This window comes from Cajanus cajan, chromosome 1 (genome assembly GCF_000230855.2).
Source record: "Cajanus cajan strain Asha chromosome 1, NIPB_CcT2T_4, whole genome shotgun sequence".
In the NCBI taxonomy this organism is placed as follows: Eukaryota; Viridiplantae; Streptophyta; class Magnoliopsida; order Fabales; family Fabaceae; genus Cajanus; species Cajanus cajan.
Window position 1 is genome coordinate 60,269,193 of NC_138517.1, and position 72,089 is coordinate 60,341,281.

At 39.4% G+C, this 72,089-nt stretch overlaps 2 protein-coding genes across 4 annotated transcripts; one reads left to right on the forward strand and one right to left on the reverse strand.

The window, feature by feature from the left end:
• Window positions 1-1,421: 1,421 nt before the first annotated feature.
• Window positions 1,422-10,762, forward strand: LOC145950224 (uncharacterized). 3 transcript variants are annotated; one of them, XM_083061282.1, is made up of 3 exons: window positions 1,422-1,901; window positions 1,986-2,147; window positions 9,424-10,762. In XM_083061282.1, the coding sequence occupies exon 3, from the start codon at window positions 9,429-9,431 to the stop codon at window positions 10,371-10,373; it is 945 nt and encodes a 314-aa protein (XP_082917408.1). In that variant the 5' UTR covers window positions 1,422-1,901; window positions 1,986-2,147; window positions 9,424-9,428; the 3' UTR covers window positions 10,374-10,762. The 3 variants fall into 3 exon arrangements, 1 of the variants encoding a protein (XP_082917408.1); XR_014428339.1 differs by lacking the exon at window positions 9,424-10,762 and adding an exon at window positions 2,492-2,686 and having other exon boundaries at window positions 1,498-1,901; XR_014428338.1 differs by lacking the exon at window positions 9,424-10,762 and adding an exon at window positions 2,511-2,686 and having other exon boundaries at window positions 1,498-1,901.
• On the reverse strand, window positions 3,826-33,035 carry LOC109792572 (uncharacterized). The gene is made up of 10 exons (XM_083061289.1): window positions 32,988-33,035; window positions 32,468-32,708; window positions 7,030-7,234; window positions 6,399-6,489; window positions 6,176-6,321; window positions 5,766-6,009; window positions 5,583-5,687; window positions 5,300-5,482; window positions 4,928-5,132; window positions 3,826-4,679 (listed from the first exon to the last, which is right to left on the reverse strand). The coding sequence occupies exons 2-10, from the start codon at window positions 32,685-32,687 to the stop codon at window positions 4,192-4,194; spliced, it is 1,887 nt and encodes a 628-aa protein (XP_082917415.1). The 5' UTR covers window positions 32,688-32,708; window positions 32,988-33,035; the 3' UTR covers window positions 3,826-4,191.
• Between the last annotated feature and the right edge of the window lie 39,054 nt (window positions 33,036-72,089).

Consider the following 72,089-nt stretch of genomic DNA (forward strand, 5'->3'; position numbering starts at 1 on the left):
TACTATGAAAATAACAACAAATAATAAATAATATATTTAAGTTATATAATATTGAAGGGATGTGAAAGTATATACCTGAATATCCTGCCACATGAGGTTCTTGTCAACCTCCTGAACGTCATCCCATGATGGAATGATAAAAGAAACATGCCGTTGAGCTATGACTTCCAAATAGCTCTTAAACTTGGTAGTATTTGGGCCTGACGCCTTGCCAGAACGAGGATCCACCTCAACTGGTGTCCTCTCCTTGGCAATGCGTCCAGTTGTCAACCCAGACAATCGGGTGACAGATCTACCATCCCTCCTTCCACTGCCAGACCCCGAATCCTGAAAAAATTAAACTCTCATTATTAAAACAACGAATTAACTGAATAGACAAATAAAGTAAAAAAGATAATAACAATATAGCAACAAAATAACTAATAAAAAAACAAATAATACACAATTAATGCATCTGGAACGGCCTGTACTGAAACCAGAACGGGCCGTTCAGATACACAATTAACACAGATTTATGTGTCTGGAACGACCTGTTCCAGCTACAAAACTTCTGTGTTAATTGTTTATCTGGAACGACCCGTTCTGGTTCTGAAACGACCCGTTCCAGATTAACATTTAAGAAACAAAAAAATCAAGCAGAACGCCCGTTCTGCTTGTAGAACGGCCCGTTCTGCTTGCAGAACAGCCCGTGCTGCTTGCAGAACGGGCCGTTCCAGATGAACATATAACAGAAAATAAACAAAATAATGCGTAGACGAAAGTTACCTCAAATGTGGAATGTGCAGAGTCTTAGAGGACTTAGACAAACGAGAAATGTGTGCAAACAAACGAACTTCGACACTTAGAGTAGAAGAACTTAGAGATGCTTTCGTAAACAAGGGGCGCGCGAGAATGAGAATGAAAGGTATGACCATTATAGAGGCTCATTTACGTCGGACAGGTGGGGTCCGACGTAAATTAGTCTCTCTATATTTATGATACTGCTACCGCGTTTTTATAACGTCGAGTTTTCCTGTTTCCGACATAAATTAGGTGACGTAAAAGCCTATTTTTCCACTAGTGCTTCGTGATTAATCTGACCCACGTTAATAGCAAATTAAATAATAAACACCCACGTCATCAGGAATTAAGATTTAATTTACTAATTATCGAGGTCACAATCAAGAAAGTTCATCAGGTACAAATATGTCACTATAAATAAGATACTGATAGGACATGAAAGACAGGTATGATTATTTAAAACTATAATATTTATTGCTCTATATCGAGTACTGATTTGAATATGGAGTGCCTTTGCAAGTACTGTCCTCCGCCAATCAAAGACAAAATTTGGCCAATATGCAGGACTTAGAAGATTAGCTAGCAAGAACGACAAGAGTGTTTCTGATAGGGACATTTCCAAACGTGTTCTTATTCTAGACGATCAAGGATTTTTGCATATTAATTAATCTATAATTCCAAGAGATAGACTTAAACCATTCACTATTAATAAGGTTAAGAAAGTCTTTGTGAGTTAGCCATGCAGCCTCAAATATAAAAGGAAGGCTCGTTCTAGGACACCAAATGTAGGGAAAAACGAAGTAATAGAGGAGAATGGTTGGACTTGAAAGGGTGGAGCTAAATGACTTCTACATCAGGAAAAAGGAGACGCCCCGTCATATTTGATAGTGCTCTATCCGACCTCACCATCATGTTTCCTCTCTGCCATGTGAATGGATTACCCTGAAAACCCATATCAAGAAGGCGAGTATCTCTCACACAGTCCCTAAAGGCTTGATCACTACGAACAGTAGCTTTGGCTGAGCCTGAGCCCCCTCTCCAAAACCCTAGCTGCTTCAGCCATGACTCATTTCCGCTGAATTCACCACTATGCAGCTGTCATTTCAATTCGCAACAGTGAGGTAAGCGAAGCTACCGTCGGTTCCGCTTCGGCATTTCCATGCATCATTGCGATCATCACCGTTTCTTTTTATGCTTGTAATCAGGTGCAAGCGCGTTGTTTGTGAGGAGGAGGACGAAGAGGCATGGACCGTGTGCTTCTCCTCGCGTGCGTCATTTGCAGGATCCTCTTCACGGTCTTAGGCTTGGCTTCGTTCTTCAATCTTCATCCTCTGGACTGTGAACTGGAGGCCATGGCGAATTTATAGGTATCTCATCCAGATTCTCTCTTTTTCTTGAGTCTGTTTACTTATTTGGACTTGGAACTTTAAGCTTGTGGTTTCGAGATTGAATTGTCATGCTGCACTGTAAATGTTGTTGAATTTTTATGCAATATTGCTTTTGTTACTTTAATTGGTACTTGTTTTGAAGTGATTGATATTTACTACATGAATGGTGCAGTGTTGGATTACCAAACACATAGTAAACCATAATAAGTAATAAATTAATATATGTGGAATTATTCAAAGAGAGAGAAGGGTTTGATATCCTACTTTTGAATTTGTTCTGTTGCCACTAACCAACCAACCAACCACTACCAACAAAAACACAGTATTTCAATACCATTATAGGTGTTTAATCTAAGGAAGGTAAGCTAACAAGAACAACAAATGGCAGAAGGGTCTCATCTCATGTAAGTGATGTCTATAAAAGGCAAGCCACTAGTCTTTTGGAACATGCACACTTCCTCTTCAGGATATCTACAGCTGCCTAATTGAAATCAAAGTTATAACATAACCAGGTATGGCCTCTCACCAAAGCTGCATGATCTTGGCCTTTTTCATTGCTATTTCCTTCTCAAGCATGGACATGGCATTAGCAGTACGCCAACTGTTGCAAACAACATTGCCACCTTTGCCTACAGTTCCAACATTGCCTCAGGGAAATGTTCCACCTTTGCCTACTATCCCATTACCATCCATTCCTAACATTCCAAGTGTCCCACAGGTCACTCTGCCACCACTTCCAGCCACTTCACTGCCAAACTTTCCATCAATCCCAACCATTCCAGCCACTTTTCCTTCCATCCCCTTCTTCTCTCCACCACCTTCAACCACCACCCCCTGAAACTGAACCTCCCCTGCTTCACTTGGAGTTTGACACTCTCATCTCTACTATGGATTTTGATTCTTGCTTCCTCTGATTGGCTCCTTATTTTCTGTCATGTTTTAGTCATATACTATACGCATACATTCTTTTCTATATGTTGTTTATCTTCTGTTCGGGATGCTTTTAGCTTTTCATTGTTCCATTTGTTCTTCGCTTTTCAATATCTTGTTGCACTTTTGCTTTACTTCATGTACTTGGAGACCCATTGTAATAGACTCTATTATTCCATGATTATAAATCTTCCTTTCTTGATCACTTTCACAAAATATAGATTGCTAATGTTTAATGTTCTAACACCGTAAATTTCAATGAGCTATTAGACACGTGGGCAAACAAAATTTTATTTTATTTGGAAAAGTAGCAACGTAAATGGATAAATATCAAGGTATCATTGCTAATGAGCTATTAACTTTGTCCCATCGGTGAGTAAAAATATAGGAAGGTACTTGTATATATAATTAATCGATATATATAATTCATAATGTTACAAAGTTAATAAAATATCTAATAATCAACTTTAGTAATTTTATATTATATATAATTCATAATTTTTATAAGTTATGATGGATATATTAGAAATATTTTGTAGTCTTTAGTAATTTTATATTAAAACCTTTGTAATATTACTATTATATAATAGAACTTTATTTAGAATAATTATTCGTGTATTTTAGTATCTTTTCTATTCATAATTATAGAAAAGCTTATTAACCTTATTAATTAAATGGGATTAATATTTATAATCTAGAAGGGGGTTACAGTTGCACTCTATGACACTTCACAGGGTCACACTTAACATAACTTTTCATTTGTCAAAATCATTCACTAGTCAATTTGCTTTTAAGATCATCGATTATTCCCACAAACAATCATAAGACTTTACAGTGTATTTTTTCTTCACTTACACATTTTATAGGAAACTAGAAGTCTTCCCATCCCTAAATCACTTTAAGTCAAACACGTTTAAGTATGAAACTATTAAGCAATGAGTCATTGAAAAGTAAATGCATCATGTTATAGATAATATAAATTAACACATGTACAAATTTCTAGATCCCTATCATTCTCGTTGTGTCCAAACTGTTATACTACTTGGGAGCTCGAGAGCAAGATTAAGGAAAATAAAGCCACTATTTTCAGTTCCTAATTGGCTTTGTGGGGTTTGGTTTCAAGGCCAAATCCAAATGGGTAAAGGGGATCATAGTGAGAATCTCCAACATTCATTGGCAACTGATCAACGGTTTTGAACCATGTCCTTGGAAGCTTGCCACTGAAACCATAATCACCAAACAACACATCAGTGACACCATGTCCCTCAGAACCTGGAAGCCATGCAGCAACAAGTGCTTCAATCACATCAACATATGGCTGTATAACCACAGGACGACCAGAGATGATCACAGTCACACATTTGACTCCTCCACACACATTGTTTATGGTGTCTGCCCCTTTTCCAGAGATTGTCAAATTCATGCTATCACCATTTGTTTCAGCATATGGTGTCTCTCCAACTGCCACAATGGCATAGGAAAAGTTGTTGGACTTTACATACTCTAAACTTGGGTTCTCCTTGTAGACCACCTCGGTGTCTTTGTCAACTGTGTTCTTGATAGCAATAAGAATTGTTGTACCTGCAGATCATATAGGCCTTGTCAATATTTCATTTTAGCCTAGAGTCTGTTTTAATACAAATTTAGCATATGTTTGATTTTACATTCATGATCCACGTTTAGACAAAAATCATATCAAAATTTATGTTAAAGCAACTATTTGTTGCTTCTACTGATAGACAAACTTTGTAAGCTCAAATAAGTTTGTAACTAAACAGACTCCAAGGTATACAAAATGGTAAGAAGTTGAAAAGGAAGCTATAATGTACCTTTAGTAATGTTGTTGCCACTAAGTCCTTGCCATTCAATGGTCCAGCCACCACATTGATATCCTAGATTATCAGCATGGCTTCCAGCAACTAGAATTTTTTTAGCCTTTTTAGGTAGAGGGAGCAGTGGCTCATCTGCATTTTCACCATTCTTCAATAGAACCAATGATTTCCTCACAGCTTCCCTAGCCAAATTTCTATGCTTCTGTAGAGTTACATTGACAACACAGTTATATCAGAACATGGTGGATATATAGATAGAAATTGTTTCTTAAAAAAGGCAGAAAACTGATTATTTTATTAAAAAAGTGTCTTTGGGAGAAAATCATTAAACAAACGAGCCAATTTTTACACATTTTGTGATTGACTAACCTGATTCCCAATCTGGTTGGCTAGACTATTATCAGCCAAAGGATTCTCAAAAAGTCCCATAACGAATTTTACCCTCAAAATCCTCTTAACTGCATCATCAATTCGGCTCATGGGTATGATATTCTTTTTCACTTGTGTGGTTAGGCCATCTATGAATTCTGTAAAGTTATAGGGAAGCATTACCTGTAGCATTACCACCGCAAGTATTAGAAGATAACACATGTTATGTGGAATATCAATTAAGGTGATATCATACATAATCAACAGAATTGAAATATTTTACCATGTCAATTCCAGCTGTGACTCCAGCATAAATGGAATATGAGTAGTTAGCATGAGGAGGGTAAGTAATCCTATCAATTCCCTCCCAATCCGATATGACAAAACCCTGCAAGAAACCAAAGGATTTCAGGACTCGTTCATTATTTTGAATTCAATGGTGCCCTGATGAGTTCAGTGTTGTTACCCTGAAGCGTAGTGTGTTCTTGAGAAAGTCAGTGACCAGATTATGATTAGCATGCATCTTTTCTCCATTCCAGCTTGAATAAGAGACCATGACCGATGCAACACCCTTGATGATTGAGTTATAGTAGGCTGGCATGTGAATGCTTAACAATCCATGTCTGCTTATCACTGTGTTGTTCTCATCGATTCCCTTTGTGGTTCCACCATCACCAACAAAGTGCTTTGCACAGGCTACAACTTTCTTCCTGTGCAATTTCAGTAACATAAATTGATCATTGTCATTCCTCAAGAATACTAAAATCACATCAAGAATAAAATCAAAGGAGCTTTGAAAAAGTCAATGTTTTATATGATCAATTCTCAAATTATAAAATAAGGATACAAGACTAAGGCAATAGTGCGAGTTCTTACTTTCCAGCTACATATGGAACACCCTTTCTGGAGTTTGCAGGGATTTCACCTTGCAGTCCTGGAATGATCTCAGTCATGGCTTGAACTACCTTATGATCTTCACTATAACTTTCATAACATCTGCCCCATCTTGGATCTCTACAAACCTATTCAACATATTATAAGGTATGACTGAGGTAAAAAAATATATGGTACAATTATCAATTAGGATGTTCTCACTTACAGCTATGCAAGGTGCAAAGGCATATTGAATTCCAGTTGCTCTAACTTCAAGAGCTGTTGCTTCTCCAATCTTCCTCACTAGTTTAGGGTCCCTGTTTGATCAGAGTTAAACTTCATTAAGATACAGAAGCATATTATAATTTATCTGCTTTAACTATAATTCACTTTGTCACCAACTTTTATTCAATCACCTTTTGTGAGCCCGAGTTTAAAGTATGTCACAGAATCTAATAAATTATGTGTTTGGATTCTCAACTTTTCATATTAAAACGCACAAAATCACAACTAATAATTGCTTATCTGATTCACTTGAAATGCTTGGATGAGAATCTAACCACGCAATAAATATTTGATCACGAAAATAATAACATTTTGGGCACGAGTCATTCTACTTTTATTGTTGTTTTCAACCACGTATAACTGTTAATTCAGGTAAGCATTGTTTATTTGGTTTGGACAATTTAAAAATCATTATCGATATAGTTAACAACATTGACAAAATAAAAATCATGTCAATTTCTGGTTCTATCTCAAACCAACGATTTTGTCAATCGGTCATTTCGTAAGTGATGATTGTTGAAACTAAAATTGTCATATCAATTATGAATTATATAATGACACAGGTAATTTACCTGGTAGCTCCTAGTCCAACGTTGTGAGGAAAAATTGTTGCATTATAGACATTATTATGGCCATGAACAGCATCAATCCCATATATCATTGGAATTCCCAATCTAGTTGATAAAGCACCCTTCTGGAAATCATTCACCATGTGAACCCAATCCTCTGCTGAAGCCTTTGCCTTTGGAACACTGCCACCCCCACTTAGCACACTCCCTATGAAAAAATGAAAAAGTAAATTACTTGAAATAAATAAATAAAAACTTGCATAAATTCCAATCACCCACTATCTGTTAAGAAAAACACACAATGAATCACTAGAGTAAGTGTAGTCTAGTGGGGTTGAATATAATATAGAATCTGGTTGGATATAGGTTACTGTTCCGGTCACGGGATGCGCTAGGGTTTTTCCTAGATCAAGCCGCAAAGCCAGAGCATTCGAAAAGTGTAATCTGCCCTCTCAACTCTAGGGTTTAGGGTTTTATGGTACGTCGTTCATGGGCCGCCTGGGTCCCGAGGATCAAGGGATTTTCTTAACCGTCCTATTGGGGGAATATTTTCTCGTATAAGATGGGATTTTTTCCCTGATATCGAAACAACCTTATGGAAGAGGAAAGTCGGATTTTGGCCGAGTATCCCCTGCCGAGCCAACAGGTCGAATTCTAACCGAGTGAGTTCAGCTAAGTCGGCCCACGACCGATTAGCTCTTTAGCGAGAAGTTAGATCGGTAATATGCCGATCCCCCTCTGGACGGAGGGAATGGTGCCGGGCATGCCAGTAATCAGGTTTGGACCGAGTATCCCTGCCCTTAGGCGAAGGATTTGAATTAAAGGGAGGTAATGGGTAGCGATCGCCATACCGCTAACACAAGGTCTAGTCGGTTATTCACCGAGACGTCACACTTGCCTTCCAGCCTCAAGCATGTAAGGCGAAGAGGCTCAATGTCTGGCCATTTAGTCGGTTATTTACCGAGACGTCACACTTGCCTTCCAGCCTCAAGCATGTAAGGCGAAGAGGCTCAATGTCTGGCCATTTAGTCGGTTATTTACCGAGATGGCTCCTTAGCCGGCAAGGTAAAGATGTTATCGGTATTATTCCGATAGAATCGCAAGCATTGCGACTTTCTAGAAGTTGATGGGACGCGTCTGTTCTACTGCTAACGAAGAGACATGCATTTATTACAAAGGCTGCGCCCCAGATCATTAATGCTTTTGAATTTATGATGGTGCCACGTGGCATCCCTCGTGGCTTATGATTGTAAAAGTGGGTCCCCTTCGTAAAGAGGAGTCACAACGTCTCACGCGCGTTGTGACCTTTGGGTACTTCCTCTCACACGCGGCCTTTCACCTCTATAAATAGAGGGGGGGCAAACCCTTTTTTGAGGTTGCTTGCCCTTCTTTTCTTCGCGCGTTTTTCTCTCCGGTGGTGGTTCTTCTTCTCCGTTCTGGATTTACGGCGGTTGACGGTGGTTTTATCCCTGTTTTAGTGGGTGAAGTGGTGTGAGCCTTAGGTACGCGTATTTATCCATTATTCTTAGTGATTTTTCTTGCAAACCTTTTGCCTTAGGTTAATCTAAGTTCATATTTGTTATGGCTGTTGTGGGATATGGGGAGTTGTACAAATGGGTTAAAGATGATGCCTTAAAAAGTGAGTCTTTGATAAATTCGTGGGAAGCTATGGATAGTTTTTTGCCGGGACCATGTAGTTTGTAGTGACGGGGAGGAGGTAGTTGTGTGTGAACCTTGCGTTGATAGGGAGCCGGTGTGTCTTAGGTCGTCCTCAACAGAGAAATTCACCTTTTGCTATTCTACCCTCATTTCTAAGATTAGGGTGAGATGGCCCCTTACCGAGTGTGAAAAGGGAGTACTTCAGTCCTTAGGTGTCGCTCCGACCCAATTGCACCCCAATAGCTGGGCCTTTGTGCGAGGTTTCGAAATCTTGTGTTCTGGTCTCGGAATAATCCCGACCTCAGACAAGTTTTTCTATTTCTTTGAAAGTAGGGTTAGTAAACGTACTAGCTGGGTATCCGTTAGTGGGGTTTCGGGTCGTGGTTTGTTGTCCTTATTTCAGTCGTCTTATAAGGATTTCAAAAAATCATATTTCCGAGTACGTAGCTTACCGGGTCACGAAGATGTGTTAGAGGGATTTCCTTTGTATTGGAACCAAAAAACGATAGCATTCGGTGGTCTAGATCCCGAGAAGCTATCCGAGAGCGATCGGGTCGACGTTAAGAAAATTGAAGATTTGAAAACATTTTTCAATACGGGGAAACTCCTAGACCTAGAGAGTAGGCCTCAGGAATTGAAAATTCACATAGGTATACTTGTTATTTTAAGGTTGAATATTCCTTTCTTTGCTTGACATTTTATTCGTATTATGATTTGTTTGTTGATTGGTTATTGCAGCAAAAATGGCTAGTATGAGCAATCGGGAGATGATGAAACTGTGGAAACAGCAACAAGCTTCCAAGGCTGCAGGGAAGGGTGAGTCGGTAACCGAGAAGGTGATGGAAACCGACAGCCCAGTAGGGAAATCGAGAACTGCTGGCGAGAACCCGCAAAAACGTCGCCGCGAAACCGATAAGCCCGTATCGGTAGTTAACTTAGAAACAATTGTGGCCACGGAGACGGATAAGGGCGACACGGAAGTTCAGTCTACTGAGAGGACCGTGAGTGCCTGTCTTGGCGAGAATTGGGAGCCGGTCGACCATGGTGCCGGTCGTAGCCCCTTGCCTTCGTTCTGGGATGAGAAATTCAACCACAGCGCGCACCTGCGCAACACCGACTGGTTGGAGGGTGACCGAGGCGATTTGGAGAAGATGAGCGCCTTTACCATCGCCAAGGGAGTCGAGTCACTCACAAATCGTCTCTCTGCTCTTTCGTTGATCAACGAGGACAAAATTCGCGGCTTAGCGAGGGAGACTAAGTTGCAGGGTAAAAAGATCACCTCCTTGGAGGATGATTTGAACAAGAGCAAAGCCGAGTGCAAGTGGGTGTCTACTGAACGAGACAGGTTATTGGAAGGTCGCCGTGCTTTTGAAGATGAGAAGCAGGCTTGGATCGCCGAGAAGGTAGCACTGGAGAACGAGTTATCCGAGATGCGCCTTGCCCGAGACAAATCAGTCGAAGCCGCGACTGTCTTTGAGAACGACTTATCATTGGCGAAGCTGGAGGTCGAAAGGCTCGAAAATGACCTTGAAGCCTCTAAGGTGGATTCTACGAAGAAATTTGTTCAAGGCTTCGACGCAGCGACTTCCCAAATAAAGTTTTTGTATGCCGATCTCGACATTGGGGGCATGGGCTACTTCAAAGAGGTCATTGATGGGCAACTCGTGGATCCTCCCGAAGACGATTAAGTCTATGTCGCAACTTCCTTGCTTACTTTTCTTTTTTGCACTTATCTTTTTGAACTTGTTTAAATTTGTGTTTGCGTGACTATTCTGACTTTGGAATTCTAAGAATTTGCTTCGTTTCCTATATAATGTTTACGTTTTCCAGGTTAAAAATAGAATTCTCAGTCTAATCGCCAAAAAACCAATTTAGGAAAATGCTGAGATTTGTTCTAAGCTAAAGTGGGTATCAATGAACTTAATCGTCCAAAAACCGAGTAAAAATTTCCTAATTTTCCGTCTATCTGTCAACAAACCGACAAGGGAAAATAGAATCTCCCATCTAATCGCCAAAAGACCGACTCGGAAAAATAGAAGTATTTTTCTAAGTTAAAAAATGAATCTCCCATCTAATCGCCAAAAGACCGACTAGGAAAAATAGAAGTATTTTTCTAAGTTAAAAAATGAATCTCCCATCTAATCGCCAAAAGACCGACTAGGAAAAATAGAAGTATTTTTCTAAGTTAAAAAATGAATCTCCCATATAATCGCCAAAAGACCGACTAGGAAAAATAGAAGTATTTTTCTAAGTTAAAAAATGAATCTCCCATCTAATCGCCAAAAGACCGACTAGGAAAAATAGAAGTATTTTTCTAAGTTAAAAAATGAATCTCCCATATAATCGCCAAAAGACCGACTAGGAAAAATAGAAGTATTTTTCTAGGTTAAAAAATGAATCTCCCATCTAATCGCCAAAAGACCGACTAGGAAAAATAGAAGTATTTTTCTAAGTTAAAAAAAATGAATCTCCCATCTAATCGCCAAAAGACCGACTAGGAAAAATAGAAGTATTTTTCTAAGTTAAAAAATGAATCTCCCATCTAATCGCCAAAAGACCGACTAGGAAAATACAAATATTTTTCTAAGTTAAAAAATGAATCTCCCATCTAATCGCCAAAAAACCGACTAGGAAAAATAGAAGTATTTTTCTAAGTTAAAAAATGAATCTCCCATCTAATCGCCAAAAGACCGATTCGGAAAAATAGAAATATTTTTCTAAGTTAAAAAATGAATCTCCCATCTAATCGCCAAAAGACCGACTAGGAAAAATAGAAGTATTTTTCTAAGTTAAAAAATGAATCTCCCATATAATCGCCAAAAGACCGACTAGGAAAAATAGAAATATTTTTCTAAGTTAAAAAATGAATCTCCCATCTAATCGCCAAAAGACCGACTAGGAAAAATAGAAGTATTTTTCTAAGTTAAAAAATGAATCTCCCATCTAATCGCCAAAAGACCGACTAGGAAAAATAGAAGTATTTTTCTAAGTTAAAAAATGAATCTCCCATCTAATCGCCAAAAGACCGACTAGGAAAAATAGAAGTATTTTTCTAAGTTAAAAAATGAATCTCCCATATAATCGCCAAAAGACCGACTAGGAAAAATAGAAGTATTTTTCTAAGTTAAAAAATGAATCTCCCATCTAATCGCCAAAAGACCGACTAGGAAAAATAGAAGTATTTTTCTAAGTTAAAAAATGAATCTCCCATATAATCGCCAAAAGACCGACTAGGAAAAATAGAAGTATTTTTCTAGGTTAAAAAATGAATCTCCCATCTAATCGCCAAAAGACCGACTAGGAAAAATAGAAGTATTTTTCTAAGTTAAAAAAAATGAATCTCCCATCTAATCGCCAAAAGACCGACTAGGAAAAATAGAAGTATTTTTCTAAGTTAAAAAATGAATCTCCTATCTAATCGCCAAAAGACCGACTAGGAAAATACAAATATTTTTCTAAGTTAAAAAATGAATCTCCCATCTAATCGCCAAAAAAACCGACTAGGAAAAATAGAAGTATTTTTCTAAGTTAAAAAATGAATCTCCCATCTAATCGCCAAAAGACCGATTCGGAAAAATAGAAATATTTTTCTAAGTTAAAAAATGAATCTCCCATCTAATCGCCAAAAGACCGACTAGGAAAAATAGAAGTATTTTTCTAAGTTAAAAAATGAATCTCCCATATAATCGCCAAAAGACCGACTAGGAAAAATAGAAATATTTTTCTAAGTTAAAAAATGAATCTCCCATCTAATCGCCAAAAGACCGACTAGGAAAAATAGAAGTATTTTTCTAAGTTAAAAAATGAATCTCCCATCTAATCGCCAAAAGACCGACTAGGAAAAATAGAAGTATTTTTCTAAGTTAAAAAATGAATCTCCCATCTAATCGCCAAAAAACCGACTAGGAAAAATAGAAATATTTTTCTAAGTTAAAAAATGAATCTCCCATCTAATCGCCAAAAGACCGACTAGGAAAAATAGAAGTATTTTTCTAAGTTAAAAAATGAATCTCCCATTTAATCGCCAAAAGACCGACTAGGAAAAATAGAAGTATTTTTCTAAGTTAAAAAATGAATCTCCCATCTAATCGCCAAAAGACCGACTAGGAAAAATAGAAATATTTTTCTAAGTTAAAAAATGAATCTCCCATCTAATCGCCAAAAGACCGACTAGGAAAAATAGAAGTATTTTTCTAAGTTAAAAAATGAATCTCCCATATAATCGCCAAAAGACCGACTAGGAAAAATAGAAGTATTTTTCTAAGTTAAAAAATGAATCTCCCATCTAATCGCCAAAAGACCGACTAGGAAAAATAGAAGTATTTTTCTAAGTTAAAAAATGAATCTCCCATCTAATCGCCAAAAGACCGACTAGGAAAAATAGAAATATTTTTCTAAGTTAAAAAATGAATCTCCCATCTAATCGCCAAAAGACCGACTAGGAAAAATAGAAGTATTTTTCTAAGTTAAAAAATGAATCTCCCATATAATCGCCAAAAGACCGACTAGGAAAAATAGAAGTATTTTTCTAAGTTAAAAAATGAATCTCCCATCTAATCGCCAAAAGACCGACTAGGAAAAATAGAAGTATTTTTCTAAGTTAAAAAATGAATCTCCCATCTAATCGCCAAAAAACCGACTAGGAAAAAGGCCAGTATTTGTTTTAATTTATCAACAAACTCAATCGTCTGAATACCGAGTAGGAAATCCTCAAAAACCATTTTGAGTTTGAATCATTTAAAAACCGAGTAAGAATTGAGTTATCCGCAAGCCGCGAGTTCTTCGAAAATGTCGCCTCCTAGAATCAGTGGCATGGCGTTCAAAAGGTAAAAAGTAAGAATTGGTGTTCAAAATGTCGACTTTTTGCTGATTGAAATAATATGAGTACTTTCTGTTAAAACAAAATGGGTGGAAGAGTCGTCTAATTGCCGACCGAAGGAGACAACTTGAAAGCTAGTCGCACCAGCGCTCGCGCCAGTCGGATTTTTACCGATCAGTGACGAGTCTTTGTTTTTTTATACTCGCGCCAGTCGGATTTTTACCGATCAGTGACGAGTCTTTGCTTTTTTATACTCGCGCCAGTCGGATTTTTACCGATCAGTGACGAGTCTTTGCTTTTTTATACTCGCGCCAGTCGGATTTGTACCGATCAGTGACGAGTCTTTGCTTTTTTATACTCGCGCCAGTCGGATTTTTACCGATTAGTGACGAGTCTTTGCTTTTTTATACTCGCGCCAGTCGGATTTGTACCGATCAGTGACGAGTCTTTGCTTTTTTATACTCGCGCCAGTCGGATTTGTACCGATCGGTGACGAGTCTTTGCTTTTTTATACTCGCGCCAGTCGGATTTGTACCGATCAGTGACGAGTCTTTGCTTTTTTATACTCGCGCCAGTCGGATTTTTACCGATTAGTGACGAGTCTTTGCTTCATCAAAATAACAAAGGTTAAGGAGCCATTAATAGCGAAAAAATGACATGACATGTATTATTGAAATTGAAAGAGTGATGCCTCGTTAAAAACCTTCTCAGCAAAAAACCCCTCAAATTTTTACGGGGACAAAATACTGAGTTAGGAAAAGAGTGCACCTAATACAAAAAGATCAGCTATAATAAAAACGCAAACTCGCCGCGTTCCATGTTCTCGGTATTATTCCTCCGTCCAAGGTCCTCAGCCTATACGCGCCTTTGCCGACCACATCGTCCACTTTGTAAGGACCCACCCACTTTGCTGACAGCTTGTTCTTCATTTGCATTGGTTGGGCACGCCTCAACACTAGGTCGCCTACGATGAAGTCTCTCGGATTCACCTTTGTGTTGTACTTGAAGGCTGCTCTTCTTTGGGCCGCTATTTGGTTTATTCTTGCTTTTTCTCTAACCTCTTGGATTAAATCCAAATCAACTCGCCTGCCCTGGTCAGACTCCTCCGCCGAAAAGGCCGTAGTGCGGACTGATGGTTCTACGATCTCAATTGGGATCATGGCGTCGGTTCCGTATACCAGATTGAAAGGAGTATCTTGAGTCGTCGAGTGGACGGTGGTGTGGTATGACCATAGTACTCGGGGAAGTTCCTCAACCCATGACGCGCCTGACTCTTGTACACGTTTCTTCAGACCCGAGAGGATTACCTTATTGGCCGACTCTGCCTGGCCATTGGATTGTGGATGTTCGACCGACGTGAACGCCATTCGGATACCGACCTCTTTGCAGAAATCACGAACCCTTGTGCTTGCAAACTGGGTTCCATTATCGGAAACAAGCATTTGAGGGACTCCGTACCTACACACCACATTCTTCCAGAGGAAAGCTCTTACTTTTTCTGCCGAGATGGTCGCCACTGGTTCCGCCTCGATCCATTTACTGAAGTAGTCGACCGCCACTATCAAGAATTTCAGTTGTCTTATTGCAATCGGAAATGGCCCGAGGATATCAATCCCCCACTTGTGGAAGGGCCATGGGGACAGAATTGAATGCAGTCGTTCAGCTGGGGAATGGAGCAAAGGGGCGTGTCTTTGGCATCCGTCGCACTTCTGGACCCAGTTGACGCAGTCGTTTTTTAGGGATGGCCAGAAGTATCCTGCTCGGGCGACTTTATACACTAGAGCTCGGCCTCCGATATGGCTTCCGCACATTCCACTGTGAATCTCATCCATCACTCTCTTTGCTTGTGGCATGGTGAGACACCTTAGGAGGGGAGAGCTGTAACCTCTTCGGTAAAGTCTCTCACTAATAACCACAAACCTGGCCGACTCTCTTTGTATCAGCGATGCTTGCCTTTTATCTTCTGGCAATTCCCCCCCGAGTCAGGTACGCAATGTAAGGTGCCATCCACGAGTTGAGTTCCTCCTGGATGAAAAGAACACTCCCCTGTGGCTCATTTATACTCGGCTGAGCTAAAGTTTCTTGGATGACCGATCGAGTGGCTCCCAGCTTCTTCGTGCTAGCTAACTTGGATAGGAGGTCTGCTCTCAAATTTTGCTCTCGCGGCACGTGGCTAAGTGTGAATGCTCGGAAACTTTCTGATAAGAGTTTTACCCTCTCCAAGTACTTGGCCAGTTGAGGATCCTTGGCTTGGAAGGTTCCCGCCACTTGTCCGGTGATCAATTGGGAATCACTTCTGGCTGACAAACTCGTCGCACCCATCTCCTTGGCTAAACTCATTCCTGCCAATAACGCCTCGTACTCGGCTTGGTTGTTGCTTGCCCTGAACTCAAACCGTAGTGACTGTTCTAGTAGGATTCCACCCGGGCCCTCCAAGACGATTCCAGCTCCGCTTCCTCCTATATTTGACGCACCGTCAACTGATAAAATCCATTGGGTTTCACCGACCGTGTCTTCCTTGGCTGGAGAGGTCAACTCCATCAGGAAGTCGGCCAACACCTGGGCTTTGATTGCTCCTCTTGGCTCATACTTGATGGAGAATTCAGAGAGCTCGACTGACCATTTCATCATTCTACCGGCCAGGTCGGGTTTTTGCAAGACTTGTCGAATCGGATGATCAGTACGAATTATCACCTCGTAACTCTGGAAGTAATGCCTCAATTTCCTCGCAGTGACCAGTATAGCGAGGGCTAGTTTTTCGATTCTTTGATATCTTGTCTCTGCTCCCTGCAAAACCCTGCTTACAAAGTAAATAGGAACTTGGGAAGCTTCACGCTCTTGAACCAGAACTGAACTGACCGCACGGTCGGACGCCGAGATGTATACCAACAAAGGCATGTCTAGTCGTGGTTTTGTTAAAATCGGCGGGGATGCTAACGACTTCTTGAGCTCGGAGAAGGCTTCTTCACACTCGGTTGTCCAAACGAACCGGTCATTCTTCCTCAGACATTGAAAAAGAGGCAGGGCTTTGTCAGCCGCTCTTGATATAAATCGGGAAAGAGAGGCCATCCTCCCCGTTAATTGTTGTACCTCCTTTACTGTAGAAGGGCTTCTCATGTCGATGATCGCCGAGCACTTATCCGGGTTCGCTTCAATGCCGCGGTGAGTTAACAGGAACCCGAGGAACTTTCCCGCCTGGACGCCGAAAGAGCACTTCTCCGGGTTCAGTTTCAGCTGGAACTGGCCGATGGTATCGAACAATTCCTGCAAGTCGCCAAAGTGCCGACTGACGCTTTCCGACTTCACCACCATGTCGTCTACATAAGCTTCCACATTCCGACCAAGCTGATTCACAAGGATTTTGTCCATCAGTCGCTGATAAGTCGCCCCTGCGTTCTTCAGACCGAACGGCATGACTCTGTAGCAGAAATTGGCCTGATCCGCTATGAAGGCGGTCTTGTCCTCATCTGCGGGATGCATTCGGATCTGATTGTACCCCGAGTATGCATCCATGAAGCTTAGTAACTCGTATCCCGACGCACCATCCACCAAGCAGTCTATATTCGGCAGCGGGTACGAATCTTTTGGGCAAGCCTTATTAAGGTCGGTGAAGTCCGTACACATTCGCCATTTCCCACTGCTCTTGCGCACCATGACTACGTTTGCCAACCAGGTCGGGTATTGGATTTCCCGAATGTGTCCTGCCATCAGTAGTTTCTGCGTCTCTTCCGCGATAGCCCTTCGCTTCTCCTCGCCGACTTTCCTTCTCTTCTGAATTACTGCCTTTGCACTAGGGTCTATGGCCAACTTGTGACACAAAAAGTTTGGATCAATTCCAGGCATGTCGCTGGAATGCCATGCGAATGCCAAGACATTATCCTTCAAGACCCTCACTAATTTCTCCTCATCTTCTGGAGTCAAAGAGGTGCCTATCTTTACGTTTCTCCCTTCCATTACCTCCACTTCCTTGACGTCTTCTGCTGGGGCTGGTCGGTGGTCAAACTGACCCATTCTGGGATCTAGCTCGACGGAATGGACCCCCCTCTGTACCTGCTTAGTGTACAGTCGTCTTCGTGTCTTCAAACTATCCCCATAGCATTTTCGAGCGACCTCCTGGTCCACCCTGAGGACCCCCACAGTACCATTTGGCAACGGGTACTTTAGCTTCAGATGGGGGGTAGACACGACCGCTCCCAGCTTGTTCAAAGTCGGCCTGCCGATCAGTATACCATACGACGACTGAGCATCAACAACCAAGTACCGAACAACCACCGTCTTCATCTGAGCTCCTTGGCCGAAGGTCGTCTCCAAATCGGCGTATCCCCTTGCGATGACTTGGTCCCCTGCAAAACCCACTAGAGTCCCTGCATAAGGAATTAGTCGGTCGTTAGGAATTTTCATTCCCTCAAAAGTTTCCCAGAATAAAATATCCGCGGAACTTCCCTGGTCAATCAACACGCGCTTCACATTGTACCCCATGACGATCGCCGACACGACGATGGGGTCATCTTCATGAGGCGCTACTCCTTCGTAATCCGAATCCGAGAATGAAATCTCAGGCTGAGACGGTCGCCTGAATTCCGAAATTGTCAGTACCGACCGAGTGTACCTCTTTCGGGCAGCAGAAGTAGACCCCCCCCCCGGCGAAACCTCCTGCTATGGTGTTGAAATCCCCATGAATGGGCTGCTGATGAGCTTCCGAGACCTTTGCAGTGGAGTCTCTGGGAGGAGATCTCTCTCTACGTCTATCCCTCCTTGCGTCGTCCTGTGTGCGTTTAGACCGTCTGTCGGACGACCCTTCTTCTTGTTTTCTCGCTACAAACTCCCTCAATCGTCCCTCCTTGATCAGGCGTTCGATTTGTCTCCCTAAGACGAAGCAGTTTTCTGTGGAATGCCCGTGAGCCCTATGGAACTCACACCAATCGGTTTTCGAGGGCCCCAGCTGACGCTCCGTCGCCTCTGGAAACTCAAAAAACGATGCATTGTTGACATCGTGAAGTATTTGTCGCCTAGGAACAGTAAGTGGAGTGAACTTTTCTTCCTCATTGTTGCGCCTCCATTCGCCCCTTGCCCGACTACCCTGTTCGGTCTGCCTGTAATTACTTTCCTTCCTGCTGTATTGGTCATGTCGTTTACTCCAGTCTGAGCGCGGTCGAAGATGCTTGTTTCCCTCCTTATTGCTGCTCCCTGCTTCTCGGTTCTCGGCCGCCCTTTTAATGATCTGATTCTCCTCCGTTTTGATGTGGCTCAGAGCGAAAGCCCTCACCTCCGACATCGTTTGACAGTTCGCTCTTTCGAGCGCGATGTCGAAAGCTCCCGATCTCAAACCTTTCTGAAATGCAATGACCGCCATCTTCTCGTCCAACGATGCCACCCTCATCGCGGTCTCGTTGAACCTTCGCAGGAAATCCTTCAGTGACTCCTCGCGTTGCTGCCTTAGGTCGAACAAGTCCGACGTGATCGGTGGCTTCTTCTTGTTAGCGGCGAATTGCGCCATGAAGAGCCGACTAAACACGTCAAAGTCGGTGATTGACCTGTCCGGGAGTCCGCTGAACCAGTCCAGCGCTGCCTTCTTGAGCGTGCCCATGAATAACTTGCACCGCGCTTCCATGCTTCCTCCACAGATCAGCATTTGAGCTCGGAAGTCCATCAAATGCTGATCGGGGTCCTGGGTCCCGTCAAAGGGCTCCACTTGGGGTGTGCGAAGATCCCTGGGAATGATCTCGGCCTCTATGGCTTCCGAAAAAGGTCGAAAATCCCTAGGGACTTCCATCATGACATCCTCCTCTACCGTCCTGACACCAGCTTCCAACCTGGCCTCCATCCCATCCGCTCGTCTCCTGAGCTCCTCATTCTCACGTTGAATAGCCTCCTCTCTCTCCCTGGAGCGCGCGTTCTCTTCTCTTAAGCCGTTGATCATGGCCATCATCTCCTCCATTGTAGGAGGTTGTGCATTGTTGTGGTTGCCGCCTCTTACCATGGTAGTCCGTTGGTTCTTCTCTGTGATTCGGGGCGTAGGAGCAGTTTTACCGTAGCCCCACGGTGGGCGCCAAAATGTTCCGGTCACGGGATGCGCTAGGGTTTTTCCTAGATCAAGCCGCAAAGCCAGAGCATTCGAAAAGTGTAATCTGCCCTCTCAACTCTAGGGTTTAGGGTTTTATGGTACGTCGTTCATGGGCCGCCTGGGTCCCGAGGATCAAGGGATTTTCTTAACCGTCCTATTGGGGGAATATTTTCTCGTATAAGATGGGATTTTTTCCCTGATATCGAAACAACCTTATGGAAGAGGAAAGTCGGATTTTGGCCGAGTATCCCCTGCCGAGCCAACAGGTCGAATTCTAACCGAGTGAGTTCAGCTAAGTCGGCCCACGACCGATTAGCTCTTTAGCGAGAAGTTAGATCGGTAATATGCCGATCCCCCTCTGGACGGAGGGAATGGTGCCGGGCATGCCAGTAAGAACGGAGAAGAAGAACCACCACCGGAGAGAAAGACGCGCGAAGAAAAGAAGGGCAAGCAACCTCAAAAAAGGGTTTGCCCCCCCTCTATTTATAGAGGTGAAAGGCCGCGTGTGAGAGGAAGTACCCAAAGGTCACAACGCGCGTGAGACGTTGTGACTCCTCTTTACGAAGGGGACCCACTTTTACAATCATAAGCCACGAGGGATGCCACGTGGCACCATCATAAATTCAAAAGCATTAATGATCTGGGGCGCAGCCTTTGTAATAAATGCATGTCTCTTCGTTAGCAGTAGAACAGACGCGTCCCATCAACTTCTAGAAAGTCGCAATGCTTGCGATTCTATCGGAATAATACCGATAACATCTTTACCTTGCCGGCTAAGGAGCCATCTCGGTAAATAACCGACTAAATGGCCAGACATTGAGCCTCTTCGCCTTACATGCTTGAGGCTGGAAGGCAAGTGTGACGTCTCGGTAAATAACCGACTAAATGGCCAGACATTGAGCCTCTTCGCCTTACATGCTTGAGGCTGGAAGGCAAGTGTGACGTCTCGGTGAATAACCGACTAGACCTTGTGTTAGCGGTATGGCGATCGCTACCCATTACCTCCCTTTAATTCAAATCCTTCGCCTAAGGGCAGGGATACTCGGTCCAAACCTGATTACTGGCATGCCCGGCACCATTCCCTCCGTCCAGAGGGGGATCGGCATATTACCGATCTAACTTCTCGCTAAAGAGCTAATCGGTCGTGGGCCGACTTAGCTGAACTCACTCGGTTAGAATTCGACCTGTTGGCTCGGCAGGGGATACTCGGCCAAAATCCGACTTTCCTCTTCCATAAGGTTGTTTCGATATCAGGGAAAAAATCCCATCTTATACGAGAAAATATTCCCCCAATAGGACGGTTAAGAAAATCCCTTGATCCTCGGGACCCAGGCGGCCCATGAACGACGTACCATAAAACCCTAAACCCTAGAGTTGAGAGGGCAGATTACACTTTTCGAATGCTCTGGCTTTGCGGCTTGATCTAGGAAAAACCCTAGCGCATCCCGTGACCGGAACATTTTGGCGCCCACCGTGGGGCTACGGTAAAACTGCTCCTACGCCCCGAATCACAGAGAAGAACCAACGGACTACCATGGTAAGAGGCGGCAACCACAACAATGCACAACCTCCTACAATGGAGGAGATGATGGCCATGATCAACGGCTTAAGAGAAGAGAACGCGCGCTCCAGGGAGAGAGAGGAGGCTATTCAACGTGAGAATGAGGAGCTCAGGAGACGAGCGGATGGGATGGAGGCCAGGTTGGAAGCTGGTGTCAGGACGGTAGAGGAGGATGTCATGATGGAAGTCCCTAGGGATTTTCGACCTTTTTCGGAAGCCATAGAGGCCGAGATCATTCCCAGGGATCTTCGCACACCCCAAGTGGAGCCCTTTGACGGGACCCAGGACCCCGATCAGCATTTGATGGACTTCCGAGCTCAAATGCTGATCTGTGGAGGAAGCATGGAAGCGCGGTGCAAGTTATTCATGGGCACGCTCAAGAAGGCAGCGCTGGACTGGTTCAGCGGACTCCCGGACAGGTCAATCACCGACTTTGACGTGTTTAGTCGGCTCTTCATGGCGCAATTCGCCGCTAACAAGAAGAAGCCACCGATCACGTCGGACTTGTTCGACCTAAGGCAGCAACGCGAGGAGTCACTGAAGGATTTCCTGCGAAGGTTCAACGAGACCGCGATGAGGGTGGCATCGTTGGACGAGAAGATGGCGGTCATTGCATTTCAGAAAGGTTTGAGATCGGGAGCTTTCGACATCGCGCTCGAAAGAGCGAACTGTCAAACGATGTCGGAGGTGAGGGCTTTCGCTCTGAGCCACATCAAAACGGAGGAGAATCAGATCATTAAAAGGGCGGCCGAGAACCGAGAAGCAGGGAGCAGCAATAAGGAGGGAAACAAGCATCTTCGACCGCGCTCAGACTGGAGTAAACGACATGACCAATACAGCAGGAAGGAAAGTAATTACAGGCAGACCGAACAGGGTAGTCGGGCAAGGGGCGAATGGAGGCGCAACAATGAGGAAGAAAAGTTCACTCCACTTACTGTTCCTAGGCGACAAATACTTCACGATGTCAACAATGCATCGTTTTTTGAGTTTCCAGAGGCGACGGAGCGTCAGCTGGGGCCCTCGAAAACCGATTGGTGTGAGTTCCATAGGGCTCACGGGCATTCCACAGAAAACTGCTTCGTCTTAGGGAGACAAATCGAACGCCTGATCAAGGAGGGACGATTGAGGGAGTTTGTAGCGAGAAAACAAGAAGAAGGGTCGTCCGACAGACGGTCTAAACGCACACAGGACGACGCAAGGAGGGATAGACGTAGAGAGAGATCTCCTCCCAGAGACTCCACTGCAAAGGTCTCGGAAGCTCATCAGCAGCCCATTCATGGGGATTTCAACACCATAGCAGGAGGTTTCGCCGGGGGGGGGGTCTACTTCTGCTGCCCGAAAGAGGTACACTCGGTCGGTACTGACAATTTCGGAATTCAGGCGACCGTCTCAGCCTGAGATTTCATTCTCGGATTCGGATTACGAAGGAGTAGCGCCTCATGAAGATGACCCCATCGTCGTGTCGGCGATCGTCATGGGGTACAATGTGAAGCGCGTGTTGATTGACCAGGGAAGTTCCGCGGATATTTTATTCTGGGAAACTTTTGAGGGAATGAAAATTCCTAACGACCGACTAATTCCTTATGCAGGGACTCTAGTGGGTTTTGCAGGGGACCAAGTCATCGCAAGGGGATACGCCGATTTGGAGACGACCTTCGGCCAAGGAGCTCAGATGAAGACGGTGGTTGTTCGGTACTTGGTTGTTGATGCTCAGTCGTCGTATGGTATACTGATCGGCAGGCCGACTTTGAACAAGCTGGGAGCGGTCGTGTCTACCCCCCATCTGAAGCTAAAGTACCCGTTGCCAAATGGTACTGTGGGGGTCCTCAGGGTGGACCAGGAGGTCGCTCGAAAATGCTATGGGGATAGTTTGAAGACACGAAGACGACTGTACACTAAGCAGGTACAGAGGGGGGTCCATTCCGTCGAGCTAGATCCCAGAATGGGTCAGTTTGACCACCGACCAGCCCCAGCAGAAGACGTCAAGGAAGTGGAGGTAATGGAAGGGAGAAACGTAAAGATAGGCACCTCTTTGACTCCAGAAGATGAGGAGAAATTAGTGAGGGTCTTGAAGGATAATGTCTTGGCATTCGCATGGCATTCCAGCGACATGCCTGGAATTGATCCAAACTTTTTGTGTCACAAGTTGGCCATAGACCCTAGTGCAAAGGCAGTAATTCAGAAGAGAAGGAAAGTCGGCGAGGAGAAGCGAAGGGCTATCGCGGAAGAGACGCAGAAACTACTGATGGCAGGACACATTCGGGAAATCCAATACCCGACCTGGTTGGCAAACGTAGTCATGGTGCGCAAGAGCAGTGGGAAATGGCGAATGTGTACGGACTTCACCGACCTTAATAAGGCTTGCCCAAAAGATTCGTACCCGCTGCCGAATATAGACTGCTTGGTGGATGGTGCGTCGGGATACGAGTTACTAAGCTTCATGGATGCATACTCGGGGTACAATCAGATCCGAATGCATCCCGCAGATGAGGACAAGACCGCCTTCATAGCGGATCAGGCCAATTTCTGCTACAGAGTCATGCCGTTCGGTCTGAAGAACGCAGGGGCGACTTATCAGCGACTGATGGACAAAATCCTTGTGAATCAGCTTGGTCGGAATGTGGAAGCTTATGTAGACGACATGGTGGTGAAGTCGGAAAGCGTCAGTCGGCACTTTGGCGACTTGCAGGAATTGTTCGATACCATCGGCCAGTTCCAGCTGAAACTGAACCCGGAGAAGTGCTCTTTCGGCGTCCAGGCGGGAAAGTTCCTCGGGTTCCTGTTAACTCACCGCGGCATTGAAGCGAACCCGGATAAGTGCTCGGCGATCATCGACATGAGAAGCCCTTCTACAGTAAAGGAGGTACAACAATTAACGGGGAGGATGGCCTCTCTTTCCCGATTTATATCAAGAGCGGCTGACAAAGCCCTGCCTCTTTTTCAATGTCTGAGGAAGAATGACCGGTTCGTTTGGACAACCGAGTGTGAAGAAGCCTTCTCCGAGCTCAAGAAGTCGTTAGCATCCCCGCCGATTTTAACAAAACCACGACTAGACATGCCTTTGTTGGTATACATCTCGGCGTCCGACCGTGCGGTCAGTTCAGTTCTGGTTCAAGAGCGTGAAGCTTCCCAAGTTCCTATTTACTTTGTAAGCAGGGTTTTGCAGGGAGCAGAGACAAGATATCAAAGAATCGAAAAACTAGCCCTCGCTATACTGGTCACTGCGAGGAAATTGAGGCATTACTTCCAGAGTTACGAGGTGATAATTCGTACTGATCATCCGATTCGACAAGTCTTGCAAAAACCCGACCTGGCCGGTAGAATGATGAAATGGTCAGTCGAGCTCTCTGAATTCTCCATCAAGTATGAGCCAAGAGGAGCAATCAAAGCCCAGGTGTTGGCCGACTTCCTGATGGAGTTGACCTCTCCAGCCAAGGAAGACACGGTCGGTGAAACCCAATGGATTTTATCAGTTGACGGTGCGTCAAATATAGGAGGAAGCGGAGCTGGAATCGTCTTGGAGGGCCCGGGTGGAATCCTACTAGAACAGTCACTACGGTTTGAGTTCAGGGCAAGCAACAACCAAGCCGAGTACGAGGCGTTATTGGCAGGAATGAGTTTAGCCAAGGAGATGGGTGCGACGAGTTTGTCAGCCAGAAGTGATTCCCAATTGATCACCGGACAAGTGGCGGGAACCTTCCAAGCCAAGGATCCTCAACTGGCCAAGTACTTGGAGAGGGTAAAACTCTTATCAGAAAGTTTCCGAGCATTCACACTTAGCCACGTGCCGCGAGAGCAAAATTTGAGAGCAGACCTCCTATCCAAGTTAGCTAGCACGAAGAAGCTGGGAGCCACTCGATCGGTCATCCAAGAAACTTTAGCTCAGCCGAGTATAAATGAGCCACAGGGGAGTGTTCTTTTCATCCAGGAGGAACTCAACTCGTGGATGGCACCTTACATTGCGTACCTGACTCGGGGGGAATTGCCAGAAGATAAAAGGCAAGCATCGCTGATACAAAGAGAGTCGGCCAGGTTTGTGGTTATTAGTGAGAGACTTTACCGAAGAGGTTACAGCTCTCCCCTCCTAAGGTGTCTCACCATGCCACAAGCAAAGAGAGTGATGGATGAGATTCACAGTGGAATGTGCGGAAGCCATATCGGAGGCCGAGCTCTAGTGTATAAAGTCGCCCGAGCAGGATACTTCTGGCCATCCCTAAAAAACGACTGCGTCAACTGGGTCCAGAAGTGCGACGGATGCCAAAGACACGCCCCTTTGCTCCATTCCCCAGCTGAACGACTGCATTCAATTCTGTCCCCATGGCCCTTCCACAAGTGGGGGATTGATATCCTCGGGCCATTTCCGATTGCAATAAGACAACTGAAATTCTTGATAGTGGCGGTCGACTACTTCAGTAAATGGATCGAGGCGGAACCAGTGGCGACCATCTCGGCAGAAAAAGTAAGAGCTTTCCTCTGGAAGAATGTGGTGTGTAGGTACGGAGTCCCTCAAATGCTTGTTTCCGATAATGGAACCCAGTTTGCAAGCACAAGGGTTCGTGATTTCTGCAAAGAGGTCGGTATCCGAATGGCGTTCACGTCGGTCGAACATCCACAATCCAATGGCCAGGCAGAGTCGGCCAATAAGGTAATCCTCTCGGGTCTGAAGAAACGTGTACAAGAGTCAGGCGCGTCATGGGTTGAGGAACTTCCCCGAGTACTATGGTCATACCACACCACCGTCCACTCGACGACTCAAGATACTCCTTTCAATCTGGTATACGGAACCGACGCCATGATCCCAATTGAGATCGTAGAACCATCAGTCCGCACTACGGCCTTTTCGGCGGAGGAGTCTGACCAGGGCAGGCGAGTTGATTTGGATTTAATCCAAGAGGTTAGAGAAAAAGCAAGAATAAACCAAATAGCGGCCCAAAGAAGAGCAGCCTTCAAGTACAACACAAAGGTGAATCCGAGAGACTTCATCGTAGGCGACCTAGTGTTGAGGCGTGCCCAACCAATGCAAATGAAGAACAAGCTGTCAGCAAAGTGGGTGGGTCCTTACAAAGTGGACGATGTGGTCGGCAAAGGCGCGTATAGGCTGAGGACCTTGGACGGAGGAATAATACCGAGAACATGGAACGCGGCGAGTTTGCGTTTTTATTATAGCTGATCTTTTTGTATTAGGTGCACTCTTTTCCTAACTCAGTATTTTGTCCCCGTAAAAATTTGAGGGGTTTTTTGCTGAGAAGGTTTTTAACGAGGCATCACTCTTTCAATTTCAATAATACATGTCATGTCATTTTTTCGCTATTAATGGCTCCTTAACCTTTGTTATTTTGATGAAGCAAAGACTCGTCACTAATCGGTAAAAATCCGACTGGCGCGAGTATAAAAAAGCAAAGACTCGTCACTGATCGGTACAAATCCGACTGGCGCGAGTATAAAAAAGCAAAGACTCGTCACCGATCGGTACAAATCCGACTGGCGCGAGTATAAAAAAGCAAAGACTCGTCACTGATCGGTACAAATCCGACTGGCGCGAGTATAAAAAAGCAAAGACTCGTCACTAATCGGTAAAAATCCGACTGGCGCGAGTATAAAAAAGCAAAGACTCGTCACTGATCGGTACAAATCCGACTGGCGCGAGTATAAAAAAGCAAAGACTCGTCACTGATCGGTAAAAATCCGACTGGCGCGAGTATAAAAAAGCAAAGACTCGTCACTGATCGGTAAAAATCCGACTGGCGCGAGTATAAAAAAACAAAGACTCGTCACTGATCGGTAAAAATCCGACTGGCGCGAGCGCTGGTGCGACTAGCTTTCAAGTTGTCTCCTTCGGTCGGCAATTAGACGACTCTTCCACCCATTTTGTTTTAACAGAAAGTACTCATATTATTTCAATCAGCAAAAAGTCGACATTTTGAACACCAATTCTTACTTTTTACCTTTTGAACGCCATGCCACTGATTCTAGGAGGCGACATTTTCGAAGAACTCGCGGCTTGCGGATAACTCAATTCTTACTCGGTTTTTAAATGATTCAAACTCAAAATGGTTTTTGAGGATTTCCTACTCGGTATTCAGACGATTGAGTTTGTTGATAAATTAAAACAAATACTGGCCTTTTTCCTAGTCGGTTTTTTGGCGATTAGATGGGAGATTCATTTTTTAACTTAGAAAAATACTTCTATTTTTCCTAGTCGGTCTTTTGGCGATTAGATGGGAGATTCATTTTTTAACTTAGAAAAATACTTCTATTTTTCCTAGTCGGTCTTTTGGCGATTATATGGGAGATTCATTTTTTAACTTAGAAAAATACTTCTATTTTTCCTAGTCGGTCTTTTGGCGATTAGATGGGAGATTCATTTTTTAACTTAGAAAAATATTTCTATTTTTCCTAGTCGGTCTTTTGGCGATTAGATGGGAGATTCATTTTTTAACTTAGAAAAATACTTCTATTTTTCCTAGTCGGTCTTTTGGCGATTAGATGGGAGATTCATTTTTTAACTTAGAAAAATACTTCTATTTTTCCTAGTCGGTCTTTTGGCGATTATATGGGAGATTCATTTTTTAACTTAGAAAAATACTTCTATTTTTCCTAGTCGGTCTTTTGGCGATTAGATGGGAGATTCATTTTTTAACTTAGAAAAATATTTCTATTTTTCCTAGTCGGTCTTTTGGCGATTAGATGGGAGATTCATTTTTTAACTTAAAAAAATACTTCTATTTTTCCTAGTCGGTCTTTTGGCGATTAGATGGGAGATTCATTTTTTAACTTAGAAAAATACTTCTATTTTTCCTAGTCGGTCTTTTGGCGATTAGATGGGAGATTCATTTTTTAACTTAGAAAAATATTTCTATTTTTCCTAGTCGGTTTTTTGGCGATTAGATGGGAGATTCATTTTTTAACTTAGAAAAATACTTCTATTTTTCCTAGTCGGTCTTTTGGCGATTAGATGGGAGATTCATTTTTTAACTTAGAAAAATACTTCTATTTTTCCTAGTCGGTCTTTTGGCGATTAGATGGGAGATTCATTTTTTAACTTAGAAAAATATTTCTATTTTTCCTAGTCGGTCTTTTGGCGATTATATGGGAGATTCATTTTTTAACTTAGAAAAATACTTCTATTTTTCCTAGTCGGTCTTTTGGCGATTAGATGGGAGATTCATTTTTTAACTTAGAAAAATATTTCTATTTTTCCGAATCGGTCTTTTGGCGATTAGATGGGAGATTCATTTTTTAACTTAGAAAAATACTTCTATTTTTCCTAGTCGGTTTTTTGGCGATTAGATGGGAGATTCATTTTTTAACTTAGAAAAATATTTGTATTTTCCTAGTCGGTCTTTTGGCGATTAGATGGGAGATTCATTTTTTAACTTAGAAAAATACTTCTATTTTTCCTAGTCGGTCTTTTGGCGATTAGATGGGAGATTCATTTTTTTTAACTTAGAAAAATACTTCTATTTTTCCTAGTCGGTCTTTTGGCGATTAGATGGGAGATTCATTTTTTAACCTAGAAAAATACTTCTATTTTTCCTAGTCGGTCTTTTGGCGATTATATGGGAGATTCATTTTTTAACTTAGAAAAATACTTCTATTTTTCCTAGTCGGTCTTTTGGCGATTAGATGGGAGATTCATTTTTTAACTTAGAAAAATACTTCTATTTTTCCTAGTCGGTCTTTTGGCGATTATATGGGAGATTCATTTTTTAACTTAGAAAAATACTTCTATTTTTCCTAGTCGGTCTTTTGGCGATTAGATGGGAGATTCATTTTTTAACTTAGAAAAATACTTCTATTTTTCCTAGTCGGTCTTTTGGCGATTAGATGGGAGATTCATTTTTTAACTTAGAAAAATACTTCTATTTTTCCGAGTCGGTCTTTTGGCGATTAGATGGGAGATTCTATTTTCCCTAGTCGGTTTGTTGACAGATAGACGGAAAATTAGGAAATTTTTACTCGGTTTTTGGACGATTAAGTTCATTGATACCCACTTTAGCTTAGAACAAATCTCAGCATTTTCCTAAATTGGTTTTTTGGCGATTAGACTGAGAATTCTATTTTTAACCTGGAAAACGTAAACATTATATAGGAAACGAAGCAAATTCTTAGAATTCCAAAGTCAGAATAGTCACGCAAACACAAATTTAAACAAGTTCAAAAAGATAAGTGCAAAAAAGAAAAGTAAGCAAGGAAGTTGCGACATAGACTTAATCGTCTTCGGGAGGATCCACGAGTTGCCCATCAATGACCTCTTTGAAGTAGCCCATGCCCCCAATGTCGAGATCGGCATACAAAAACTTTATTTGGGAAGTCGCTGCGTCGAAGCCTTGAACAAATTTCTTCGTAGAATCCACCTTAGAGGCTTCAAGGTCATTTTCGAGCCTTTCGACCTCCAGCTTCGCCAATGATAAGTCGTTCTCAAAGACAGTCGCGGCTTCGACTGATTTGTCTCGGGCAAGGCGCATCTCGGATAACTCGTTCTCCAGTGCTACCTTCTCGGCGATCCAAGCCTGCTTCTCATCTTCAAAAGCACGGCGACCTTCCAATAACCTGTCTCGTTCAGTAGACACCCACTTGCACTCGGCTTTGCTCTTGTTCAAATCATCCTCCAAGGAGGTGATCTTTTTACCCTGCAACTTAGTCTCCCTCGCTAAGCCGCGAATTTTGTCCTCGTTGATCAACGAAAGAGCAGAGAGACGATTTGTGAGTGACTCGACTCCCTTGGCGATGGTAAAGGCGCTCATCTTCTCCAAATCGCCTCGGTCACCCTCCAACCAGTCGGTGTTGCGCAGGTGCGCGCTGTGGTTGAATTTCTCATCCCAGAACGAAGGCAAGGGGCTACGACCGGCACCATGGTCGACCGGCTCCCAATTCTCGCCAAGACAGGCACTCACGGTCCTCTCAGTAGACTGAACTTCCGTGTCGCCCTTATCCGTCTCCGTGGCCACAATTGTTTCTAAGTTAACTACCGATACGGGCTTATCGGTTTCGCGGCGACGTTTTTGCGGGTTCTCGCCAGCAGTTCTCGATTTCCCTACTGGGCTGTCGGTTTCCATCACCTTCTCGGTTACCGACTCACCCTTCCCTGCAGCCTTGGAAGCTTGTTGCTGTTTCCACAGTTTCATCATCTCCCGATTGCTCATACTAGCCATTTTTGCTGCAATAACCAATCAACAAACAAATCATAATACGAATAAAATGTCAAGCAAAGAAAGGAATATTCAACCTTAAAATAACAAGTATACCTATGTGAATTTTCAATTCCTGAGGCCTACTCTCTAGGTCTAGGAGTTTCCCCGTATTGAAAAATGTTTTCAAATCTTCAATTTTCTTAACGTCGACCCGATCGCTCTCGGATAGCTTCTCGGGATCTAGACCACCGAATGCTATCGTTTTTTGGTTCCAATACAAAGGAAATCCCTCTAACACATCTTCGTGACCCGGTAAGCTACGTACTCGGAAATATGATTTTTTGAAATCCTTATAAGACGACTGAAATAAGGACAACAAACCACGACCCGAAACCCCACTAACGGATACCCAGCTAGTACGTTTACTAACCCTACTTTCAAAGAAATAGAAAAACTTGTCTGAGGTCGGGATTATTCCGAGACCAGAACACAAGATTTCGAAACCTCGCACAAAGGCCCAGCTATTGGGGTGCAATTGGGTCGGAGCGACACCTAAGGACTGAAGTACTCCCTTTTCACACTCGGTAAGGGGCCATCTCACCCTAATCTTAGAAATGAGGGTAGAATAGCAAAAGGTGAATTTCTCTGTTGAGGACGACCTAAGACACACCGGCTCCCTATCAACGCAAGGTTCACACACAACTACCTCCTCCCCGTCACTACAAACTACATGGTCCCGGCAAAAACTATCCATAGCTTCCCACGAATTTATCAAAGACTCACTTTTTAAGGCATCATCTTTAACCCATTTGTACAACTCCCCATATCCCACAACAGCCATAACAAATATGAACTTAGATTAACCTAAGGCAAAAGGTTTGCAAGAAAAATCACTAAGAATAATGGATAAATACGCGTACCTAAGGCTCACACCACTTCACCCACTAAAACAGGGATAAAACCACCGTCAACCGCCGTAAATCCAGAACGGAGAAGAAGAACCACCACCGGAGAGAAAAACGCGCGAAGAAAAGAAGGGCAAGCAACCTCAAAAAAGGGTTTGCCCCCCCTCTATTTATAGAGGTGAAAGGCCGCGTGTGAAAGGAAGTACCCAAAGGTCACAACGCGCGTGAGACGTTGTGACTCCTCTTTACGAAGGGGACCCACTTTTACAATCATAAGCCACGAGGGATGCCACGTGGCACCATCATAAATTCAAAAGCATTAATGATCTGGGGCGCAGCCTTTGTAATAAATGCATGTCTCTTCGTTAGCAGTAGAACAGACGCGTCCCATCAACTTCTAGAAAGTCGCAATGCTTGCGATTCTATCGGAATAATACCGATAACATCTTTACCTTGCCGGCTAAGGAGCCATCTCGGTAAATAACCGACTAAATGGCCAGACATTGAGCCTCTTCGCCTTACATGCTTGAGGCTGGAAGGCAAGTGTGACGTCTCGGTAAATAACCGACTAAATGGCCAGACATTGAGCCTCTTCGCCTTACATGCTTGAGGCTGGAAGGCAAGTGTGACGTCTCGGTGAATAACCGACTAGACCTTGTGTTAGCGGTATGGCGATCGCTACCCATTACCTCCCTTTAATTCAAATCCTTCGCCTAAGGGCAGGGATACTCGGTCCAAACCTGATTACTGGCATGCCCGGCACCATTCCCTCCGTCCAGAGGGGGATCGGCATATTACCGATCTAACTTCTCGCTAAAGAGCTAATCGGTCGTGGGCCGACTTAGCTGAACTCACTCGGTTAGAATTCGACCTGTTGGCTCGGCAGGGGATACTCGGCCAAAATCCGACTTTCCTCTTCCATAAGGTTGTTTCGATATCAGGGAAAAAATCCCATCTTATACGAGAAAATATTCCCCCAATAGGACGGTTAAGAAAATCCCTTGATCCTCGGGACCCAGGCGGCCCATGAACGACGTACCATAAAACCCTAAACCCTAGAGTTGAGAGGGCAGATTACACTTTTCGAATGCTCTGGCTTTGCGGCTTGATCTAGGAAAAACCCTAGCGCATCCCGTGACCGGAACAGTTACAAACATTTTTTTTTACAAAAAATAAAAGTATTTTTCTGGAGAAACACTTCTAAGTTTATATCTAAACTAGTTTATACATAATCTGAGACTTAAATTATATTATGTTCATTATAATTATTCAAAAAACAAAACAAAAAAGAAACCTTACCAATATAATACTTTTTCATGACTTCAGCAGAAGCAACCGAACGCTCAATCTGCACCATTTGTCCAATTTTCTCCTCTAGTGTCATCCTGTCCATAAGATCCTTGATTCGAACATTGAGTGTCTGTTTTGGATCTTTATATTTGAAGTGCTCTGATTCTGCCATGGCTACCCAACATTGCAGGAGCATAAGCCCCACCAAAAGGATGCATATTTTGACCATTTTTTCTTCTCCTCAATGCAGCTTCACAATGAGAGATCAGAAACAGAGTCAGTACAATATTGTCAACAAATACAAGTACAATCAATCATTAGCATTTAGCAACATCAGAAAAGACAAAAATAACAGTAAACAAACAACAAAAAACAACATTGTCAAATTCATTCATGCTGTTTAACAGAAGAAGAAAAAAATAATAATAATAATAAAAGAAGATGGATCCACATGCAAGTGACAGTGAAAACTGAAAAGAGATACATACTACACCAAGGTTCTAGAACATAAGAGGAATGAGACTCTCACCTATGTTACTGAGATATGAGAGAGAGAATGCGTATGTGCTCCTTCATGTGCTACGGGTGTATGAATATATAGAGGGGGAAAACTCAACAGTATCGTTTGAAATCATGGATAAAGAGATAAAAGTATATTTTATCTTATCTTTTAACTTTTTTTTAATTCCAGTTTAATTATTGTGGGTGTTTTGTTGAAATGATTGATCACTCCAAAATCTGAAATAAAATTTATTTAAAGATATAATTCAGTTTCATTATTGTAACTAATAACTGATTTTTTTTTTTTATTTTTTTATTTTTTTTTTTTATCTCTCGAGTGTCAAAGACTAATATGTTAAAATACATAGACTTTATTTAAGTTAAGGGAGCATTTTACCTCTGTTGATATATGTGTTTTCAAGGTAATCACCAACTTGAGTGGCCAAGTTTGGACAAATTACATATTGCAATATGATTTATGTATATTCACGCCAATATAAAACAAAAATAACATTGTTTTCTTAATTAAATTAAATTTAATTTTTTTATCCCTTAAGAAATTATTAAATTCAATTTAATTTTTAAAAAATCTTATCTAATAATTTAATTTTTAAAGAAAACAATCTTATCTGATTATTTATATTTTTTAAGAAAATAATCTTATTCTAATGAATTTCTTCACTTTTCTTAAAGAACTTATCATAAAAGTTTTTGATCATGACTACTTATCCGTCATCAGAAAATATTATTTCAACTAATATTTTAGCTAGTATATTTCACATCCGATAATTTATTTTAGTCGGCATATTTTATAAGTAAAATATTTATAATAATTAAAATATATAATATAAGTTATACAAATAAATATATAAATTATATTCAAAATTTTAATAAATAAATATATAAAATATATTTTAGATTTATAAAAGATAACTTATATTGCGAAACAAAATTATATTTTATTATTGATAAATTATTTTTAAAATATTAATATTTGATTTATAAATAAATATGTTAAATAAAAAGTTGAATTAGATAAAATGTTAACTTGGGTGGAAAGGGGTTGGGGTACTTAAAAAAAGATTATATATATAGTTAGAGAGAGAGAGAAGTAGAATTTCAAACTTTTATTCAAGGATTAAGATTTGTTTCAACATGGATTAAAGTCAAATATACATAAATATAATTTTATCTTTTTATAAAAATATGTTGAATACTTATACATATATATATATATATATTCTATAAACAATACAAAATATTAGAAAAGGTTATATTATCATAGATAATAATTTTAGCTTATTTTGATCAATCATTTTTAGATATTTTTTTTCTATCTTTTTATGTTTTTAATTTAAGTTTTATATTTTTATTTTAAATTAATTTTAATATTTTAAAATTAATAATAGTTAAAATAACATTGTTATTTTTTATTCTTAAAAGTTATGAATAATTAAAATAATATTGCCTTATAATATAAGTTATTTATTAAAAATTTAAAATATATTTTATATGTTTAAAATATTTATTTATTTCAAATTTTAATTATAATATAATTTACCTTGTAAAAATATTTATTTATTATAAATTATAACTATATAAAATAAACATTTGTCATTTGCATTACATATGCTAAAATCGACTCTTATATATTAAGCACAAACTTTTATCTTGTACAAGAGTATTTTTAGCAATTTTTTTTTTACAACAGGATTTTGAAGAATTTTTTTAACTTTTTATCTAATTTATTTTTTATCTTTTCTAATTTATTTATGAATTAAATTTTAATATTTTTAAAATAAATTATCAATAAATAAAAATTATACTACAATATAAATTATTTATCATAAACCTAAAATATAATTTATATAATTTAAAAGTATTTATTTATACAAATTTTAAAATATAATTTATATATTAAAATCATATACTAGAGTAAGTACAATTTCATCAGGTCAAACCAGGCTTTAAAAAGGTCAAGTCATAGATCTCTTGTTTAGGGTTTGACCTATTCTCATCTTTATTTGTCATCCCTTCTAGGATTACGGTTTGAATGACTAGGTGTTTGATGCAATTGATTAATTTAATATAAATTGATGTTAGATAAATGTCCTTTGAGAATATTAAAAGTAATTGATTGATTGGATTGAAGTTTTAATTATTAAGACAAATTCAAGAGGGTTATGGAACCATAATTTGCAAGGTTTGCAATTCTATGAGGTGAAAAAATTGCAATGGCATTGGACGCAAATTTAAGGCGTCAAGCATGGTGAATGTGGTCCTCCATGCTAGGCATGGAGAGGGTCATGCCAAGCACAGAAGCCACAAGGAGGTCTCTAACCTCTCGACATTAGGCGAGAAGTGTCTAATGAGATGCCACTTGACATTAATTTTTTGAGTGTGTGATGCTAGGCATGAGGAGTTCTCTAACCTCTCTCAGCATTGGGAAAGGAGTGTCTCATCATGCACCATTTGACGTTGATTTTTTTAGTGTATGATGTTAGATAAGGCTAAAGTCACGCCAAGCGCAAGTGTACCAAAAGAGTCCCTGTTCCCTCAGCTCTAGATGCGGGGGTTTCCAAGCGGGGCACAAACACAACAAAGAGGTCTTTGACCTCTCCGAAGTAGATGAGAGGTTTTTCTCGCCAAATGTAGTGTCATTGAGCAAGAAAGAGATGGTTAAAGTGACAAAGTAGTTAGTGAGGAGTTTATGAGGGAGAGTCATGTTGAGATTCATAGTGGTGAATCAACTCACATTTGGAGAATGAAGGTTTTTATGATAACAAAAGTATGGATTAAAGCTGACCAAGGACATCAACAAGTCAAAAACAAAGTCAAGAAGAAAATGTGGCTATTATGTTGTGTAATAGGAGTAGCTCATAAATTGTATTGTTTTGTTGAGCTTATTTTTCATGTGTGTGCTTTGTGCATGAGCTAATCTTTATCTAATCTGATTAAGAGTGAGTATGATGATGAGTTAGAAACTTGAGAAGTTATTTTGAGACATAAAACAGAGTTTTTGAAAACTGACTCAAAATAATTGATTATCATTAAATATAATCCGATTATTCCAGCGACAGGTAAAAAGGATGCCTTGTTGTAATAATCGATTATTTATGAAATAATCGATTATCCCAGGAATCACTCTCTGGAATAATCGATTATCCAGCAAAATAATCGATTAATTTGTTCTTGGTTGATTTCAAGAAATCATGAAGAACAAAATAATCGATTATCCTTTAAAATAATCGATTATCTGGTTCTGAAAAATGTTATAAATAGTTTTCACTTTTTGAAACTTCAGAACAAGAGAAGAAAAAGATAGAACAGAGAATCAAAAAGAGAAAAACATTATTGTGAAGTCTTTGTGACCTTCTTGGAGTTTTTTCTTTGTGAAACCAAGAAGTAAAACGTTTTTGAAATGTTTTGAGAAAAGATCATCATCATCATCACATTCTTGAAAAGAAAAAGATTAAGATTTGCTTTTGAATTCCAAGTGAATTCGTTCCTTTAATTCTTTGTGAATAATTGTAAATCTTGAGTAGGTTTCTCAAGTGGTAAGGAATTCTTGTAGTGAGTTTCTACAAGGGGTGCTTTATTGGGGTCAAGATAGTGATTATCTTGAATGTAGGAGTGTGTGCATGTGTGGTATTCTTGTAAAACTTCTTCATTAAGATAGTGGAACAAATCTTGATCAGGTTATGATTGAGAACTGGATGTAGGTCACATGTGGAGTGGATGAACCAGGATAAAAGACTTGTGCAATCTTCTCTTACCCTTATCCTTTACTTTGAGTATTCTTGATTAATATGTTTGTATGCACAACATTATTTTAAACTGAATCAAAGTATTGCATATTGATTGCTCTTAACTTTGAATCTTATTAAAGATTAATCAAGAAAGCATATAGGATTCATTTTTCATTAACAAGTCTTTAAGGAACTTCTTTGAAAATTCATATTAGAAAAGTTTGAATTGAAATAAAGATCCTAAGAACTCTGAAAATTTTTAAAGTGTCATAGAATCCATTTCACCACCCTCTTGGATTGAGCCATTCTTTTCTAACAAGTTACAATTAGGATTAATGATGATGTGATCATGCCAGGGAGGACAAGAGGTGACACATTGTTGGATCCAAGAGGAATGGGTTAGTCATGAAGATCCTAGGAGGATTGGGCCCATTTTTAGGTTAGTGGGCCTTGGCTTGTCTTGGCTATGGGTCGCTGACTAAAAGCCCAATACCTCCCATACATATACTTGTATATAGTCTCTTATCATATATTAGGTGTCATATTTTTGGCCTTATATTTTGGGCCTAGTTGAATAGAGTTTTGGGGCCATAGGTCTTATTAGACCTATTTTGGGCTTAATGGGCCTTAGGTCTTTTGGTACCCAATATTGGGGTTGTTATGCTTCTTTTATTATTTTTTGATATTTAGGATATGTAGGCCATTGTATTTAGGCCATTAGGTTAGGTTTTGAGGAGAAAATATTAAATATGCAAGTTAGTTTAAATTAGGTCACATTTAGGTTCAATTTGTGATGCATTTAGTGCACATGTGCTAGCCTAAGGTGGGCTGCACTTGATCTGCACCAAATGACATCCAAATTCAACCTAAATGCAACCTAATTTTGTGGCTACACATGGTGATGCCATTGGCAAGCCAAAATTTGAATTCAAATTTTGGCACCAATACACCTAGTCACTTTGTGGCGCCACATTCATCGTTTCCTTGGCTTATAAATCAAACTCTCCTAACTCATTTGTATTCATTTTGAGTTGTATATACAGAGCATTCTACATTTTTGCAAATTACCTCTCAAATTAAGGTCACTTAGAGCTTAGAACTTTAGGAATTCTTAAAATTCCTACTCTAGGTTTATTTACCTTTATGAGGAATCACTTGAGTCCTTAGCTTGAGTGCTTCCAAATCCAAAGGTATAGCACATTCTCAAGGTGTTCTTCAACCATCTTAGACAAAGGAGGAGCTTAAAGAAAGATCAAGAGACTCGGCGCAACTTCTATTGGTGATTTAGATCAAATCCACTAGGAGTCGCCATCAAATGGTGAGAGAAAAAAAATATAAGAGAATGACCATGAGTAAATAATTTAAGAGAGGAAAATGGTGAGCATGATAATAGGTGTAACATCCAATTTTTCAAAAATAATAATATTAGTATATTATTATATTTTTTGGGGTTAGAAATACTTTTATTATTATTATTATTATTATTATTGAATGAGAGAGTATTTTATTTTATATTTTTCATTTATTTACTTAATTGGTTTTGGGAGAAAAGAGAAGTGGGTCAGGAAGTGAAGCGAGTTGGGTTGACCCGGTCCGAGGGAATGTTAAGAAGGGGTTAGCAGATTAACCCTCATTTTTTTGTTTTCATTTGGTATTCTGAAGGCTTGAGAGAAGAGAATAGGAAAAACAAGAGCTCTAAGGAGGAGTGCTCAGGAAGTGCTTAGAAAATGATTCACATTACATCAAAACTAGTCAGATTTATGCAATCAAGTATGGGGAAAAAAAAAGGAATTTTTGTATGCAAAGTCACATGAGGGAATGGGTAGAGGGAGAAAGTTCCCTAGGATTCTTAGTAATTTTATAATGTTTTTTATTTGTATATCTGGTAATTCGGATAAATTCTACTTGTATTAGTAATTGTATTTCTGGTATTAGATGTTAAAAATCGATGTTCTGGGAGAGGGATTGAATTAATTGAAATGTGTCTGTAAGTTAGGGTTCATGAGGGATTGGAGTTTTGCCAATTGGTATTTTGTTTTGTGAAATTGACAATTCAATTAGGTTTTATATTTGTGGGATTACAAGAAAGAATGGGTAGTGGGAGAAACCCCTAAAATTCCTAAGATTGTCCATTTTCTGTTTTGATCCTGAAATTGATGATTTAATTGGATTTTATATTGATTTAAGAATGTGTTTATCGTATTGTTTGGTGAAATTGATGATCTAGATGATAATTGAATTCATTGGGATGTGCTTTGTAAGTTAGGGTTTTTGTAGATTGATAAGCACCCTTAACTTTATCAATTAATGAGTAATTGAGAGATTTTACTTATGGATATACCTTAGTAATCTTGTAATATCTTTCTATGTGATTAACCAAATCGATTTATTTTTGTTCCATTAGAAATTAGACACTTGGGGCTATAATTTAGACTCTAGAATTGTGTAAAAATGTTAAGAATTGATTGAGTTATGTGAGTTATAAGTTCCATCTCTATTATAGTGCGTGAAATATTAAGTTTTGTGTTGTCAACCATGTGAGATAACCTTAAAAAGGATGTGTACAACTCAAGTTATGGTCAAAATAGTGAGTAGAGATCAAGTTTTCAAGATTTACGGTGCCCGGTGCGGGTATTCTATTTCAATTTGCGTTTTTTTTTTACGTTTTGGGACCTTTTTTTTTGGCATTTTTGTGATACTTTATGATTTCTTATTGATGCTTTATAATACTTATGATATGATTGAATGAGTTTGATGTGAGATTGTGAAATATGGTATTATATTGATGGATTTTGATGATGGTTGTGAATTGTATGATGTCCAGTAATGACTATTATATAAATAGATATAAATGGTGTGTATTTGGCTGAGTATATTTGAGTATGAATGGTTTTTATTTGGATGAGTGATATATAAATGTGATTGAATGTGAATGATTGGTAATTAAATGTGTCATGCATTGGCACGAGCATGTGCGTGATACGGTACTAGATGTGTGATGCATCGGCACGTGCGTGTGCGTGACATGGTGCATAATTAAATTGTGATGTGGTAATGGAAATTGAATAAACTTAAAATTGATAATATAAAGTATGATTGACCGAGGTTTAATTGTGTATATTTATTTAATTAATGGTGTATTGGTTGGATTTTCCTATTGTGATTTGTATATGAATATCTTCTTTTCTCACCGAACATTTTGTGGTTGTTTTTAGGTGAGAAAGATTTGGATGTGAGTGACACTGAAGGTGCCGACAAATGAGTTGAGGGATTGCTCTGATAGCGTGACATTCGGGTGAGAGATTTTATTTGTTTTTAATTCCTCAAATTTATAATTGGTCTTTTTAATCCTAGTAATTTCCAAATAAAAAATTAGTACTTATACTCAAATTTTGTCAGGAAATATGTCAAATACTGTCACTTAAAATCTACTTAATAGTGCTCCTATCAATGAAAACATCACATTAAATCTACTTGATGTTGCACAACTATCATAATTATCACTTTTAAATATGCTATTAGTGATTTCAGGGATTAAAACAATATTTTTGAAAATTATAGGAATAAAAAAATAGTTTTAAATTTAAGACCAAAAATAAATTTATCTTAAATTTAAGTGATTAAAAATATATTTAAGTCTAAAAATATCTATTTATACAAATTTTAAATATAAGTTATATATTCAAATAAAATATTTATTTATATATAATTTATTTTAATTTAATTATATATAATAATTTAAAACCTAAAATATTAATTAAAATGAAAATTTAAACTAATGTTGTGATATTTTATTGTTGATAAAATAAAAATGAATAAGAAATGTAAATCATCTTGTGTAATTTAAGCAATTAGTATTAATGATAGTAATAAATATTTTTAGTCAATAATTAAATAGGTCATTTAAAGAATGTGAAAATGAATAAATTATTTTATTTTCTTTTTTAAAATGGTGTTTCTTTTGGTTTTTATTTTTAAAAAATTAAATAAACTTAGTTCTTTGTGTTTGGTTTATTATTTACAAAATAACTCTTAGAAAACATTATACTTTGAAAATAAATTTTGCATAGGTTTCTCTCAAAATGATTTTCATGAAGAGATAAGAAATTAATTTTTCTGAGTTAGAAGTAAAATTTTAATATGACAAAAATATTATATTATCTCTATTTATTTATTTAATACAATAAAAAATCACAATTCAAAGCAACATTTAAAAATATTGTCAAAATATTTATAATTAATTAAATAAATTTATATAATTATGAAAATTAGGATTTGTAAAATTTATGATTTTTAGGAATTATAATTCTTACAAGAAAAAAAAAGCGCAAAATATTGATCGCTTATGAGATAAGGATGAGTGTAACTATATTCACCCAAAAAAATTACATATTGAAGTCAGCAAAACGAATTTGGCTGGTTCATTGATCATTATAGTGGTATTTACAAAGCAAGATTTTTGTGTTCAATGTATCTAAAAATTATAAGGAAAAAAAATATTAATTGAATAAGATCGTAATTTAATTCCAGTTAACAGAAAAAGAAAATGGTTGTTGAATACTTTGATAACTATTAATATTTCCTCATTGCCTAGACGCGAATTTTTTACTGATATATAATTTTTTTTAAAAAAATACCTAAATAACACCTGTACTAATTTATTTATCCAAGTATCACCTTTTACTGTTCACAGTTAGAATTCAGTTCTCGGAGAACCGAATTCTGAGCTTTTATTTTTTTCGTACTCAGAATTCGATTCCCAAATTCTCCGGAAACCGAATTCTGAGTGTGAACAGTGAAAGTTACGTTTTAATATTTTTTTTTTGGTTTGTGGTTCAGGTCGTGTGTTAATTTTGCAACCGAAACGACTCGTTCTGCTTGTAGAACGGCCTGTTCTGGTTGCACTCACAGTCTGTTAATTTTGAAATTGAAACGGCCCGTTCTTAAACTAGAACGAGCCTTTCTAGAGTTAAGTTTTAATGCATAACTTGAATTTTGGAATGACCTGTTCTAAACTAGGGTTTTAGGCCTTTTTAGTAGTTTGGAACGGGTCGTTCTGGTTTTGGAACGGTCTGTTCTGGGCTACCCACAGAATCCAATGCTTCCCTTATAAATACACCATGTACCCTTCATTCTCTTCACTCAGCTTTAGCTTACCTTCACTCCTTCATTTGTTCCCTCTACCCCTACTAAGCCTTTTCTCTAAATAACGTTCATTTTCTTTCAACCCTTCATAAAATGGCTTCTTCAATCTACGTTATTGTTCACTCAGATGGTTCCATTAACCAATGTCCGAATGAAAGAGTCGCCTTCTCCTCCCCATCTGCAAAATTAGTTCGTATCAAGAGAGGAATTACTCTACAAAGGCTACAGAGAGTCATCCACACAAAGCTATATCGACAAGATTCTGAGAGGATGGCTAGCATACATTTTCACTACCCTATTAGACTTGGCCCATGGGTTAGTAACTACACCTGTGTTGAGTTGACTAATGATGAAGACATTGAGGCACTTTTCAATGTTCACGATTCTAATGAACTTCAATCAGGTATTGAATTATATGCTACTTTTACTACAATTGAATCACATCCACCATAAGTTTCACCTTCACCTTCACCTTACGAAATTTATCAAAGTTACCAAAACACTAACCCATCTGGCCCTTCTTGTGATATTCCCTCCAACTACGACGTTGAGTCATACACATAACTTGTAACTGGTCCAATCATGGACCTTAATCAAATACCTTCTCAGCCATTTGACCAAGGTACACCTTCTGTCTCTCAACCCAATGTTCAAACCAACATTGAAGATCATCTTCCTGTTGATCTCCCAACAGAAAATGTCTTTGATCCTTTTAGCGAGGACGAAGACAAAATCCTCTCTAAACATCAAGATGATGATGAAGAAGAAACCCTCCCAGTTCCAAATAATCCAACACTAGAACCAGTAGCCATATACAACCCACCTCCACACTTTTTAGACTTTCCCAATGAAATCTAGCAACAAGACAATGAGTATATCCAATTTTTGGAACGTGAAATGGTTGTGTATCCACCTGGAATATTGTTTGTTGGCCAACGGTTCCAAAAAAAAGAACAAATGCAGGACGCCATAAACAAATTTCACATTGTCAACCATTGCACTTACAAGGTTAAGCACTCAAGCACTACTAGGCTTCTCATGGAATGTGTTCACCACGACTGTGCTTGGAGATGTAGTGGTATATTGCGCATTAAAATTGCATTAACATTAAAATTGCATTAAAAGTTAAAAAAAACATTAACATAGAGTGAATTATATAAGTTTTTTAATCTCCGTAATGGTGTCCAGTTCCACAACGAGGGCGACATCTATTACGGCCTGGATTACGCTATGGAGGTTGTTGCTCAGAAGGATTTGGTTCATCATCAACCATTGGTTGTTGAAATGCTGCTGAAGAACGCCCAGGTTCATTAGCGAATTCTGGTTGGTAAAGAGATCCCATGTATGATTGATGGAATCATGCTTTGGAGTGCAAGAGGTGACATACTCAAAGATCCAAGAGGAGTTGGCTAGACATGAAGGTTTGGGGCAGTCAGGGCCCATCGTGCCCATTGGGCCTGGGAAGGCCCAAGTTGAACTTTTCATGGGCCATATTTTGTATAGCTAATTTCATATGTTTTGTATACATCATGTTAGTATAGGTATCATATATTTTGGTCTTGTATTTTGGACCACATAGAGTAGCATTTTAGGTTTTAGGCTTGTTGGGCCTAGTTTTGGGCTTCATGGGCCTTTGGGCTTTTGGTACCCAATATTGGGCTCATTTTCATTCTTGTAATTTTTCCTTTCCATTGTATTTGTTGGACCATTGTATTTGGGTCATTAGAGTAGGATTTAAGGAGGAATATTAGTTTAAGAGGATTAGGCAAAATTAGGTTTAATTTAGCATGCATTTAAGTTGCATTTTGAGTCACATGGATTATGCCACCTTGGCTGAACATGTGTGACTTAAATTCAACCCTAAATGCACACTAAATCAAAGCCAAATGCACCAAGCACCCATGGGACCGGTCATACACATGTGTGACAAGTTTTGAATTCAAATTCAAATTTGAATTCAAAACTTGGCGCCAACATGGTGGCCACTCATGTGGCGCCAAGTGTCCACCTAATTTTCGGAAGCTATATGTTCCCTTCTTCACCTTATTGTACTCACTTTGACATTTATGAAATTTGAGAGCCATAATTGCCGAATTTCTTCATCAAAGTCACCTTGAGAATTCTCCTTCAAACCTTAGGAACTTACCTTCTTCCTTCTCTTTGAAGTGAGCATTCCATTGTTCCTTAAGCTTGGATGCTTCCATCCAAGGCTTAGGCCTATCTTCATCCGTGAATCCTTCATCCATCAAGTGTTCATTTCGTTGGTTTCCATTTCCTTGAAGGAGATCCGTGCATAAGGAGAGCTAAGGAGAAGAACACCTACCACTTCTCCTAACCTTCTCCATCATTTTTGGTATCAAGAGCAAGGTTCTTCAAGGAGATAAGTGCTTCATCTTTTTGTGTCCGAATTTGTGTTGTTCATTGTGTTCTTCTTGTCTTCTTTGAGTTTCTATTCGGATCTAAGTGTTTTAAATCAAATTTGTTCCATAGATCCATTGTTGATTGTTCTTGATTTTCTTCCACAATTAATGTTTTAGGAACTATTTGCTTGTGCTTATTTTGAGTTTATTTTGAGTCTCTCCATTCCTTGTATGTGTCCGTGATTGGACCTCATGCATTGCATTTAGATTTTGGTTTTGAATCTATGTTTTGTCTTAGAAGTTTGTGTTTAGTCTTTATATGTTGCAAATTCCTTGAATAGCATGTTTAACCTAGTTTTATTTTGAACTTTGTGTCTACATATTGCTCTCGGTTTTGCTTCTCTTTTGCCTACCTATATGTGCTTTTGCTTTTGCCTTATTGTGTTCATAATTTGCTATTAGTCCTAGCAAGTTTCTTTAGAGTTAGGTTTCCATTGTGTTCTTAAGTTTTCAAATCACTTTCCATTGAAAATCTTATAAAAATTTTTGACTCAAATATTTAAGTACTTCATTCTACTTCTAGTGCACTCTTTCTTGTGAATTCAATTTTTTTTAAAAAAATTAGAGGCTGAAAACAGAGATAAAACAGAGCCTAAAACAAAAGAAAAGACCTAAAGTTCAAAAGAAAAAGAGTTCAAAAGGAATCCAAACCAAAACCTAAAGACTAGTGCACTAGTTTCTCAAGTTCTCTTGAATTTTGACCTAATTTTTGGCTAACTTGTAGTCTCGGTTTCTATAGCTTGGAATCTTAGAAAAATTTGAAACAAAAGGTAAATATACTCTCTGGACTCTTAACTTGAATATAGAAAAAGAAAGAATTTAAAAAAAAATAGAGAAAGCATTTTAAAGTGAAAAAGCCGAGAGGTGTTCATTGATAAAAATTCATTTGATTCCTTCCAAATTGTGCTTTTATTGCTTGTCTAGTTTTCTTTCAATAATTTCCCTGTGCTGGAAGTGGCCTCAAATCCTTGTTCAAGGATCAAGCATTGCTCAACAAAGAGTAGGAAAAGTTTGGACACTAAGACCTAAAAATTTGACCTAAATTAGTGACCAAAACTTCTCCTAAACTTCCTTCACTTGAGTGACCATTCCTTTCACTTTGTGAGGCAGCCACCATTAACCTCTTTTGTTGTGATTCTTTGCAGGTCCAGGAGCATCAAATTTGAAGGATTAGTGGCGGATTAAGACACTTAAACAAGTGTTAGAAAAGTTGAACACAAAACCGTCACTAATTGGTCACCAAAACCGCCATTTATTGCTTTCTAGGCTAGTTTAAATTTTTCAATCTCTCTTGTATTTTAAAATCAATTTGTAAAGCTTGGAGGGAGTATTAAGAAGCTGGTCAGGTATATCTAAATCCTTGTTAGCATCGTCACGTGTAGTGCTAGTGGAAGTGGCTTGGAAATTTCATATGTTTCAAGCTTCCACTTAGGATATCTGACTAGTTGCTTACATTGTTTCCTTTAAGTTCTTTGTCTTTTAATTGCTTTATTTTGCTGCCTTGAAACGTCTAGACTTGTGTAGTTTTACTTGCTCACGTTTAGTTTAGTCTCAAAAACAAACAAATTGTGAAAAAGCATTCAAAAATTTTGTGAAAAGTTTTGGGGAATTGGAAGTACCACAAAGGAGTTTAGTGATTTCCACTTGAAAAGGCTTGGTTATTAAGTGGCTCTTTGTAGCTCACCTCCCTTGATAGTGCAACTTGTACACTTAGACTTCCAAGTGCTATTTTCATTCCTAGAAAATCCCAAAAACATTTTATAACTTTTTGCATAGCATATAAAATCTTATTGCTTAATCATGAGTCAACATTCTCAAAGTAGTAGTGACTTTGAATCTCCTAAAAGTTTTAAAAGAATTGTCAAGGAGGTTGAGGCACTAAAACTTTGGAAGCATGATGAAATACTTCAAAAACAAAAAGAAAAACTTGAAAAGGAAGTACAAATCATGGCTTTAGAACAAGAGATTCAAAAGATTAAGCAATGAGAAGAAAAACTTTTGAAAAGATTAAATAAAAATAAAAGTCCAAAAGGTTCTTCTAGGAGCTCAACCAAGAGCTCCAATGATTCTCAAAGTCAAAATAATGATGGTAGTATACAAATGGATGCTTACTATCAACCCCCACCTAGGAGAGTCATTAAAGAACACAAAGTGAGGGAATCAAAGGTTGATCTCCCTTACTTTCATGGAAAAGAAGATGTGGATGCCTACTTGGATTGGGAAATGAAAGTGGAGCAAATCTTCACTTGTCACCAAGTAGGTGAAGAAAGAAAAGTTCCCTTGGCCACCTTAGCTTTCCAAGGACAAGCTATGTATTGGTGGACATCCTTAGAGAGAGAGAGAAGACTTCACAATGACCCTCCAATCACTTATTGGAATGAGTTGAGGAGTGCTATGAGAAGAAGGCACATACCTTCTTATTATAGTAGAGAGCTTATGGATAAGCTCCAAAGACTGCAACAAAAGAATATGAGTGTTGAGGAGTATAGACAAAAGATGGAGTTGTATCTCATGAGGGCTGGCATAAGGGAAGAGGAAAGATTGACCATTGCTAGGTTTTTAAGTGGTCTAAATTTTGATATAAGAGATAGAGTTGAGTTACTCCCTTATAGGGACCTTGATGATTTGGTCCAACTTTGTATAAGGGTGGAACAACAAAATTTAAGAAAAAATTCTTTAAAAGGAAAAATTCAAGCTAACTCTTATATCAAGAATGACTACAAGAGGGAGGGTCAATATGACTCTTCTAAAAGCTCTAGTAAAGGTCAAGAAAAAGAAAATGAGAAAAATAAAAATATTGTCACTTCTAGTAGTAAAACTAGTGATATCAAATGCTTTAAGTGTCTTGGGAGAGGCCATATAGCTTCTCAATGTCCAACTAAAAAGGTCATGATTTTGAGAGGACAAGACATTTATAGTAGTCTTGATGAATCTAGTTCTACCACTTCAAGTGGTAGTGAGACTAGTGAGGAAGATCCTAAAATTGAAAAGTTGTATCCTGTGGATGGTGATCTTCTTATGATCAAAAGGCTTCTTGGAAGCCAATCTTGTCCCACTTCACTATCTCAAAGAGAGAACATCTTTCACACAAGATGTTTAGTTTCTAAAAGAACTTGTTCTCTCATTGTTGATAGTGGATCATGTTCTAATTGTTGTAGTACAAGGTTGGTTAACAAGTTAGCCCTTACCACCATTCCTCACCCTCACCCTTATAAACTTCATTGGCTCAATGAAGGTGAGGAATTGGAGGTGAATCAACAAGTGAAGGTCAAGTTTTCTATAAGGGATTATAAAGACAAAGTTTTATGTGATGTAATCCCTATGGAAGCTTGTCATATTTTGCTTGGTAGGCCATGGCAATTCGATAAACAAACTATACATGATGGCCTTACTAACAAAATAACCTTCACTCATAAAAATAAGGAAATTGTTTTTAATCCTTTAACACCACCCTAAGTGTTTGAGGATCAAAAACAAATGAAAAGAAAAAGAAATAAAGAAAGAAAAGAAGTAAAGAGTGTGGAAGAAGGGGATTCCACTAAAACCTTTGTGACCAAGGAGAGTTATTTTATGACCAAACAAGCCTTGCAAAGAACTCTCTTTAATCATAAAAGTTTTGACTCTTATCCTAATGCTGCCACTAATCTTAAAATTGAGAATGAGGAACAAAATCAATTGCAAACAAAGAATTCTCAACTTCGGGATATAGTGAAGAAGGAGAGGACTATTTTTAGTTTTACTCCTTATACTACTTCCTTGGAGGTGCACAAGGGAGAAAGTATTTTTGTGGTCTTAATAAAGCACCCAATTTTTGGTTTACATTGTTTGGTAGATACAACTTGTAATAATCTATATTCTATGTTTGCTTCTATGGGAAGATCTTATTCTTTTGAACTTAATATGATTCCTTCCCTACAAGACAAATATAGTTTATATGATTATAAGTATCTAGCAAACAATCAAATCCAAAATTGTTTAGGATGTTTTCTAGTAGTTTTTTCTTTATATTTTAGGAAAAGCCTAGGTTACCATTTAGGGTACTTTAGGCAAGATATTGTAGTGTTTAAAAATCAGTCTTTTCATTGTCTTAGTCATAGTGTTCTTACATTTTTAGGTTTTACTTCTAGGTTATGTTTAGAAGAGGAGCCTATTTCTAGAGAGTCTAATATTTTATCTTTCTTTGTTAGGTTAGATACTAGGACTCCTCTTAGGATCCATGATCTTTTATTTTACCATGTTACTTCTTATTCCTTGCATATTTTATATGTAGGTGTTAATTTTTCTTCTTCCATTCATCCTCGAGATTTGAGGACAAATCCTTTTCAAGAGGGAGGGGATGATGGAATCATGCTTTGGAGTGCAAGAGGTGACATACTCAAAGATCCAAGAGGAGTTGGCTAGACATGAAGGTTTGGGCCAGTCAAGGCCCATCGGGCCCATTGGGCCTGGGAAGGCCCAAGTTGAACTTTTCATGGGCCATATTTTGTATAGCTAATTTCATATGTTTTGTATACATCATGTTAGTATAGGTATCATATATTTTGGTCTTGTATTTTGGACCACATAGAGTAGCATTTTAGGTTTTAGGCTTGTTGGGCCTAGTTTTGGGCTTCATGGGCCTTTGGGCTTTTGGTACCCAATATTGAGCTCATTTTCATTCTTGTAATTTTTCCTTTCCATTGTATTTGTTGGACCATTGTATTTGGGTCATTAGAGTAGGATTTAAGGAGGAATATTAGTTTAAGAGGATTAGGCAAAATTAGGTTTAATTTAGCATGCATTTAAGTTGCATTTTGAGTCACATGGATTATGCCACCTTGGCTGAACATGTGTGACTTAAATTCAACCCTAAATGCACACTAAATCAAAGCCAAATGCACCAAGCACCCATGGGACCGGTCATACACATGTGTGACAAGTTTTGAATTCAAATTCAAATTTGAATTCAAAACTTGGCGCCAACATGGTGGCCACTCATGTGGCGCCAAGTGTCCACCTAATTTTCGGAAGCTATATGTTCCCTTCTTCACCTTATTGTACTCACTTTGACATTTATGAGATTTTAGAGCCATAGTTGCCGAATTTCTTCATCAAAGTCACCTTGAGAATTCTCCTTCAAACCTTAGGAACTTACCTTCTTCCTTCTCTTTGAAGTGAGCATTCCATTGTTCCTTAAGCTTGGATGCTTCCATCCAAGGCTTAGGCCTATCTTCATCCATGAATCCTTCATCCATCAAGTGTTCATTTCGTTGGTTTCCATTTCCTTGAAGGAGATCCGTGCATAAGGAGAGCTAAGGAGAAGAACACCTACCACTTCTCCTAACCTTCTCCATCAATGATTGTGCTGAAGATGGAGTTCTAAAATCTACTCCAAATAAATTTGTAAAAAAAATCATCTGAAGTTGTTGCAAACAAATGCCTTCTATGAATTATGTTTTAAAGTTAGCGGAAAAACACATAGAAGGGGGGGGTTGAATATATGTGTGTGTACGAAGGAATTTTCAAATCATTTTTGCAAGACTAATATTCTTCGTCCAATGCATTTTTAAACGTCAGACTATTATGCAGAATTTGTTTAACAAAAAGTCAATGCGTCTGAAGGGTTTATCGTCTGCTAAGGAAAATGTTTCAAAATGATAAATATTGAAGTTCTTACATTTTCCTTTTCAAGATAGTTTCGTTTAAGGACAAGCAGTAGATAAAGCTTTCAGTGTAATATATCTATTAAACGAACTTGCGTCTTCGTCTGAAAATAGGTTTTAACTGTATGTAAATATTGGACGAAGTTTTTCACAAAGATTTACTTAGTAAGGAAGATTTGTTCTTAGTTAAACAGGAAAAGTAATGAAAACATTTTATATTGGTTCGCTCAACTAAGCTACGTCCAGTCTCCTTCAACTAAAAGGTTCCACTACATATCAAATTTAAGAACATTTGAGTATTGTTGTCCACTCCTGGACCTGAGTATTCTTGACCACTCCTGGCCCAAGTATTCTCGACCACTCCTAGCCCGCCAGCTTCACTCACCAGCGCTAGTTTTCTTACACCACTTCTGGTTCAAGTATTCTCGACCACTTCTGGCCGGCCAACTTCACTCACTAGCACTAGTATTCTTAAACCACTTCTGGTTCAAGTAATCTCGACCACTTTTGGCCCACCAGCTTCACTCACCAGTGCTAGTATTCTTAAACCACTTCTGGTTCTCCAAGTATTCTCGACCACTCCTGGCCCGTTGGCTTCACTCACCAACGCTAGTATTTTCTTATCAGCCACTTCTGGCTAGCCGTGAGTATTCTTTAACAAGCCCCTCCAGGCTTTACAAGTATTCTTTTCTTAGCCTCTTCAGGATTTACACATGATAGATTTGTATTCAGGTTTGAGTGTTTGGATTACTCTCACAGAGAGGATTGGGAACTTTCTACACCCGCTAAGGTTTCACTACCTTAGTCCTACAAAGGCTTATGTTTGAGTGTTTGGATTACTCTCACGGAGATGTACATAGGTTTACAACACTCACTAAGGTTTGTTCATAACTGACATTTTGAGCACCTTAATCTATAGAGATAACAATGCAATATTACATTGAGTATATGATTACGAACGTTCATCTCTGGTTCCTCTGTCTTGTGGGCTTGATACCATCTCTCTCATCAAATGCCCAGGGCAAAGCCTATGATTATCCCTTCATTGCTTCTTGCCCCCCTTTTTTTGGTTTGATGTTATTGTATACTTATAGGCTTGTAAAATTTGTCTGTTGCATATGTCCGTTGAAGCTAATATAGTCATTCATGACTAGTTTGATCCTTTCATTTAATGCATTTGGTCTTGCATTAAATGTTGCTTTCGGTTCTTAGACATTTCTTGTATTCTTCTCTGTCCTGTTGCAGCAGTGTTTGACTTTATTTGAGACTAAGAAATTATTTGTCTTTTTTTGGTCATAAAACAATATAGTCGTGTCCTTTTCTAAAAAAGTAATGCACTTTTTCTGACGCATGCGTGTTCTATTTTTGCGTGCTTCTCTTCTTCTTTGTTTCTTCATTTAGATCATGCATTTTACGTTGAAAGCTTTTGTGTGATCATGGATAATGCTTTGAGTAGTCTGTTGAGATTTGATAAGTGTTTACGCGACAGTCTTCGTCTGCGTCTTTTAATCTCATGCGTCTCTTGTCTTTTTCTTCATCTGAGTATTTGATGTTGATGCTTTGGCTTCTGATATGGTCTGGTCAGTATTGTAGACAAACTTGTCTTCGTCTAGAGTATCTTTTAGTCTGTGCTTCTCTTGATCTTGATGTACGTTTGAATTTCTTCTATCCATAGACATATGCCACGTCTGATTTGTGCTTTAGAGTAGTTGCACTTGACACAACTTTGTCTAGATATTTTAGTGTCTCATTCTAGTGGTAGTCCTCTTCCGTCCATGAGAAGACTTCGTTTTTATGCTTGATTAGCCATCATCTGGTGCTTCCATCTAGTTTGTATAATCTTCATAGATTATTGCATTTAATGCCTTTGATTTTTCATTAAATGTTTGCTTGCTGAATCTGCGCTTCACGTGATCTTTTGTACTATATGTTTTCTTTTCTGACGAATATTAAGATGTCTCTGTACTTCCCTGATACTGTTGCTGCAAAGGCGTTGTCCTTTGTTGGCTGGTAGGTGTACTTGCTCTGACACATGCGACTTTGATTTGTGAATAATCACTAGTCCATTTTTCCTTTCTCCCTTCTTCTATTTTGATGACTTCATGTGTTCTTCTGAGAGTGTGGATGCTGAGTAGTTCTTCCCGTTGTGACTTCAGACGTAATCAAACCTTCTTGTTTTTTTTTTCTGTGTATGTCTGGTCAGTTGTGCACGCTCTTGACTCCGTCTAGGATGCTTTGACTTAGTTTTGTCCAACATCTTGGTTGTTCGTGCCCTTACATGTATTTCCTTGTGTCCGCGTTAGTGGGTGTCTTCGTCTGATGTATTTTCTTCCTCAACTTGTATATTCTCTGTTCTTCAGCTTGCCTATACTTATGTCTTTATCTGAAATACTAATACACTTGTTAGAAATAACAATATTTATTATATTTGTCTCATTCAAAACCTTACTGGGAATTGCTTCATTTGACTTAACATGTTTTCTTGTGGGGTGATGTGTGGAGGATTTGATACATGCTGATGAGTCTCTTTATACGATCGCGTGGAAGTTGCACTTGTTTCAAATGTTGTGGAAGTCCTTCGTTGATGATGGGTCCTTGGATCTTGTAGTAGTCGTGGCACAGATAGTAAATAGATGGAATTGGCCATGTACCATTCCATGTATTCTCGTGTGTGGAACAATGGGCCTTTCATTGGATGACCCATCAATGTGTGCTCACGTCTATTGTTCCATATGTCGATCCATTGAGCATGTCTTGTAACCCAATTTTCATCTTGTCTTCCTCTCATGTCAATTTTGTGCAGGTTATCCAAATTATTGGGTGGAGAAGGGACATCTTGGAAGAGACAAAATTGCAATTTCACTCTATCAAATTGGTGCCATACAACAATTGCAAAACAAATGATGGGGTACATGATGTCCATAATTGAGCATCTGTATATGTAACACCCCAGTTTTTATTTCACTTTTTATTTATTTATTTTAATTGAGGGTATTTTGGTAATTTTATAAAGGTGATAGGGGTGATTTAGTAGCTTGGAACGGGCTGTTCCGAAATTGGAACGGGCCGTTCCAAACTACCAAAAGGTATATGATTTAGTAGCTCGGAACGAGCCGTTCCGGAATTGGAACGAGTCGTTCCAAACTACCAAGTTGTGTGTGAGTTAATGATGGAAGAGCATGGGCTAAAGGCCCAACCACTAGAGCAATGGCCAGGAGGTTACTTGAAGATTTGACTGCTTCAGAGCTTAGTGGGCCCAATGGGCTTGGTGGGCCTAGGGTGCTTCTCACTTGGGTTTTAATTGATTGAACACCATGTTTAATTGTATTTTTTTAGTATAGGAATTTACTTTGTTGTTGGTCTTGTATTTTGAGCATAGATTAGGGTTTAGGTGTCTTGGGCTTAATTTTGGGCTTCTTGAGCTTTGGGCTTTTGATACCCAATATTGGGCTCATTCTTCTTCTTATATTTTTTCCTATTCATTGTATTCATTAGACCAATGTATTTCGGTCATTAGATTAGGATTATATGAAGAATACATTAATAGGAGAATTAGGTTTCATTTATGCATCATTTAGAGGTAATTTGAGATGAATTTGAGTCACATGGATGGCATGTAGTAGTTCCGGCCATGTGAGCTCAAATCCACTTCAAATCACTCCTAAATGACACCTAAATGAAGGTAGCAATCCGGTTTAAGCATGTGAGTGGCCAAAGTTTGAATTTCAAATTCAAAATTTGAAATTCAAACTTGGCACCAACTTTGCCCACTTGGTTGCCGCCAAGCTTGACCTAATTTACCTCCTATAATTGTATCTCTTCCCTCCTTGTAAAGACACTTTTGAATATATGAGAATTCCTGAACAAATACTTCAGCCAATTCCCTCAAGAGTCACCGAAAATTCCAAGAGAGAAAACCTAAGAGAATGCCTTCAAAAAACCTTAGGAAAACCTAGTTTTCCTTCCCTTTGAAGTGTGCAATCCTTTGAGTTCATGAGCTTGGATGCTTCCTTCTTCCATTTCCGCAGATTGTTCTTCATCTTCACGAGTTCTTCAAGTGTGTTCTATCTCCATTGAAGAAGATCCGAGCCTAGGAGGAGTTTAGGAAGAGTTTGAGCTTCACTCCTACTACTCACCTCCATCAATTTTGGTATCAAGAGCAAGGTCTTCAAGGAGATAAGTTCTTCATCTTGTTTTTGTGTCCGTGCTTGTGTTCTTGTATTTCTCCTTGTCTTGTTTGAGTTTCTCTTCGGATCTATATGTTTTAAGTCATATTTTGTGTTCATAGATCCATGGTTGATTGTTCTTGATTTTCTTCCACAATCAATGTTTTAGGAACTATTTGCTTGTGCTTATTTTGAGTTTAATTTGAGTCTCTTCATTCCTTGTATGTGTCCGTGATTGGACCTCATGCATTGCATTTAGATTTTGGTTTTGAATCTATGTTTTGTCTTAGAAGTTTGTGTTTAGTCTTTATATGTTGCAAATTCCTTGAATAACATGTTTAACCTAGTGTTATTTTGAATTTTGTGTCTACATTGTTAATTCGGTCATACTCCATTTGTGCCTACCTATATGTGTTTTTTCTTTTACCTTATTGTGTTCATGATTTGCTATTAGTCCTAGCAAGTTTCCTTAGAGTTAGGTTTCCATTGTGTTCTTAAGTTTTCAAATCACTTTCCATTGAAAATCTTATAAAAAAAATTTTGACTCAAAATTTCAAGTGCTTAATTCTACTTCTAGTGCACTCTTTCTTGTGGATTCAATTTTAAAAAAATTAGAGGCTGAAAACAGAGATAAAACAGAGCCTAAATCAAAAGAAAAGACCTAAAGTTGAAAAGAAAAAGAGTTCAAAAGGAATCCAAACCAAAACCTAAAGACTAGTGCACTAGTTTCTTAAGTTACTTGAATTTTGACCTAATTTTTGGCTAACTTGTAGTCTCGGTTTCTATAGCTTGGAATCTTAGAAAAATTTGAAACAAAAGGCAAATATACTCTCTGGACTCTTAACTTGAATATAGAAAAAGAAAGAATTAAAAAAAAAATAGAGAAAGCATTTTAAATAGAAAAAGCCGAGAGGTGTACATTGGTGAAAAATCACTTGATTCCTTGTTATTTGTTTTGACTACTATTTGTTCTATACTTATCCAATTGCTTTCAATTTTTTTTTGTTTTGTTCATCTACTCTAGTACCTATCTAGGAAAATTCCTAACTGAGTGCTAGCTTTATTTGGAGTCTTATTTTCCAGTTTTACTTGTTGAACCTCTTTGAGTCTTGTCATATATACATATTACTCTTAACTTTTGGTATAAGCCTTCCAAATTGTGCTTTTATTGCTTGTCTAGTTTTCTTTCAATAATTTCCCTGTGCTGGAAGTGGCCTCAAATCCTTGTTCAAGGATCAAGCATTGCTCAACAAAGAGTAGGAAAAGTTTGGACACTAAGACCTAAAAATTTGACCTAATTTAGTGACCAAAACTTCTCCTAAACTTCCTTCACTTGAGTGACCATTCCTTTCACCTTGTGAGGCAGCCTGATGGAATAACACTAAGGCCGAGAAGACCAAGAGGTGATATACTAAAGGAGGCAAGAGGAATGGGATAGTGAGGCCATTTTTGGACCTTAGCTCCTATGTTTTTTTTTTAGCATTTATTTTATTTCCTATTTTACCCTTGTATTTTGGGGTATTTTAGTCATAGGATTTATTTTCTTTGTATTTCCTATTTTACCCTTGTATTATGGGGTGCTTTAGATGATTAGGTTTTTAATTTGGGCTAGGGTATTACACTAGAAGGGTGACACATTTTTGGTGAGTTTTGGATCTATTTTTGGTGATAGAAAGGCTTAGGCCCAAGTGGAGGGCAAAGGTTGCATGATCATATCATACACCTTGATGTAGCCAATCTAGACCCATAGATTCCAAACTTGGTCACCAAGTAGCATCTAGGGTTCATTTGGCATGTCATTTGGAGTGCATTTGCCTTGTGAATTTCGGCCATGCACACTCCAAATGCAACCCTAGATGCCTCCCCTCCTATAAATACCCAACACCCCACCACTTGTAAATACTTTGGATTATATAGATTTCGAGTGAGCATTCTTATGCCTCAACGTCTCATCCTTAGTCCCTAGGGTAAGTTTCGGCTATCCCCCTCCTATCTCCACCCTTGGAGAGTAGGAAACCTAGAGTGGCCTCCACCTACCTTGGAGTGAGCCAACTTTGAGCACCCAAACACCACCACCCTAAGTGCTTCCGCCCAAACACCATCATTTTCACGCCAACTTCCTTTTCTTCACCATACACCTTCCTTTTGTCTACCTTGTTGAACCTAGATCAAGGGCCAAGGCTTTCTCCCTTCAATCCCTACGTCATTCATGGAAGGAGGATTCCATCAAGTGGTATCTAGAGCCAAGGTTCATCAAGGGTAAAACTTTGTCTTCCTTGTCTTCTTGCTTGTTTTTCCTATTCGGTCTTTTCTCTACTCCTTCTCATTTCTTGTGTGGCCGAATAGTTTAGGGCTCATTCTTTGTTCCTTGTGAGCCTTCCTTGAATATTATAGGTTTCCATTATTAGGTGTTGCCATGCTTTTTCATTTTTAGGTTTGAGTCTCATATGAATATGCTTTTTGATTTTTGAATCTTTTAAGTTTTGTCAAAGTTTTGTTTCCTATATTTTGTCAAAAAAAATTCCATGTATGTATGCCAAACACTTTGCATGAATGCATGAATCAAAAATATATGATAGTGGGCATGACATATAGAAGCTTTTTAGGGGTCATTCATGCATGCTACTTAGTCCTAGCATGTTCCTTGTATTTTTGAGTTTCCATGTGTGAAATGCTTCCTTGCACATGCATAAAAATTGCTGCCCACTTTTCCCTTGCATTCCACTTGTTATGGTCTTTATTTGATGCTTAATAACCCTAAAAGAATCTAAGAGGTGTGCTGGAAAATTTGTGCAAAACAACTTGTACTAGATAGTACAAATCTAATTTCACTCAAAAGATACCCTAAACACCTCTAAGAAACCGCCACTTGTCTTCTTTCTCTTTCTCCTAAATTTGACCTAATTTTTCCACCCACAAGTGCAAAACCTAAGCAACAAATGGGCTGAACATTTAAAAAAAAAAACTGGACCCAAGGAATATTAAAAAAAAAAATTGACGTGAAAGAAAAGGAAGAAAAGAAAGAACAACAAAAAAAAAATTTGACCAAAAAAGGACTTGTTGCTAGACTTGTGGACTTGGACTTTTACCTATGCATTTGGGAGTTGGACTTAAGACCTTATTGACCTTATTGAACCTATTTTGAGACCTTAAGAGTGGCTGGACCGAATCAATTAAAAGACTTAAGCAAGTGGACTAAACACTAATCCATTCTAGTGCCATTCTAGGATTACTCTTTTGTGTGCTTCCTTTTTTAATTGTGTCTTAATTTTAGTTTGTCTTTTCTTTGGCCTCTTTTGTTTTGTCTCAATCAATTCTCTTTGAGTTTAGCCTTTCCTAATTGTGCTTTTTCAGTTTTTATTTCTTGGACTCTTGCTCTTTGGGTTGGTTTCATTTTGAATGTAGGTGAAGAACCTATCTAGCAAACTAGCAAACTTTTGGTGGATTTGAGTGGAGGAGTGAACCGAATCCAAACCTAGCCTTTGGAGGGATTTTCACCAAACAAAAGGAGTGTTTAAACACTTGGAGAGGACTAACAAGTTTGTTCTTTGTGAAGGAACCCAAGTGGAGGAGTTTGAAGACCAAGACTTTTGTTTTTCATAATTTTTGCTTGAATTGTTCTTTTCGGCCTTTTGTGTTCTTTGCCCTTGTTTTCATTCTTTTGGTTTGTAATTGGCCATTCTTAAACCTCTTCATTTTGGTTTAGCTTCGTGTAGTTTGAAGGTGATTTGAAAACCTTCACCTAGGACCTCGACTAGACTATGTTTTAAGTGCTTTTCTTTTGCATGCTTTATAGCTTTTGGTAGTATAATTGTTTAGGCTTTTATCTTTGTCTTCAAATCCGTTTAGAAGGCTTGCTATTTGCCTACTAGGGGTAACGTGCACACACACACTTTATTGTTGTGCCAAATTGTTTTGTAAGAAAAGTAGAAAAGGCTTAGTGATTTTTACTAGATAAGGCTTGGTTATTAAGTGATTCTTTGTAGTCCACCTCCCTTTGAAAGTTCTTTTTGTACACTTAGGCCTTTTCCTACCTATCTTGCACTTTGAAAACCTTTTGTGAAAACCATTTTATCAATCACTCTTTGTGAAAACTTTTCTAACCCCTTTGAAAACAATTTGTGAACACCTTTTCTTGATCAAAGATGAGTGATCATTCTAGTGTCCATGGTCATAATTCTCGTAGTACTAGGTCTAGTGTTAGGGATGAACTTAGGGAATTGAAAGAGTACCTAAGAAAAAAAGAAAAGGAAAATATAAAAAGAGAGGAAGAGTTGAGAAGAAAAGAAAAAGAGTTTGAAAAGAATAACAAGGAAATCAGAAATTTACTTGCAAAGTTGGTAGAAACTCGTGGATCCCACCCTAGGATTGTTCCATCTAGATCTCAAAAGGAGAAAGAAGCTAGAATTCCTAGGAGTATGCATGAGGAAGAAAATACAAAAAGAGAGGAAGAACTTAAAAGAAAAGAAAAACAAAAGAAAAGAAAAAAGAAAGAAAAAATAAAGAAAAGTATAGAGAAAGTTCAAGAGTGGTTAGAAAATGAGACACAACCAACACTCTTGGAGAAGAGTAAGAAGGATAATGTTTCCTCCAAAGGGCTTATGCTTAAAGAGAGTCACTTTCCCATTGAAAATGATTTAAAAGAAACTCTCTTTATTCATGAAGACCTTAATTCTTTCTCTCACGTTGCCACTAGTCATGAAGTGGAGATTCAAAAACAAATCCTTTTTAAAGAAAAAGAATCTCAACTTCAAGATTTAGTGAAGAAGAAGTGGAATTCACTTAGTTCCACTTCTTGTGCTACTTCCTTGGTGGTGCCCAAGGTAGATAGCCTTCCTTTGTGTAGGACTTTTCCTACCTTAGTTGTGTCAATAATGCACCCAATTTATGGAATATATTATTTGTTGGATATACCATATGAACCTTCAAGGTTCCTTGTGACAAATTCTTTTCATAACTATCCAACAAATAATATAATCCAAAATTGCTTAGGAAATTTTCTAGTTGTATTTCCTTTGTTTTCTAGGAAATGCCTAGGTTACCACATAGGGTACTTTAGGCAAGATGTTCTAGTTTTTAGGACTAATGCTTTAGTGTGCTATAGTTTTAGTCTTTTTAACTTTTTAGGTTTTATTTATACACCTAGACTTCACTATGAGGAGGATCCTATCTTTCGCATTAGAGAGTCTAGTCCTTTTAGTTTAGACAATCTTTTTAGCATTTTTAGTGGAACTCCTCTTTGGATACACTTTCCATTTCTATCATATACTGTCACCTTTAATGCTTATTTTTATGTTTTTATTGGTCATGAGGCCCACCATGAAGAACCTCTTGATTTGAGGTCAAATCCTTTTCAAGAGGGAGGGAATGATGGAATAACACTAAGGCCGAGAAGACCAAGAGGTGATATACTAAAGGAGGCAAGAGGAAGGGGATAGTGAGGCCATTTTTGGACCTTAGCTCCTATGTTTTTTTTTAGCATTTATTTTATTTCCTATTTTACCCTAGTATTTTGGGGTATTTTAGTCATAGGATTTATTTTCTTTGTATTTCCTATTTTACCCTTGTATTATGGGGTGCTTTAGATGATTAGGTTTTTAATTTGGGCTAGGGTATTACACTAGAAGGGTGACACATTTTTGGTGAGTTTTGGATCTATTTTTGGTGATAGAAAGGCTTAGGCCCAAGTGGAGGGCAAAGGTTGCATGATCATATCATACACCTTGATGTAGCCAATCTAGACCCATAGATTCCAAACTTGGTCACCAAGTAGCATCTAGGGTTCATTTGGCATGTCATTTGGAGTGCATTTGCCTTGTGAATTTCGGCCATGCACACTCCAAATGCAACCCTAGATGCCTCCCCTCCTATAAATACCCAACACCCCACCACTTGTAAATACTTTGGATTATATAGATTTTGAGTGAGCATTCTTATGCCTCAACGTCTCATCCTTAGTCCATAGGGTAAGTTTCGGCTATCCCCCTCCTATCTCCACCCTTGGAGAGTAGGAAACCTAGAGTGGCCTCCACCTACCTTGGAGTGAGCCAACTTTGAGCACCCAAACACCACCACCCTAAGTGCTTCCGCCCAAACACCACCATTTTCACGCCAACTTCCTTTTCTTCACCATACACCTTCCTTTTGTCTACCTTGTTGAACCTAGATCAAGGGCCAAGGCTTTCTCCCTTCAATCCCTACGTCATTCATGGAAGGAGGAATCCATCACAGCCACCATTAACCTCTTTGTTGTGCTTCTTTTGCAGGTCCAGTAGCATCATATTGAAGGATTAGTGGCGGATTAAACACTTGATTAAGTGTTGGAAAATTTGCACAACAATCCGTCACTAGTTGGTCACCAAAACCGCCATTTATTGCTTTCTAGGCTAGTTTAAATTTTGCAATCTCTCTTGTATTTTAAAATCAATTTGTAAAGCTTGGAGGGAGTATTAAGAAGCTGGTCAGGTATATCTAACTCCTTGTTAGCATCCTCACGTGTAGTACTAGTGGAAGTGGCTTGAAAATTTCATATGTTTCAAGCTTCCACCTAGGGCAAACCGACTAGTTGATTATCCTTGCTTCCTTCAAGTGTTTGAACTTTAATTTTGTTTACTTTGCTGCCTTGAAACGTCTAGACTTGTGTAGATTTACTTGCTCACGTTTAGTTTAGTATCAAAAAAACAAACAAATTGTGAAAAAGCATTCAAAATTTTTGTGAAAAGTTTTGGGGAATTGGAGATACCACAAAGGAGTTTAGTGATTTCCACTTGAAAAGGCTTGGTTATTAAGTGGCTCTTTGTAGCTCACCTCCCTTGATAGTGCAACTTGTACACTTAGACTTCCAAGTGTTATTTTCATTCCTAGAAAATCCCAAAAAAATTTTATACCTTTTTGCATAACATACAAATTCTTATTGTTTAATGATGAGTCATCATTCTCCAAGTAGTAGTGACTTTGATACTCCTAAAAGTTTTAGAAAAATTGTCAAGGAGGTTGAAGCACTAAAACTTTGGAAGCATGAAGAAGTACTTCAAAAACAAAAAGAAAAGATTGAAAGAGAAGTACAGCTTCTTGCTTTAGAAGAAGAGATTCAAAAGATTAAGCAACAAGAAACAAAACTTTAAAAAAAATTACATAAAAACAAAAGTTAAAAAAGTTCCTCAAAAGGTTCCACAAAGAGTTCCAATGACTCTCCTAGCCAAAATGAGGATAGCCTAAACCTTGATGCATATTACCAACCCCATCCTAGAAGAGTCATTAAAGAACCCAAAGTGAGGGAATCAAGGGTTGATCTCCCTTACTTTCATGGAAAAGATAATGTGGACACCTACTTAGATTGGGAGATGAAAGTGGAGCAAATCTTCACTTGTCATCAAGTAGGTGAGGAAAGAAAAGTTCCTTTAGCCACCCTAGCTTTTCAAGGACAAGCCATGTATTGGTGGACATCCTTGGAAAGAGAGAGAAGACTTCACAATGATCCTCCCATCACTTATTGGAATGAGTTGAGGAGTGCTATGAGAAGAAGGCACATACCTTCTTATTATAGTAGGGAGCTTATGGATAAGTTCCAAAGACTCCAACAAAAGGGTATGAGTGTTGAGGAGTATAGGCAAAAAATGGAGTTATATCTCATGAGGGCTGGGATAAGGGAAGAAGAAAGATTGACCATTGCTAGATTTCTAAGTGGTCTTAATTTTGACATAAGAGATAGAGTTGAGTTACTCCCTTATAGGGACCTTGATGATTTGGTCCAACTTTGTATAAGGGTGGAACAACAAAATTTGAGAAAATCTTCTGTTAAAGGAAAAACTCAATCTAGCCCTTATGTTAAGAAAGACTACAAGAGGGAGGGTCAATTTGATACCTCTAAGAAATTTGGCAAAGAAAAAGAAAAAGAAAATGAGAAAAATAAAAATATTGTCACTTCTAGTAGCAAAACTAGTGATATCAAATGCTTTAAGTGTCTTGGGAGAGGACATATAGCCTCTCAATGCCCAACTAAAAAGGTGATGATTTTGAAAGGGCAAGACATTTATAGTAGTGTTGATGAATCTAGTTCCACTACTTCAAGTGACAGTGAATCAAGTGAGGAAGACCATCCCATTGAAAGTGCATATCCTTGTGATGGTCAACTTCTAATGATTAGAAGGCTTCTAGGAAACCAACCTCATGAGTCTCACCTTTCACAAAGAGAGAATATTTTTCACACAAGGTGTAAAATTCTTAATAATGCTTGTTCTCTCATTGTGGATAGTGGGTCTTGTTGTAATTGTTGTAGTACAAGGTTGGTGGAGAAGCTTGGTCTTACTATTATTCCCCATCCGAAACCATATCAACTTCATTGGATTAATGAAGATGGGGATATTAATGTTAATAATCAAGTGAAAGTCAAGTTCTCTATTGGTAACTATGAAGATCAAGTGGTTTGTGACATAGTTCCAATGGAAGCTTGCCATATTTTGTTGGGAAGGCCATGGCAATTTGACAAGAAAACCATGCATAATGGCCTTACCAATGAAATCACTTTCACCCACAAAGAAAAGAAATTTGTACTTCATCCTTTGTCTCCTTCACAAGTGATAGAGGATCAAGTACAAATGAAAATGAAAAGAGAAGAAGAAAAAAAAAACTTGATTAAAAAAAAAAACAAAAAGGAAAAGAAGCATAAGTCTTCAAAGAAGAAGGAAGAGAAATCTCTTTCTATAGAAGAAATTCAACAAGAAACTTTAAAACAAACCTTAATTGTTGAAAAGCCTTCTTACCTTCTTCTTTGTAAAAGTGTGCTTCAGTGTCATAATTTAAGCATTGAACTTAGTTCTTTACCTCCTCAAGTTTCTCATTTATTAAAAGAATTTGATGATATATTCCCTAGTGAAGGTCCAAAAGGCCTTCCTCCTTTTAGGGGTATAGAACATCAAATTGATTTTGTGCCTGGGGCTAGTCTACCCAATAGACCAGCCTATAGGACAAATCCTCAAGAAACTAAGGAGATAGAGAACCAAGTCCATGAATTATTGAATAAAGGGTGGGTACAAAAGAGTTTGAGTCCCTGTGCTGTGCCTGTATTGTTAGTGCCCAAGAAAGATGGAAAATGGAGAATGTGTTGTGATTGTAGGGCCATTAACAATATCACAATCAAGTACAGGCACCGAATCCCTAGACTTGATGATATGCTTGATGAATTACATGGTGCTACTATATTTTCTAAAATTGATCTTAAAAGTGGTTATCACCAAATATGAATTAAAAAGGGTGATGAGTGGAAAACTGCTTTTAAGACCAAATTTGGATTGTATGAGTGGCTAGTTATGCCTTTTGGTTTAACCAATGCACCAAGTACATTCATGAGGCTTATGAATCATGTCTTAAGAGAGTGTATAGGAAAATTTGTTGTTGTTTATTTTGATGATATATTAATCTATAGTAGTTCTCAAGATGATCACTTAGGACATCTTAGAGAAGTTATGATGATCCTTAGGGAAAACCAATTATTTGCAAATCTTGAAAAATGTACTTTTTGTGTGGATCATGTGGTTTTCCTAGGGTTCATTGTAAGCAAAAATGGGGTTCAAGTGGACCCCGAGAAAATCAAAGCCATTCAAGAGTGGCCCAAGCCAAAAAATGTTAGTGAAGTTAGGAGTTTTCATGGACTAGCAAGTTTTTATAGAAGATTTGTGCCTAACTTCTCTAGCATTGCTTCACCCTTGAATGAGCTAGTCAAAAAAGATATTTTATTTGATTGGACTTCAAAGCATGACCAAGCATTTCAATTACTTAAAGATCAACTTACTAATGCACCCATTTTAGCTCTACCAAATTTTGAAAAGACTTTTGAGCTAGAATGTGATGCATCAGGAGTTGGCATAGGCGCTGTGTTATTGCAAGGAGGACACCCCATTGCCTATTTTAGTGAAAAACTAAAAGGTCCCTCCATCAATTACCCAACCTATGACAAGGAGTTGTATGCATTGGTTAGAGCTTTACAAACTTGGGAACACTATCTTGTGTCCAAAGAGTTTGTCATTCATAGTGACCATGAGTCACTTAAATATTTAAGAGGTCAAGGTAAGTTAAATAAGAGGCATGCCAAATGGTTAGAGTTCCTTGAACAATTTCCATATATCATTAAATTCAAGAAAGGAAAATCAAATGTTGTAGCTGATGCTTGTAGACCCCTAAAATTGTCCGGGTCGGAAATAAGACTCGAAGACTCTCGAAGATCAAAGGAAAGTCAGCCAAAGGGACTCTTAGAAGACTGTGGGATGACAATCAGTAGGTTTAGAGGTCTTAGAGTAGCAAAAAATAAGAAAGTGGAGGGAATGAAGCCCAATACGGCCTCTCAAAGGTTCAGTACGGCCGTATTGAACATTTTAAACTACAATACGGCCGCACTGAACTCAATACGGCCGTATTGAAGTTTCTGAACTTCAATACGGCTGCACTGAACCCAATACGGCTGCACTGAACTTCAATACGGCTGCACTGAACTTCAATACGACCGTATTGAGGTTTTTGAACTTCAATACGGCCGTATTGAATTCAATACGGCCGTATTGTAGTTCAAAACTTCAATACGGACCGTATTGACCCCCAGAGGCCGTATTGCGCCTCATCCCTATAAATATGACGTCAATTGGACGTCATTTGACACTTTCACACTGAGTTTTAACCCTCTTCTTGAGTATTCTGGGTTTTTTTGAGCAGTGCTCTGCCTAGAAATCACTCGGAGAGTTGATCCGACGAAGTTCTTGAGTCACGAGCCATTTGCTTGAGTCTCGAACCTAGTCGAAGGGAAATCCTCCGGATTTCCATAGTTAAAATTTTATAGGAGGGAGCGAGCGGTCTTGTAGAGGGAGGGAACGCCAAAACGCTTCCCAATTTCTGTCAAGATATATAAGAAAGCACGCTTCAAAGGTTTATCTCTTTAAAGTCCCTTCTTTTACCGCTTTCTGTGTGTACATATTTAAACTGTCATCATGTAGATAGTTAATTTATAATTGCTTAGAATAAATAGGGGTAATTTAGTAATTTTGCACTATTATTTTTAAATAATCTGTCATAGGGAACCCGAAAGGGGCGCTGTGGGGTGCTAACACCTTCCCCACGCGTAACCGACTCCCTTACCCGACTCTGGTTGTCATGGCCGAAGTCGATTTTTGAATCGATCGCCTTAAACTTCTTTTTCCAATGTTTTGAGTAAAACATTGGTGGCGACTCCACGAACCCTTCCTTTTTATGAAAACCGCTAATCCATGGAGGGTCCCGCTTGGGATTAACATGGATTGGTGAGCCTTTTAATAAAATTGCTCGTTTGACAAGGTCTCAGTTTGAGAATAAGTCATTCTAGCAATCCATATTTTTAAACAAATAAAAGTGTCCAACCATCCTTCGCGAATGCCGAAAGCCCGTTTCGGGCCGGTGGCGACAATGCTTTATCTAGGAGACATACTTTGCTTGTGTCTCTAGGTACTCAAATACTTGGATTTGCTAATATTAGGGAATTGTATGAGGAAGATCTTGAGTTTGGTGATTGCTGCCCAGAGAGTAGACCTTGACGAGGTTATTATTGGCAGCAAAGAGCAGGAGATTGCTGCCCAGAGAGTAGACCTGTCGTCGCTGGAGGCCGAGAAGGCGGCATTGCAAAGGAGACTTGAGGAGGTCGAGCGCTCCATCGTGGTGGAGCACAAGAGGGGCTTCCTTAAGGCTGCTCGCCAGGCCAGGCTCCTTGCACTAGGATTCGACTTCTCCAGCATGCATGTGGAGAAGGTCGTTCGCTTCGGGAAGCTGGTCCAGGAGCACGACATTGAGGATAGTTCCAGCGACAATGCCTCTGTGTAGGCTAATTTTGTAATCGTAATTTTTTTTCAGCTTTGAGCTCGAGTGTTGAATCCTGGGAATTTTGCTTGTATATATATATATTTGTTATGGAAAGGTTTAAATTTTACTGTAATGAGGCCGATGTTCGGAGTCGACCTCAGATTTTTGTGAAGGTTCAAACTTGACCTTAATAAACCGAGGTTCGGATTCAACCTTAGATTTTCGTGAAGGTTCAAACTTGACCTTAATAAACCGAGGTTTGGACTCGACCTTTAGATTTTCGTGAAGGTTCAAACTTGACCTTAATAAACCGAGGTTCGGATTCGACCTTAGATTTTCGTGAAGGTTCAAACTTGACCTTAATAAATCGAGGTTCGGACTCGACCTTAGATTTTCATGAAGGTTCAAACTTGACCTTAATAAACCGAGGTTCGGACTCGACCTTAATAAACCGAGGTTCGGACTCGACCTTAGATTTTCGTGAAGGTTCAAACTTGACCTTAATAAATCGAGGTTCGGACTCGACCTTAGATTTTTGTGAAGGTTCAAACTTGACCTTAATAAACCGAGGTTCGGACTCGACCTTCATTTGAGGTTAGGCGTAAAATGATGCAAAAAAGATGTAAGTTGAATGGAATGAGTCATTTTATTGATTATGTAAATGTGCCTCGTTAAAAACCCCCTCAGTCAAAACCCATCTTTCTATTTTTTGGGACAAAAGATTGAGGCGGGAAAAGAGTGCACAACTCATTCATACAAAGTTCAACTATAATAAAACTTGAGATGCGTAGCATTCCAAGTTCGCGGTATAGGTTTTCCGCTGAGCTCCTCTAGTCGGTAGGCCCCATTCTCCAGGTCTTCTGTAACTCGGAACGGGCCGCCCCAAGTGGGTGCGAGCTTCCCATCTATCGTGTATTTCCGTGCTTCGCCTAGCAACTGCCATACCAAGTCGCCTGCTCGGAAAGATCGAGGTTTTACTCGGGTGTTATATCGGCGGGATGCTCGGAGCTTGCAGGCTTCCTCGTGGATTCGAGCTTCGTCTCTAAGCTCGTCCACTAGATCGAGGTCGGCTGCCAGTTCTTGGGCATTCTGTTCGCCGTTGAAGACTTGGCGTCTGTGGGATGCTTCGCCGACTTCTACCGGGATCATTGCGTCGGCTCCGTGTTAAGTCTCAATTTTACCTCTTTTTGGATGAGACTTATTGAACAATTCCACTCATCCTCTTAACCATTGCAATATAATTGTTCTCTTTTTGGTTCATTATGTGTGCAGATATAACTAACCCAAATTCATCTAACAATACCTTAATCCACCTCATTTTTTGTGCAGGTATTGAGTAAAGAGTGGGAAGTTGAAGACTCTTAGGATTGGAAATCTAAGGAGCAGAGTAGAGTGGCTGCGCCGGGCGCAACAATAATCGCGCCGGGCGTGATCGAGACAGAGAGTTTTTCTGGAAGACATGCGCCGGGCGCAATAGGAATTACGCCGGGCATGTACTGAGGCAGGAAGTGCTGAACTTCCCTAGAAAGCCATGCGCCGGGCGCGAAGAATTATGCGCCGGGCGCGAAACCCTAATCTGATCTCCCCAAGCTCGTATTTGAAGCCATTTTCGAGGGAGAAACCCTCATTCACACATTGGGCGCCTCCAGGAGCTGCGGAAGGGATTCCCAGGGCTTGGGATCGTTCGTGTGCGGATCTTTCCTTCGGTTCTTCACTTCTCCTTTCATCTCTATTTTGTATTTACCCTCATTGTTGAGTGGTTCCACCCATTTTTGTGGGGTTAGATGTAACCAACGTACTCTATTGTAATCCTTACGTTTTTAATGATATATATATATGTATTGTTTCATTCTTTGTTGTGTACGTTTCTACGCTTAATGCTTTCTTTGGATTGATCACCCTTTGCATGATTTAAGGTTCCATTGAGTATTGGGAAATACCCTTGAAACAGGTTCTGGAACATATGCCTAGTGGAGATTGTATGTAGGGATAGAGCTTGACCCATTAGTAGTCTTAAACCCTAGCCCGTAATGCGGGTGTAGATATTGGGTACTCAAGGGATTGATATTCAATGTCCGCACCTAGACTCTTTCTCTAAGGGATTAGGTTTGAGTAAACTTATGGGTTGACTAAGCAATGTATGTAACAAGAGATTAAGGATACATTAGTGTTACGTTTGGTGAAATCTGACCCCCACAACCTCACAATACCACAATATCATTTCTAACCTTTTCCACTCTCAAACAAATATTTTTATAGCTTTCATTCCAGTAGTCATGATCTTTAATTCACATTCACATGACAAACTACAAAATTGGAATTATTCTTTAGTCACGAATAGTCAATAAATGCTTATTTTACCTTCTAATCCCTGTGGATACGATATTTTTACTACTTGAATGGCCGGTATACTTGCCGTGTTTGAGACCGTTGATAGAATTAAACGAATTTATAAATATTAACAAAAGTGTTTCAACGGAAATCTCAACTCTCCGTAGGTCAGCCGGTAGGGCGTCTCTTGCGTGGTTGACTGAGGGGTGCAATGATACGCCCAGAGGATGTTGGGGAGTTCCTCGGGCCACCACCCTTTGGCGTTTCCCAGTCGCTTTTTAAGCTCCCGGAGGATGACTTTGTTAGCAGCTTCAGCCTGACCGTTGGTCTGGGGGTGTTCCACCGAGGTCGCAAGGTGTTTGATCCCGAGTTCGTGGAGGAAGTCCTCGAAATCCTGTGCAATGAACTGTCTGCCATTGTCAGTAACGAAGGCGTGAGGAATTCTGAACCTGCAAATGATATTTTTCCAGGTGAACTTCCGCACGTTTTTGGTAGTGATTTTGGCGAGTGGGTGTTAAGTCTCAATTTTACCTCTTTTTGGATGAGACTTATTGAACAATTCCACTCATCCTCTGAACCATTGCAATATAATTGTTCTCTTTTTGGTTCATTATGTGTGCAGATATAACTAACCCAAATTCATCTAACAATACCTTATTCCACCTCATTTTTTGTGCAGGTATTGAGTAAAGAGTGGGAAGTTGAAGACTCTTAGGATTGGAAATCTAAGGTGCTAAGGAGCAGAGCAGAGTGGCTGCGCCGGGCGCAACATTAATCGCGCCAGGCGTGATCGAGACAGAGAGTTTCTCTGGAAGACATGCGTCAGGCGCAATAGGAATTGCGTCGGGCATGTACTGAGGCAGGAAGTGCTGAACTTCCCTGGAAGGCCATGCGCCGGGCGCGAAGAATTATGCGCCGGGCGCGAAACTCTAATCTGATCTCCCCAAGCTCGTATTTGAAGCCATTTTCGAGGGAGAAATCCTCATTCACACATTGGGCGCCTCCAGGAGCTGCGGAAGGGATTCCTAGGGCTTGGGATCGTTCGTGCGCGGATCTTTCCTTCGGTTCTTCACTTCTCCTTTCATCTCTATTTTGTATTTACCCTCATTGTTGAGTGGTTCCACCCATTTTTGTGGGGTTAGATGTAACCAACGTACTCTATTGTAATCCTTACGTTTTTAATGATATATATATGTATTGTTTCATTCTTTGTTGTGTACCTTTCTACGCTTAATGCTTGCTTTGGATTGATCACCTTTTGCATGATTTAAGGTTCCATTGAATATTGAGAAATACCCTTGAAACAAGTTCTGGAACATATGCCTAGTGGAGATTGTATCTAGGGATAGAGCTTGACCCATTAGTAGTCTTAAACCCTAGCCCGTAATGCGGGTGTAGATATTGGGTACTCAAGGGATTGATATTCAATGTCCGCACCTAGACTCTTTCTCTAAGGGATTAGGTTTGAGTAAACTTATGGGTTGACTAAGCAATCTATGTAACAAGAGATTAAGGATACATTAGTGTTACGTTTGGTGAAATCTGACCCCCACAACCTCACAATACCATAATATCATTTCTAACCTTTTCCACTCTCAAACAAATATTTTTATAGCTTTCATTCCAGTAGTCATGATCTTTAATTCACATTCACATGACAAACTACAAATTGGAATTATTCTTTAGTCACGAATAGTCAATAAATGCTTATTTTACCTTCTAATCCCTGTGGATACGATATTTTTACTACTTGAACGGCCGGTATACTTGCCGTGTTTGAGACCGTTGATAAAATTAAACGAATTTACAAATATTAACAAAAGTGTTTCAACGGAAATCTCAACAAGTTTTTGGCGCCGTTGCCGGGGATTAGCAAGGCAATTTAGTATTTATAGCTATTTGTGATTTAATCCTTTATTGTTTTTGTTATTTTTATGTTAGCAATGAATTGTTGGAGCTAACCTGTGTACTCTAGTCTTCAGCTTTCTCTTGTATGCAAGGTACTGTTCAAATTAGACTGACCAATCCTTCTGAGCCGTTGTTGAGAAATCATGAGTTTGAACACGGGGCAAAGGAGAACAAAAGCAACAGGAGGAGAAGGAGAATCATAGCACCTCAAGTTGGTCACCGTCAGGCTCGGGACAGTAAACAAACGCTTCTTGGGAGGCAACCCAGAGATCTGAACTGTGTTTTTATATGCCTTTCAGTTGCTTTAGTGTTTTAACTTTTATTGTGATTGTGTTATAATTATATGCTATACTTGTTTATGAGACTTGTTTTGTGATTGTTTATGTTCTGTGATATGTATGTTGTATCGTATTATATTTGTTTTGTGTTAGGTATTAATTACGTGAATCTTGCTTGAGTGGGTTAATATAGATTATAATATGTTAGGAGTGTGAGGAGTGGAAAAATCTAGGTGGAAGCTTCACACAGTTAACCACGCCGGGCGCGACTTAGCCACGCCCAGCGCACCTAGAGTAAATGGGCCTCTGCCAAGACCCACGCCGGGCGCAATTTCTAATTGCGCCCGGCCCAGCCTTCATTAAAGCCCCTGGAATGACCAAGCCCGGCGCATTTATTGTGGCGCCGGGCGCATTAACTACTGGAAGGTCTGAGCCTTAAATACGTCGGGCGCGTCTATGCCAAGCCCGGCGCCACACCAGATGAGGGCAACTCTTGAGATTCTACTGATACCGCGCCCGGCGCGGGAGAATTGCACGCCCGGCGTGACCCCTCAGATGCCCCATAACTCTTCGCGCCCACTCTTCCTCTCTTCACTCTCTCAACTTCCCACTCACTATTTACGCTCCTATTCTCTCTCAATCCTCTCACTCTCACGTCTCTCTCTTTCCCACTCTCTCCATCTTTCTCTCATTCTCCATCTCAAGGGCACGCATCTTCCTCTCCTCTCCTTCAACAACTCAAGTAGGCCTTCTGGTTTCCCTTTCTTTTTCCTTATTTTTCAGTTATTTTTATTTTTGGGTTCCTTGAGGGTTTCTTGTCACCCACATTGGGGTTTAGGGCTGATATGTCTTCACAAAAGGCAACCCCTGGGTGCAGTCACGCCAGGTGCGAAGAATCACGCTTGGCACAAACGTGACTTGAATTTTTTTGGTTGAATCTAAGCCCGGCGCGCCTTCTCTCAAAGCCTCGAAACGGCCCGTTCCAATTCCAAAACGGCCCGTTTCGGACTTTGGAACGGCTGTTCCAATTCCAGAACGGCCCGTTTCGAATTTAAGAACGGCCCGTTCTGACCTTGGAACATCCCGTTCTGGGCCATTTTTCGAAAATGCTTACTTGCGCCCGGCGCAATTCATTTTTACGCCCGGCACAGTTGGTTCCAGAGAGTCCCTTTTACTCTCTACGCCGGGCACAATTATGTTTTGCGCCCGACGCATTTGTTTCCAGAGAGAGCTATATGCTCTCTGCGCCTGGCGAAAGGCTTCAAGCCCGGCGCGAATCACCTCTGAACCCTTCTTTTTGTTGTGTTTTATTTTCTTTTTAGGTTCCTGGTCAGTCTAAGGCTAGTTTTCATTTTGAATTCCTTATAGTTGTCATCCTGGTCTCTTGTTGTGCTCATCTATCTGCCTGGTATTTCCTTGGTTAACTTTTGCAGATGGCCTCCTCAAGCAAGCGCCCCCGTGCAGGCAAGTCGGGTCAACCTCCGCGCAAACCAAGTCGGCCCTATTCCGATCTCTTCCTGATGGAGCTAAGTTGAAGAAGATTGATGAACTTCAACTCCTCTATGCTTGGACCGAATGTTCTTGAGGTTAATCCTTTGGAGAAGCTTGAATCTCCATGAAAGAAGCTTCCATGGAGGAGAAGCCTTGAAGAGGAGGTTCGGCCACTTCCTAAAG

Excerpts from the sequence above, each read along its gene's own strand:
- LOC109792572 (XM_083061289.1), bottom strand. The coding sequence starts at position 32,687 with ATGGTCAAAATATGCATCCTTTTGGTGGGGCTTATGCTCCTGCAATGT. Across the intron at positions 6,322-6,398 it reads CCTTTGCACCTTGCATAGCT|GTTTGTAGAGATCCAAGATG; the intron begins GTAAGTGAGAAC and ends TATGTTGAATAG. Across the intron at positions 6,010-6,175 it reads GTTCCATATGTAGCTGGAAA|GAAGAAAGTTGTAGCCTGTG; the intron begins GTAAGAACTCGC and ends GAAATTGCACAG.
- LOC145950224 (XM_083061282.1), top strand. The coding sequence starts at position 9,429 with ATGGCTAGTATGAGCAATCGGGAGATGATGAAACTGTGGAAACAGCAA.